This window comes from Mobula birostris, chromosome 13 (genome assembly GCF_030028105.1).
Source record: "Mobula birostris isolate sMobBir1 chromosome 13, sMobBir1.hap1, whole genome shotgun sequence".
Lineage (NCBI taxonomy): Eukaryota > Metazoa > Chordata > Chondrichthyes > Myliobatiformes > Myliobatidae > Mobula > Mobula birostris.
Window position 1 is genome coordinate 4,623,786 of NC_092382.1, and position 60,948 is coordinate 4,684,733.

General features: G+C 49.2%; 2 protein-coding genes across 2 annotated transcripts; one reads left to right on the top strand and one right to left on the bottom strand.

The window, feature by feature from the left end:
• Positions 1-13,512: 13,512 nt before the first annotated feature.
• Positions 13,513-14,463, top strand: LOC140208303 (neuropeptides capa receptor-like). Its single transcript, XM_072276889.1, has one exon. It carries the CDS (start codon positions 13,513-13,515, stop codon positions 14,344-14,346), a length of 834 nt encoding a protein of 277 aa, XP_072132990.1. The 3' UTR covers positions 14,347-14,463.
• A 14,044-nt stretch (positions 14,464-28,507) lies between these two features.
• On the bottom strand, positions 28,508-51,477 carry LOC140208263 (NACHT, LRR and PYD domains-containing protein 3-like). The gene is made up of 10 exons (XM_072276833.1): positions 51,398-51,477; positions 45,912-46,004; positions 44,889-45,055; positions 43,800-43,971; positions 43,649-43,699; positions 30,670-32,407; positions 30,136-30,222; positions 29,810-29,980; positions 29,487-29,654; positions 28,508-29,340 (listed from the first exon to the last, which is right to left on the bottom strand). The coding sequence occupies exons 2-10, from the start codon at positions 45,970-45,972 to the stop codon at positions 29,253-29,255; spliced, it is 2,703 nt and encodes a 900-aa protein (XP_072132934.1). The 5' UTR covers positions 45,973-46,004; positions 51,398-51,477; the 3' UTR covers positions 28,508-29,252.
• Between the last annotated feature and the right edge of the window lie 9,471 nt (positions 51,478-60,948).

Sequence of the window (60,948 nt, forward strand, 5' to 3'; positions counted from 1 at the left end):
CATAGGAAGTCATTCCTGCCTGTGGCCATCAAACTTTACAACTCCTCCCTTGGAGGGTCAGACACCCTGAGCCAATAGGCTGGTCCTGGACTTATTTCCTGGCATAATTTACATATCGCTATTTAACTGTTTATGGTTTTATTACTATTTAATTATTTATGGTGCAACTGTAACGAAAACCAATTTCCCCCGGGATCAATAAAGTATGACTATGACTATGAGTATGACTATGTCTACATGTCCCAAAGTCTAAAACAGAAACATAGACCAACAGGACTTATCCAGTGAAACAGTCTGCGTGGAAAGAAAATCTAGCTGTCACTCACCCTCGGAAATGGGTCAAGATTATTAACGTGACTATTTCCAACTTGAAGATTGCGTGGTGGTGAAAGAAAAAAAAAAGGTTAAACACGGAGCTTTATTCGTTCTCTCCGAAGCGTGAAATCCTAGCCGTTCTTTAGGGTTCCGTCGTATCAGAGCGAGAAACTGACACGGGCATCATCATAGCAACAACGAGAGGTCAGTTTAGACGATGTAAGACAAAGGAACACAGCTTATTTCAGGTGTCCGGTTGGAAGATGGGATGTCCGTCCTCCCTTCCCTGTTTTGCCGAACTATGGCCGTGGAAAAGTCAGAGTAAAATATCCGAATGTCAGTGTATTAAGCAGTAAATTGTGATGGGCAACCGCTCAGGATCAGTCAGGCCGACCGTGTGCCCGAATTCTGCAGAACGAGCACCCAAACTCGGTTGTTTTGTTTTTTTCTCTCTCTGATTTAGTGGAGACGTCAATGTCACCACTGAAAGTGCAGTAGCCTAGGTCGGCAGGTACGCGTCTAAATCGCAGCGTCAATTACTTACATCGACATCAAACGAATAAAGCTGCTGATTCAATTCTATTCAGGAATAATCCAATCTGTTCTCTGTTCATCCATCACTGTCTGGTTTGGATCAGCTACCAAACAAGACAAGAATAGACTCCAAAGAACCGTCAGGGCTGCGGAAAGGATTATTGGTGTGAAGCTGCCCTCGATCCAGGACTTATATGCATCTAGAGTCAGGGAGCGAGCAAGCAGCATCATTGTAGACCCGTCACACCCTGGACATCACCTGTTCCAACTCCTTCCTTCTGATGACCGCTCAGTTTCTTTCCATATGCCATCAGTCTTGTGAACAATTGAATTTTAGTCTATTATAAATCAATTCCACCTGCACATACACAGGTATACCTCATTGTATACAGTTCACGATTATTTGCACTATTGTTTTGTTTGCTTTTTGATTCTGTACAGCGAGAGCTCAGGGTAACCGACATCAAATTCCCTGTATGTGTCCACATACTTGGCGATAATAAAGGATTCTGATTCTGATTCTGATAAAGATAACACCTCACGCTAATTTATGCCACAATGTACACATCAAATAATCCTATGTTCTTCGTATGAGATTTCCATGATATGGAGAAATGGTTATAACTAGTGAACACATGCAGGTTTCTAATAATTATTAAACTATGAATGAAGCATCTGCTCCTCCTCCGCATCAAGGAGAGAATGAAAGATTCACCGCTGATATCTAAAATATTCCACGTTGGGCAACTTTCTGGTGAAATGCTTTTGCATCGTCTCCACCGCAACACACACTTTACTTATGGAGAACAGAAAGGTTACGATACATCAATCAGGCCAATATTAGATATTATTGTATCATGACCTTTCCCGTCAGTGAACGCGGGTATTCGGTATGTACCGAACACCACATTATCAATCCGTAGCGCTGCTTTCGCTGATGTTTGGACTTCCATTTCCTTGTCCGTCTCCACATCATCACACTCGAGAACCCCGTCACTCTTCGTGAATATCCGTGCCCTACTCATCAATGGAAGGAAACCAACACGTACTGTACCGCAATATTGACCCCAATCTGCCCTTTGCTGACCATCTGTCAAACTGATCAATTTCAGCCCATAACCGACGGCCTGTGAGCTGATTACTGCACCGAGTGTACAGACAGTCAAAGGATGTTAAAGCCAATCAGTCCAGACCATTCAATACATAAGCACATCGATGTAACACGGCAAGAAAAAAAAAGCGGAATACGCGATATTGTGTTTTATCTACAGTGGAAGTGCAGTTCAGATGGTGAAATATGTAAATATCGCTGTCTACCCCACCGTCAACAACGCTCCCAATTTTGTTCATCCGCGAAGCAATTGTCTGTGTTGGTATAAATGTAATGAACGCAGATGCTCGGCCCGTTTAAGTACTTGCGCCCATTCGAGGGTCCTGTGCACGGTGATGGAATTACTTTGCTTCATACTGCTACCAGGCCTTGATGGCAGCCGGTTCAGCAATAATAATCAATAACCCGAGAGGCGGCCCTGCAGTGTTTCACAACAACATTCACTGACTTTTCAGATCGTCATTTCTCCGTCTTTGCGATGTTGCAATTTCCCATCAAGCTAGTCACACCTCATCACAATTGGGACTTTACTTGACTGACATCATGTTTATTTTTTACCCCGGCTGTTGGAAGACACGTCAGCCTTGTGTAGTATTGAATATTCAGCGTGCTGGAGCGAGTATAAATGAATGAGCGTGGAGATTCATCAGCTCAGAGTTTCTTCAGCGAGATCGCGGGCAGCTGGGAGTCAGGCTGAATCCCACACAGAATGCTTGAAACATTTTACCGTGTGAGAAAGATATGGTACATGGTCATTGCCGTTATTGGTGTTCCTGGTAAGAACAGAGGCGAACTAATATTTGCAGTTCTGTGTGCGCGGTCTTTGGACTTGTTCCTTTCCCGACATGATCGCGGGTGTATCAGTGAGTGCGCTGCAGACGTTGTGACAAAAACTCTGTGTTCGTTCAGAAGTTCCCTTGAAGTTTCAGCTGTGGCCTCCGCTGAAAATAAACCGGCAGCTGAAACTGATATAGAGTGGGATATCGGGGAAAAGGCTTCATTTTGCTGAATCATGACAAGCAGTTTTGGATTATCATTGCAAAGCTGTTGTTAAAATAACCTCCGATAATCCGGTGCGCTCGGCACCTTCACCGGCTGCTTTGTGTTATCCCGAATCAATAGTGCAACATGCGTTAAATACACATTTAAAGGTATTGCTTTGTGTTTTAAGAAATTACTGCAAGTTTGAAGGGAACTTGAGAAGCGAATCCCCGGTGAGATTCAGGAGAGCACGGTAGCTATCACCTCTGACTTAGACTCCGAACCATCGGGAGTTTCCACGATTCAAATTAGGGTCTGCACGCGATATAGTGAACCAGGAATTTTTCCACGTCCCATTATCAGAGAAATGAAGAGGGAATTAAGAGAGAGCCCTGCTGGTGTCAGTTAGAGTTCAGACGGGATAAGTTTCATGCAATTCTCCGATCTGGAAGAACAAACATCAAAATATTTAGAATAACGCTGCAGTAATTTGGAGCAAACCCTAACAGATGCACATGCTTTGATGTACATATTGTGTTTTCTCCTTTGGAAATTGGATGGATTAAACACTAACTAGTAACATATTTGAAACGTTCAGCGATTCAGGCAAAACCTTTAAAAGCGAAAATTGAACTTTCTCTTCAGATTCCTTGAAAACAACGTGAAGGAACACTCGCAAGAGTGGCTACCGAACTTATAAGTAGCTAGCCAAGGGAGGCCACAGTGGGCGGGTGACAAACAGAAGTCGAGGAGGATAGGAAGATAATACAACGGGAAAATGAACTTTGCTGGGAAATTTGTAAATCGGCAGCGGCGTGGGAGCGGGGTTTTGCGCATGCGGAGAATGCCAGAACTCAGGTGACGGTATCGTGGCAATCAGAATCGCTGAGCAAGTTGCCGAGCGACCAAGCTTTAGAAATCAGTCGAAAACCTATTGGTGGGTGTTGGAAATTGATACCCGCAAAGCACCCTGAGCGATCAGTTGACAGAGCCTCCTTCCCAAATTCTGCTCCTCCTCGAGTACTGCACCCTTTTCACCAGAGTGCACGTGTGTGAGGCTTCTGCCAACCCCGCATTACACCTTAGAAAGTTCCAGAAGCCAGTTGTCTGGAAAGTGTTAATGTTCTCAATTTACAGCTAATCTCTACACTGAGAACCATGGACTGGCGAGATAATAATTCACTCATTCCTTTTGCTATTCCCGCAGTGAATGTTGTGGCGATTGTGATCCTGTTCCGGGGAAAGTGCGGTCTCTCTACCTGCACCACTCACTACCTGGTGGCCATGGCAACGGCGGATCTAATGACCATCGTCTTTGCGGTGATATTGTGGCGGGTCAGTTATTATTACTTCCCTGGGACTTTCCTGGACATCACCCCCGTATGCAGTGTGATCTCTGCCCTGGGACAGACAGCCACTGACTGTTCTGTCTGGTTCACTGTCACTTTTACATTTGATCGGTTTGTCGCCATCTGTTGCCAGAAGCAGAAAGCAAAGTATTGCACCGGGAAAACTGCGGCTGTGATTCTGACAACAATCGGTGTTTTGCTTGGTTTTAAAAATGTGCCCAACGCCTTTGTATATTTTCCTGTGAAAGTGATTGACAATGTACCCTGGGACTGTATTACAAAGTCGGATTACTATACAGGTCCTGGGTGGCTGGGATATAGGTGGCTTTCGACAGTTCTAACGCCATTGCTCCCGTTCGTATTTATACTAATGCTCAACGCTCTGACAGTCAAACACATCCTAGTGACCAGTCGCGTCCGTAAGGGGCTGAGAGGTCAGAGCAAGGCGGAGAACCGCAGTGACCCGGAGATGGAGAGCAGGAGGAGGTCTGTGATCTTACTTCTCACCAGCTCCGGCAGCTTCATCATCCTGTGGTCCGTGAATGTTGCCGAATTCCTTTATAGCGTCATTGCCGGATTGGATCAAACTAAGTACAATGACTCTCAATACATTTTTCAACACACCGGATACATGCTGATGATATTAACTTGCTGCACAAACACTTTTATTTATGGGGTAACTCAGTCCAAATTCAGAGAGCAGTTCGTCAACGCAGCGAAATATCCACTCGTGTCAATTATTCAATTAATTCATATAGGAATTATCTAAGTTCTCAGAGACCAACGCAGTGTTCTCCATCTTGACACTGCAGAAATGACGGTCAACAGAGGACGTGGTTTAGAGCCCGAGAGACACAGCACGGGAACCCGCAGCTCACGAACTCCACCTCCTAGCGATCATTAAACCAATCTGGCAGATTGTTTTATATGTTTATTTCACCATATTCCCGCTCCCGTCATTGCCACATCCATTTCGATAATGATAGGGCGAACCAGGATCTCAGGACATTTGCACAAAAATCAAATGAAAAAGAAATACGACATTGCATACAGTTACAGTTAGCCTTGCACTGGCCCTGCACATTAGGATAAAGCCGTTACGGGAATAAAAATGGTAAGCACTGCAGAACTCATGTATTCTATTCACAATTGTGCAACATTATGTGGCTGACTAAGTCCAGGGAAGTCACATTCCGGCCCGCCGAACCCGCGAGATGGAGACGACTGTCCCAAACCGAACCCAGTCTGTGTGCATGCTGTGTAATTTGCTGCCCTGCTTCAACTCAGTGCCAAGAAATTACAGAGGGGACACTGCAGATTTTAGGGGATTCACTGGCCAAACTGTCTCACAACCGGCCTTAGGGCAGTAAGTACAATGATATTCAGGCAAGACTACAGCAAACATCACTTTGTCTTCCATTGCATTCACGTTACACGAAGTCAGTAACTGCGAGATATTATCGCTATTTATTTTCAGACAAGAGGATGTTTATTTACTCTCCGTGGAGGTGCATTGGGGAAGCACAACTGAATGTGTTGACCTTATCCAGTTGAAAGTGAATCTTGGCGGGTCAGTGCGTTAAGTCCTCGTCCATTACCTTCGAATTCTATAAAACAAAATAGTGCCTGTGATTGATAAATCTGTACGCAAGTGTTGCTGAATGTATACAAGTAATTCAAGATCAAAAATTGAAAAGCTTCAGCTAACGTGCATGTTATGTGTGTGTGTGTGTGTGTGTGTGTGTGTTTATGCGTGTGTGTGTGTGTGGGTGTGCGTGTGTTTTAACGAGTATAATCAGTATTATTACAGATGCAGACGGGGTGTCGCAGCGTGTGAAAGTGCGACCACATAGGTTCAGCGATCCCAGTAGATCTTGGCCTCAGGGCTTTCACTGTGCAGAATTCTCGGCATACGATAATCCGTGCTTCCAATGGGAGATTTATTTTCCTCCAAAGTGCACAAGACGTGCGTGGGATCAGTGAAGATTGGCTCGTTCGCGCCCACAATCAGGTTGTTGGTTGGGGTCCATTCAAAAGCCCCAATTTCCTGGTCAGTTTTGTACCATTGCTAGTTCAAACGTCACAGGGACCTCGTGATTGGCTAACATATGATCTTGTGGATGTATCGAGAGGGCTGTAGATGACGGTGAACAGAAATGCAGAGGAAGGTCTAGAATTTACTTAGACAAAGACTCGAAATAAACAAGATGCCACAAACCCAATCAAAAAAAAAATCACAGGCAGAAGTAATTGAAATTAAACTCTTACGATTGAACACTGAGTGCTCAGCACGAGACTTTTAGGCATAGACTTTCCATGTTTGAATGTGGTGGGCAATAACTGGCAGTCTGAGTCTTAAAGGGACAGCGGCATCTAACCATATTCCGGGGAGCTCGAGTGCCAGAACCTCGATGTTCAGTCTGGACAATGACAGAGGAGTAAACAACAGGAATTCTGCAGATGCTGTAAATTCAAGCAACACACGTCAAAGTTGCTGGTGAACGCAGCAGGCCTTACTCACTCTTCCTCCTGTTAGTCCTAATGAAGGGTCTCGGCCTGAAACGTCGACGACTGCACCTCCTCCTAGTTGCTTACTCACTCTTCCTTCAGTTAGTCCTGACGAAGGGTCTCGGCCTGAAACGTCGACTGCACCTCTTCCAATGACAGAGGAGCTTTTCCCTGCTTGTGAACCGCGGAGTGTTTGACGTTAATCTACATCTTCTCTTGAACCATTCTTTTTCTTTACGTTATTCCGTTGTATGTCCACAGCGCCAAATTAGGGCTGAGAATTTGTATTTTCGTTTGAAATGATTTCCAGTCTCTGTCCTTCATTTTCTCAGGCAATTCACGTTAAGCTTCACTTTCTGTTTGCATGCTATGTCCAACAAACAATATATCACCAATGCAGTTAAAACTGGGAGGATCAGAGAGAGATTGCACTCTGCCGACTCGCCGGCGATTTCGATACTGAACCACCGCCGGCCTTTGCAAATGCCCTTGAAGTGACAATAGAATGGCAAACTGACGTCATTCCCACGTCACAGCGCATCCGTCCGGTAACACTGAGAAAAGAAACATTTCCGTCTCCATAAAGATTTTTCATCGTCCATCTCCTTGTGAAATCCACTTGATCAAAGTGGCAGTATCTGGCACAGCAGCAAATGAACAGAGAGACAGAGAGACAGACAAAGAAAGGAGTAGGCAGCGCATAGACAGACTGACAGGCGAATCGATAGACAGATAGACAGTGGACCTGGACAAAGAAAAAAAATGTTCTTGCCATGAAGTCGCAGGAATGGCGGTTCTTATTCAGAAATTGCTTAATCAGAGCACTCCAGTTGGGCACAATTTTGTTGGTTTTAGTTATTGCTGATCGTCTGATAAAGTTGAGACCATTTTCAGACAAGGAAAAAATCAGAATAATAGGCTTGTAGACTGAACAGACTGTGGCCTGCCGGTCTGAGCCCAGTGTTTGGCTAACCTGGTTGGACTAGGTTAAAGCACTCTGAGTGGGGAAATGACCTGAATCACACGTCTGGGGCAAAGAGCCAGAACGTTTGATTTAGCAAAACTGAAGCTGAGAAGACTGATCTGAAAAAGGGAAAAGATCGGACTAGAGGATTTCAGCGACAGCAGCGACAACTCTCTGCAGAGCAACCAGCGCAGGAGTGGGTGACCCCGAGTCATAAACTGCGGGATTAGAATAGGATGACGAGTAAGACATGGCCAGCACAGTCTCCTTTTCCCGGGTGTTAACGTTCGTATTCTTTGACTGCTTGTGAAGGGTACGGGAAACCTGGTGAGTGTCCACTGTTACGTACCCCGTAACTGGGTTGCCAGACCAGCAGAAATGGACCACTCAGTTGGAGTCTGGATTACTGGAACTAAGAAAGTTTTATTAAAGAAATAAGCAACACAGTTCTCTAATATTAAGGATATAAATGCAAGAGGTTAGCAATGAATAAACACACATGTACACAGATCTAGGATAACAGGATCAATCAAGCTCTATCCTCGTCTAGGGGTAAATGACCAGTTTCAAAGTGACGCAAAGTTCAGTTCAATTGAGTTCAGTTCAGTTCACAGTAATCACTGTCGTGCCATTGGACGCGGGGAGGGGGGGGGGAGGGAGGAGAGAGAGAGAGCGAAGGCGAATGAATATTCAAATCGGCTTCCAAACAGACCTTCGATATTTCTCGCATTTAGCTTTCGGGCGAGCCCTTTGTAATGTCTTCTGAGGTCACCGACCGTGACCCCTCCGTTTCCAGCTACGATCGTTTCTCTGCGGTGAACCTGGCACCCAGGCAAGGGCGGGCACACACCAGGTTCCTGCCGATCGTACCTTTCCACCCTGTGCGTCTATGGCTTGGTCCCGCGACCAGCCTTCCAAAAGACTCCCACCGACTTGCGGGAGGCGCACCGCTTCCAGGGTCTCGTTACCTCGTGGTGTCGTGTGTGTCGCCTTAGCGAACCTGTCCCTTTTTATCCCCCTACTGGGGTATCGCCTGTCCATCACACTTCAAACACTTCAGGGTTCAAACGGAGCCGATCTTGACAAATACCCAGACTGGTGTCTCCTTCCGTTAAACTTTCTCGTCTCTTCATTAACATTTCCAAATGCTGCTCCATTGTCTTCCTTATCTCTCTTTCTCCTGAAGACAGGTGGCAGATCAACTGCTGATCCCACTGGTGCCAGCACAGGACAGTTAACATCTTAGTCTATGTGTACTTTTTGTAACCCTCTTTCGTCACACCACACAGGAACTTTCACGACCGCTTTCAACCAGATGCATTTCATCCGCGAAGAATTCACGTACGTTTTTTTTTAGATGTGATTCACGTGCCACTATACCACGTCTCAAACATGAGGATAGGATTTATCCCTTTCCTCAGATCGGCCTGTTTTGCCGTAGACATTTGGCACTGTTTTATCTGGGGTGAGTAACGTGACAGATATTCTTCCAGGATCTGACACTGAAACTCAGACTAGTAGAAATCATCCAGTGAAACAGACACCGTTGAAAGAGAAACCAGTTAATATTCACCCTCGGAACTGAGTCAAAAGTGTAAGCGTGTCAATTTGCAACGTGGAGATTACGGGGCGATGAAAGATAAATTAGAGCGTGGAGATTTATTCAGTCATTGTGGAGCGTGAAAGACTGGGTTTTATGTACTGGGGCAGAAAAGGAATATGGACATCACCATGGAAACGACGAGTGGGCGGTTCAGCCGGTGAAAGAAAGAAACATTCTGCTTCACACACGATCATTCGGAAGCGTCCAGTCGGAAGACGGGATTCCGCTCTGCTCATTTTTGTTCTGCCTCACGATGGGGCTGGAGAAGGTCGCAAGAAGGTGTCCGAATGCCAGCGGATTAAACATTAAACTGTGATGAAGCAGGAAGCTCAGAATGAACCACAAGGACGGGCAGGGTAGTATGCCGCAGTCAGAGCGCAAGAACTTTCATTTCTAATTCAGTGGATATATCATTCTGAAGTTGAGAGTGCACGAGGCTTAAAGTCAGCAAGTTTACTACTAAATTGCTTCAATTACTTACAGCAGAAGGAATCGAAGAAAGTCATCATGTTACGCTACAGTATGCAAAATCTTACATTTCCACTAAACCTATGCCCTTCTTATTAGATGCATCTGATACGGAGAAATGGTTACCACTACTGAACACATGTATGCCGCTAATATTTTTTTAAAACATCCGTGTGAAGCACCTCTTCCTTCTCTGCAGATATCTGAATTGTTCGATTCTCGGCCACCGGTCTGCAGTGTCTCCACTGTAATGACATTCTTCAATTATAGGGGACAGAAAGATTACGATATTCTAATCAGATCAATATTGTATATTACTGCATCATCACCTTTCCCCTCAGTGAAGTCAGGTATTCGGAACGTATCGATCATCACATTATCAATCCGCTTTCATACATTTAGTGATCTTTGAACTTCCATTCCCTTGCTTTTCGCTACATCAACTCTCGCGAGAAACCCGTCACTCTTTGTGAATATCCAGGTCTACTCACCCATGGGCGGTAATCAGCACGCACCTCAGTATTGATTCCTGACTGCCCTTCGATAACTATCTGACACACTGATCAATTTAAACCCATAACCAACGACCTATTGGCTTATTCCTGTAATGAGTATCTAGACGCAGTGAAATGCTCTTCTTGTGTGCTATTCAGTTCAGACTATTCGCTACATCGAAACACCAGGTCAGGAAAAAATGTCAAAAAACTGAATTGAAAATGATGTGTTATATTTACAATGAAAATGCAGTTCAGGTCGCCAAATTTGTAAATACAGCTACCTACCTCACTGTCAACAACGCTACCAATTTGGTGCATCTGCAAAACAATTGTCACTGCTGGTACAAATGCAATGAATGCAGATGCTCTGTCGATTTAAGCATTTGCACCAACCCGAGGGTCGTGTGTACGATGATTGAATTACTGTGATTCATACCGGCGCGAACTTTGATGGGAGCTGGTTTACCATACGGGCGGCTGCATCCATTTCATGCACACGGAGGAACTCAGCAGATCAGGCAGCACCGCTGGAAATGAACAGGGAGTCGAGATTTCGGGCCGTTCCCCTTCAGCGGGTCTCGAGTGGAAGCGGGAAGATGGCAGAATAAGAAGGTTGGGCCGAGGGCAAGCTGGAATATCTGGAAGGTAATACAATAGGTGAAGGCAGATGGGTGCGGAAGGGGGACGAAATAAGTGGCAGGGACGTGATACGTCGAAAATGCAGAGCTGGAGAAGAAGGAATCTGACAGGAGAGGAGAGTGGATCATCGGAACAAGAGAAGGCGGAGATGCATCTGGTGAGGCGTCAGGCAGTTGACAAGAAGTGTAAGAGTCCAGAGAGGGGAAATGAAGACGGGGGAGAGCGGAGTGGGAAATGAAGAAGAGGGAGAGCGGAGTGGGAAATGCCATGTTGGAGACATCCATGTTGATGTGATAAGACTGGAGGTTAACTTCGAGGCATATAAGGTGTTCTTCCCCCAGCGTGAGAGGTGTTTCATCTCAACATGTCGGATCGGGAGTGGGGAAATGAATTGAAATGGTTGGCCACTTGGGAATTCTACTTTTCGCTGATGGAGTTGAGGATCTCAGCGAAGTGTTAAGTACTCTGAAGAAAGGTCCCAGCCAGAGTTCCTCCAGCATTTTGAGCGTGTGGCACTTTGCATGAGTTCAATATCTTCGTAAGCCTGGAGGTGATAGTTTAAGGCTCTTCATGATATTCCAGTGGCGTACACACAAAATATTCGTTTTTATATTTCTCTTGCAAGATCTATAACCGAGACCGTTCCCAGAGTGAAACAGAGCCAACCCCACAGTCTCTGGATCCGAGGAATGGATAAGGTCAACAGTAACAATCATGAAACCGCGAGGTGAGTCGGAGAGTGTTTCACAACAATAGTCACCGACTCGTCCATTCGCCATTTCTTCGTCTTTGCGATTTTGTAATTTCGTTTCAAGCTATCCATACCTCATCACAAATGGGACTTCAATGACATCATGGTTATTTTTACCACAGCTTTCGGAAGACTGACATCATGTTTATTTGTTGACCCGCCATTGGAGGACACGTCAGCCTTGTGTAGTATTGAATATTCAGTGCGCTGGAGCGAGTATAAATGAATGAGCGTGGAGATTCATCAGCTCAGAGTTTCTTCAGCGAGATCGCGGGCAGCTGGAAGACAGGCTGGATCACACAGCATGCTTGAAACATTTACCGCGTGAAAAAAAAATGTATTTCATGATCGTTGACGCTATTGGTGTTCCTGGTAAGAATATCGGCGAACTAATATATGCAGTTCTGTGTGCGCTTTGGACTCGTTCAGATACCGACAGCGTTGTGATACCGGTGTATCAGTGAGTGCGGTGCAGACATTGTGACAAAACTCCGTGTTCGTTCAGAAGTTCCTTTGCAGTTTAACCCGGGGCCTCGGCTGAAAATAAACCGGCAGTTGAAATAGATGGAGAGTGGAAGATCGGGAAAATCAATTCAATTTGTGGACTCGTGGCAGGCAGCTTACATTTGTCAACGCAAAAACGCTGTCAAAGTTAACTCTGATCATCCAACGCGCTACTTTACTGGCTACTTGGTGTTATTCCTCATCGGCAGCGCAACATGCCTGAAATTTAAAGGTATTATGTCGTGTTCAAGAGTTTTTATTTTCAATTTTGAAAGGAACGCAGGAAGCGAATCTCCAGTGAGATTGAGGGGAGAGCGGTGACGTCACCTGTGAGTTAGACTTCAAAGCATCGGGAGTTTCGAAGATACAGATTGGTGTATGTGTGCGTTTTACTGTCCCAGGCTTTGTTTCCACGTCCTGTTATCCATAAAGTGAAACGGTGGCCGTTAGGGGTCAGACGGGGAAAGGTTAATGCAATCATCCTCTTTCGAACAGTAAGCCGTAATTTGGAGCAACCGCTAAAGAGGCAGATGTTTTGAAATACGGACGTTGTCATTAATGACTCAAGCACTGACGTGCAAAATAATTTAAAAAGTTCAGCGGGTGGGGCAGGATCCTTAAAAGGGAAAACTAGTACTTTCTAATCGGATTCCTTGACATTGTGTGCAGAGACCCCGGACAAGAACTTATTTAAAAGAAGCGAACGAAGCGGAGCCCCTGTGGGCGGCTGACAAACGGGGAGTTTACGTGTAGACGAAGACATGTCAACGATAGAAACACATTCACATTGCAATTTGTAAATGGACACAGCCGGACGGAGCGGGGCTTCGCTGTGTAGGGAGACTGACAGACTGTAGGTGACTGACACGCAGCAATCACCGTCGCTGAGAAACTTGCAGTGTACTGTCTTTACACATCAGTTGAAAACCTGATGTCGGGAGATTTATATTGATTTCTCCAAAGAGCCCCCGGAGATCAGTTAGTTGTCGATGCTTCCTTCCGAAACCCTGCTCCCAGTGCCGAGTACGGCAGCCTTTCTCCCAGCATGCACTCGTTTGACGCACCTGTGACACCCGCTTTACGTCCCTTAAACCTCTAGAAATGAGTTGCCTGCAAAGTTTGATTGCTCCCAGTTTCCAGCTTATCTCTGCACTCTGACCCACGGAATGGCAAGACAGTAATTCCCTATCCTTCTTGTCTGTTCCCCGCAGTGAATTTAGTGGCGATTGCGATCCTGTCTGGCTGTCAGTGCGGCCTCTCCACCCGCACAACACGCTACCTGGTGGCCATGGCAACGGTGGATCTACTAACAATCATCTTTGAGGTCATACTGTGGCGCATAAGTTATTATTACTTCTCCGGGACTTTCCTGGACATCACTCCCATGTGCAGTGCGATCTCTGCTCTGGGACAGGCAGCCACTGACTGTTCTGTCTGGTTCACTGTCACTTTTACGTTTGATCGGTTTGTCCCCATCTGTTGCCAGAAGCGGAAATCTGAGTATTGCACCGAGAAAACTGCGGCTGTGGTGATCACAACAACCGGCGTTCTGTTCTGTTTTAAAAATGTGCCCTATTTATTTGTATTCCATCCTGTAAAAGTTATTGACAATATACCCTGGGACTGTACCCGAAAGCCGAGCACCTATACGGATCCCGGGTGGGTGGGACATAATTGGCTTTCTGCCGTCCTGACTCCATTACTCTCGTTCGTGTTAATACTCTTGTTCAACGCTCTGACAGTCAGACACATTTTGGTGACTAGTCGCGTCCGTAAGGGGCTGAGGGGTCAGAGCAAGGCGGAGAACCGCAGTGACCCGGAGATGGAGAGCAGGAGGAGGTCTGTGATCTTACTTCTCACCATCTCCGGCAGCTTCATCATCCTGTGGTCGGTGAATGTTACCGAATTCCTGTATTACACCATTGCCGGACTGGATCAGAATAATTACAACGATTCGGAATACATTTTTCAACACACCGGAGGCATGCTGATGATATTAAGTTGTTGCACAAACACTTTCGTTTATGGGGTGACTCAGTCGAAGTTCAGAGAGCAGTTCATCAGCACAGCGAAATATCCACTCACGTCAATTATTCAAATAATTAATGATCAAATTATCTAAGTTCTTCTCAGAGGCGATCACAATGTTGTCCATCTTGACAGTACAGAATTGGCGGTCATCGGAGATCGCGGCAGCGGGAAGAGTAAAATTAATTTACAGCCCAGGAGAGACACGGCACGAAGATTGATTCTACAGCACCAGCAGCCAACCACCTCCAACTCCTACCGATTATTAAACATATCCTACCTTTTATTTTATGTTTTCACCATTTTCCCTCTCTGGTCAGCGTCACACACTTTTCGACAACGAATCCCACACTCCAGCGTAAATTCTGATCGACCAATTGACCTACAAAGCCGTTTGCTCTGGGTGGCGGAGGGGAAACGGCACGTCCAGCCGAAATACTGCCGTCACAGGGAGAACGGGTGGAATTCACACTCAGCACCCCGGAGATCTAACTGAGCCTGGAACATGCGAGGATTTAGTAAGACCATAAGACACGGGATCAGAATTAGGCCCTTCAGCCCATCAATTCTGCTCCCCCATTCCATTACCGGCACAGATTCATTACTCTCTGGTTTTTAAAAAAAAAAATCTTCCTTATTTCTGTTCTGAAAGATCACCATTCAGTTTTGAGAGTGTGGACTCTAGTTCTGGGATCCCCTGCTTTTTGTGATTTTTGTAAATGATTAGAATTAGGAAGTGGAAGAGTAGAGTCAGTAAGTTTACAGATGTTATGGTGGTGGGTGGAGTTTTGGATAGTGTAGAAAGTTGTTCTAGGTGACAAGACGACATTGACAGGATGCAGAAGTTCAAAAATTTCAAGTTTAAATATTATTCATCCATACATGAATATAGCCAAACGAAACAGCGTTCCTCCGGGACCAAGGTGCAAAACACATTACCAACAGCACACAGCAAATAGGCCATGCTCTCCTTATCGCTGATGACAGAAGAAATTTGAAGGTAGAATACAGGGCCAATTGCAGAACTGTTATCAATATTTTGGGACAGGAGAATAATAGGGTCCACGTCATAAATCCTTCAATGTTTCCACTCAAGTTGACAGGGTGGTTAAGAAGGCATTAGGTGTACGGGCCTTCATTAGTCAGGGGACTAAGAGGCGAAATAATGTTGTAACCCTAAAATTCCTGGTTAGATCACACTTGGAATATTGTATTCAATTCCGAATGCTTCATTCTAGGAAGAACGTGGAAGGTTTAGGGAGGGTGCAGAGGAGGTTTGCCGGAATGCTGTCCGGATTAGAGAGCGTGTATTATGAGGTTGGGTTGACCGAGCAACGGCTTTTCTCTTTGGAGCAGAGGATGAGACCTGTCTTGACAGAGATGTGCAAGATGATCAGAGGCATACAGCACAGCGAGTGCCTATCGAATTCAATTTGCCCAATGTAAACTGGAAACTTCTCACTGCAAGTTGCTCAGATGGGATGGAATTTGTTAGGCGCACCCAGGAGGGTTTGCTAATTCACAAGGAGGAGCTGTACCGCATCCGGTGTTGGGGAATGCGTCTGGCAGGGTGAGCGTCCTTTCAGTGACTGAGCAGCTAGATGACAGTCAGCGCAACTTCTTATGTTTGAAGGTAGCTATTGATAAGCGTGGGCATGCATCTTGTGGGAGAGATTTAAACTGGAGCAGCACAAATGCCGAGAGCATTGCAGAGGAACTAGGGAGAGATGATTGGGAATGGCCTTTTTTTTGGAAAAGTGCACATCGTATTTAAAGACTAACTGCATCGGGTATAGGACAGGTATGTTCCAGTCAGAAGGACCGATACGATCACAAGCTAAGAGAACCGTGGATGTTGAGGGACGGCGTGAATTTAGTCAAGAAGAAAAAGGTGAAATTTGTAAAGCTCGAATACAAGACCACTGGAGGATTATAAAGAAGCCAGAAAGAAACTCAGGAAGGGAATTACAAAAGGCCGGAGTCCTTGGCAGGTAGGGGTGACGAAAGCCCTGAGACATAGAAACATAGAAATATAGAAAATAGGTGCAGGAGTAGGCCATTCGGCCCTTCGAGCCTGCACCGCCATTTATTATGATCATGGCTGATCATCCAACTCAGATCACCGCCTCAGCCTTCCCTCCATACCCCCTGACCCCCGTAGCCACAAGGGCCATATCTAACTCCCTCTTAAATATAGCCAATGAACTGGCCTCAACTGTTTCCTGTGGCAGAGAATTCCACAGATTCACCACTCTCTGTGTGAAGAAGTTTTTCCTAATTTCGGTCCTAAAAGGCTTCCCCTCTATCCTCAAACTGTGGCCCCTCGTTCTGGACTTCCCCAACATCGGGAACAATCTTCCTGCATCTAGCCTGTCCAATCCCTTTAGGATTTTATACGTTTCAATCAGATCCCCCCTCAATCTTCTAAATTCCAACGAGTACAAGTCCAGTTCATCCAGTATTTCTTCATATGAAAGTCCTGCCATCCCAGGAATGAATCTGGTGAACCTTCTTTGTACTCCCTCTATGGCAAGGATGTCTTTCCTCAGATTAGGGGACCAAAACTGCACACAATACTCCAGGTGTTGTCTCACCAAGGCCTTGTACAACTGCAGTAGTACCTCCCTGCTCCTGTACTCGAATCCTCTCGCTATAAATGCCAGCATACCATTCGCCTTTTTCACCGCCTGCTGTACCTGCATGCCCACTTTCAATGACTGGTGTATAATGACATCCAGGTCTCGTCTATACATACACCAGGACCAAGAGGATAACTAGGGAGAGGGTGAGCCACTCAAGGGTTAAGCAGGAGGGACATTTTCCAGGATAGAACGATATGGATGAGGTCTTTAATGAGTACTTTACATCATTATTTACCAAAGAGAAGAACGTGCAAGATGGGGAGATCAGTACCGAGAGGATCGATAAGTCTGGGCATTTCAAACTAAAGCAGGAGTTAGTGTTGGGTCTCTTAAGTAGCATTAAGGTCGATAATTCCCCAGGGCCTGATGGGGATACACGCCAGTTTATTGAAGAGGCAAATGAAAAGATTGCTGAGTCCTTGTCCAATATCTCCTGTCCACCCTAGTCACAGGCGAGGTCCTGGAGGACCGGTGAGTAGCAAATATAATTTGAGCAGTGATGATCATCTTGGCAGCTCGGTAGTTCGAATGTAAAGAGACATGGTGGCTGTCTGTCGGGCTGCGAGGAAGACTAATCATTGTGCAGCCGAGGCACACATGCGGTTGCAGTTTGGACATGGAACGGGTGCACACACCGCTCTGTGGCGTCGGTTTCGCGCTGCTCAAGGCGCTGATTTCCTCATTCTCAAGGTCAGAAGCAGCTTTTCTGGCCAGGGGGCGCCACGCAGCCCTGTCGGCTGTGGGCTCCTCAAGTTGCCGAGGCTGTACACTGTCCAGAGACACGACACTGTTAAGTGCAAGATGCTGAACAGTGTCGATGATCAGAGGGATCTTAGAATCCATGTTTATCCCTCCCTGAAAGAGACTGCACAGGTTGATCGGGTGGTTAGATTAGATTCAACTTTATTGTCATTGTGCCGAGTACAGATTCAAAGCCAATGAAATGCATTTAGCATCTGACCAGAAATGCAAAGAATATTTACGAAATTACTGCTAATAAAAGAGTGCTACAGCACACAAATATAAAAGCACTGAGACAGTACAATACGGATGCAATACTGCTTTGCGATGTGATGTGAGGTTCAGCAGTATCAAAGCCTCAGCGAAGAAGCTCCTCCTGTGCCTGCTGGTGTGGGAGCGGAGGCTCTTGTAGCGCCTACCGGATGGGATGGGAGTAAAAACTCCTTGGTTAGGGTGAGATGCATCCCTGATAATGCTTTTCGCCCTGCCCAGGCAGCGTTTATGGTAGATGTTCGCAATGGTGGACAATTGGCTGCCGATAATCCGCTGGGCAGTTTTCACCACACGCTGGACTGCTTTGCGGTCCGATACGGGACAATTGCCATACCACACTGAGATGCAGTTGGTGAGTATGCTCTCAATGGTACAGCGGTAAATGTCCGTCAGTACCCTGGGACAGGGGTGACCTTTATTGATGCTCCGCAGGCAATAAAGGCACTGTTGCGCCGTCTTGATCAGGATGGAGGAGTTCAGGGACCGGGTGAGCTCCTGGGAAATGTGGACACCGAGGAATTTGAAGCTTGATGCACGCTCCACTACAGATCCGTTGACCTTCAGCTTCATCAGCTTCAGCTCCCTGAAGATGTCCTGGGTACTTTGTAGGCTGGTGCCCAAGATGGAGCCGACTAGATTTACAACCTTCTGCAGCTTCTTTCGGTCCTGTGCAGTAGCCCCTCCATACCAGACAGTGATGCAGCCTGTCAGAATGCTCTCCACGGTGCAACTGTAGAAGTTTTTGAGTGTATTTGTTGACATGCCAAATCACTTCAAACTCCTAATGAAGTATAGTTGCTGTCTTGCCTTCTTTATAACGACATCGAAATGTTGGGACCAGGTTAAATCTTCAGAGATCTTGATACCCAGGAACTTGAAGCTGCTCATTCTCTCTACTTCTGGTCCCTCTATGAGGTTTAGTGCGTGTTCCTTCGTCTTACCCTTCCTGAAGTCCACAATCAGCTCTTTTGTCTTACTGACGCTGAGTGCCAGGTTGTTGCTGCGGCACAACTCCACTAGGTGGCATATCTCACTCCTGTACACCCTCTCGTCACCATCTGAGATTCTACCAACGATGGTTGTGTCGTCAGCAAATTTATAGATGGTATTTGCGCTATGCCTGGTCACACAGTCATGTGTATACAGAGAGTAGAGCAGAGCGTTAAGCACACACCCCTGAGGTGCGCCAGCGAGGAGGAGATGTGATCACCGATTCGCACAGACTGTGGTCTTCGGGTTAGGAGGTCGAGGATCCAATTGCAGATGGAGGTACAGAGGCCCAGGTTCTGCAACTTCTCAATCAGGATTGTGGGAACGACGGTGCTGAACGCTGAGCGATGAACCCGCCCCGTTGCTGTTCGAGTGGGTTAAAAATAGCCCCTCGTTCCTCTCCCAGTGGAGGGGGAAAAGTCGGAGGTGAGGGATCCCCCAAAAGCTTAACTCGCAGGGGTTGAGTCGGTGGCGATGAAGGCAAAGGCGGTGTGAATGTTCATTTCCAGAGCACTAGAGCTTAAAGCAAGGGTGAGATCACGGACACGTGAAAACCTGCTGAAGTTGTAAGTCCAAAGAAACACGCACACACAGAAAATGCTGGAGGACCTCAGCAAGCCAGGCAGCATCCGTGGAAGAGAGCGAATAGTCGATGTCTCGGGGGGTGGGGCGAGACCCTTCATCAGGTTTGAGCGGGGAGGGGAGCATTCAGAGTTAGAAGGTGGGGGGAGGGGAGTTGAGGAAGGAAGACAAGGTGGCAGGTGATTGGTGAACCCGGGAGAGGGTGAAGTCAAGAGCATGGTTCATTGGTGAAAGAGGTAAAGGACTGGAGAAGGGGGAATCTGATTGGTGAAAGAGATGAAGGAGATGGTTAAGGGGGAATCTGATTGGTGAAAGAGATACAGGGCTGGAGAGGGGGGGATCTGATTGGTGAACGAGGTGAAGGACGAGAGAAGGGGGGATCTGATTGGTGAAAGAGATACAGGGCTGGAGAGGGGGGGGAGGGATCTGAATGGGGAGGACAGAAGAGCACGGAAAAAGGGAAAGCGGGCGGAGCACCAGGGAGAGGTAATGTGCAGGCAAGGAGAAGAGGTGTGAGGTGGGGAGGGGAACAGGAAAGGGGTCTGGTGAAGGCGAGGAAGTAGGCAATTATGCGGCAGGGGAATCGATACTGATGCCATCCGGTTGGTTGCTACCCAAATGGAATATAAGGTGTTGCTCTTGCAAACTGAGTGAGGCCCCCATCGAGGCAGGAGAGGAGGCCATGCACTGACGCACCAGAGTGGGAATGCTGAGGATGGACGCCATTGCTTTGACCGCACTTGCAGTATTCTAAACATTTGACAAAGGATGTGCGCTGGCAATTGGAGAGGGCCCAGAGGAGGTTCACGAGAATAATGCAGGGACATAAAGGGTTAACGTACGGGGAGCGATTGGTGGCTCCGGGCCTGAACTCGCTGGTTAGAAGAATGGGTTGGTGGTGGCGTGGGGGGTGGGGGGAGGAATTTCATTGAAACCTATCGAATATTGAAAGTTCGAGACAGAGTGGATGTGGAGAGGATGTTTCCTATAGTGGGGGAGCCTCGGACCAGAGGACACAGATAGAGTGGATGTGGAGAGTATGTTTTCTGTAGTGGGGGAGTCTAGGACCAGACGACACAGATACAGTGGATGTGGAGAGGATGTTTCCTATGGTGGGGGTGTCTAGGACCAGAGGACACAGATAGAGTGGATGTGGAGAGGATGTTTCCTGTAGTGGGGGGAGTCTCAGACCAGAGGACACAGATAGAGTGGATGTGGAGAGGATGTTTCCTATGGTGTGGGAGTCTAGGATCAGAGGACACAGATAGAGTGGATGTGGAGAGGATGTTTCCTGTAGTCGGAAAGTTTAAGACCAAACGACACAGCCTCAGAATAGATGGGCGTCCATTTAAAGCAGAGATAAGGAGGAATTTATGTTGCTGGTGAATCTGTGGGATTCGCTGCTGGGGAGATATTAGCGTGTATTCAGGGAGGGTCGAGTGGGGCAAAATGCGAGAGATATTGGAGGAGACAAAGTTTTTTCTTCTTAAAGTCCGCTGTTAATGGCAAGGTCGTTAGCAGTGTCGCTGAGCAGAGAGATCTTGCGACCCAGGTTCATCACTGCTTGAAAGCGACCGCACAGGTCGACAAGGCGGTTCAGGAGGCTGCCTTACGGGATGCTTCTGTTTGATATACTGAGTTCAAAAGTCAGCGGCTTCTGCTGCAACTTTATCAAACTCTGGTCAGGCCACACCTGGAGTATTGCGGACAGTTCTGGTCACCCCTCTACAGGAAGGACGTCGAGGCTTCGAGAGTGCGGGGGGGCAGAAGATGTTCACCAGGATGCTGCCCGGTTTGAATGGCAGAGCCCTCACCAGAGGCTGGACAAACCTGGGCTGTTTTCTTTGGTGTGAGGGGAGATCTGAGAGCGGTTTACAGGATTATGAGAGGCGTAGATAGAGTGGACAGGGGAGTATCTGTTTCCCCAGGGTTGACATGTCTCATACCAGGGGGGCAGGCGTTGACGGTGAGAGGGGGTAGGTTCAAGGGGGATGTGAGGGGTAAGTCTTTCACTCAGAGACCAGTGGATGCCCGGTCTGGCGGTCGAGGCAAATACATTCGAGGCTTTTTAAGAGCCGTTCGGAGGGGCACATGGATATGAGGAAGATGGGGGGGGCGGAATTGGTGTTTGGTTGCTTTTGATTTGAGTTTCAGCTTGTACAGCACGACATTGTGGGGCCGAACGGCCGGTTCCCGTGCTGTGCTCTTCTGCGCTGGACGGTCTGCGACACGGGGAGGGGAATGTAAGATGGACTGAGGACGGGTTTGATGGACAGTACCCCGGTCAAAGACCCTGTTCCCCCCCACCCCCAGTCTCTCTCCATGACCCCGATCCCGGTCAAAGACCCTGTTCCCCCACCCCCCCCAGCCTCTCTCCATGACCCCGATCCCGGTCAAAGACCCTGTCCCCCCCGCCCCCCCAGCCTCTCTCCATGACCCCGATCCCGGTCAAAGACCCTGTTCCCCCCCCCCCCCCAGCCTCTCTCCATGACCCCGATCCCGGCGAAGGCGGACACGCCGTTCCTGGTGACCGAGCCGCTGTGCCAGATCCCAGGGTTTCCGCCGGCCTCCGCCAGCGCGCAGCTCCCGCCGGGGACCTACCTGATCCCCGGCCTCGAGGGAGAGGCGGCCGAGGCAGAGATGGAGGCGACCAGGAGGAAGTTGAGAAACCTGGCGGTGGGTGGCCCAGGGATCCGCCGCGGGGTCGGGCCGTTATTGCGGGGGGGGGCGGGGGAGGGAAGGGGCACCCCACAGTTCACGGTGCGTGTCCGACCCTCGTACCTCGAGTCCCCCTGTCCCTCGACACTCCCCACCGTTCAAGGTGCGTGTCCCACCCTCGTACGGCGAGTCCCCCTGTCCTTCGACACTCCCCACAGCTCCCGGTGCGTGTCCCACCCTCGTATGCCGAGGTCCCCCTGTCCTCGACACTCCCCACCGTTCACGGTGTGTGTCCCACCCTCGTACCTCGAGTCCCCCTGTCCTCGACACTCCCCGCCGTTCACGGTGCGTGTCCTACCCTCGTACGCCGAGGTCCCCCTGTCCTCGACACTCCCCACAGCTCCCGGTGCGTGCCCCACCCTCGTACCCCGAGGTCCCCCTGTCCTCGACACTCCCCACCGTTCACGGTGCGTGTCCTACCCTCGTACGCCGAGGTCCCCCTGTCCTCGACACTCCCCACCGTTCACGGTGCGTGTCCTACCCTCGTACGCCGAGTCCCCCTGTCCCTCGACACTCCCCACCGTTCACGGTGCGTGCCCCACCCTCGTACCCCGAGGTCCTCTTGTCCTCGACACTCCCCGCCGTTCACGGTGCGTCTCCCACCCTCGTACCCCGAGTCCCCCTGTCCTGAATGGATGAAAAATTGATGACTGTGGCCATCTTGTGGACACAAGGGGTGAGTTGTGTTATCCATTTGAAAACTAGTTTATTCGGCACTGCTTTGTACCCGAATGACCTGCACTCTTTTTACTCTCTCACCCCCTCTAACCCTCTGTCTCTCTCTGTCCCCGCTCCCCACCCTTTCCCTCTCACCCACACCCCTCTTACCCCCTTCTCGTCACTCCTTTCCTCCCCTCCCTCACCTCTGCCCGCTCTCCCGTTGCGCTCCTCTGAACACCCCCCCACCCACCCTCTCCACTCCCCTCTCCCTCCGCTCTGTCTCTCTCTGCCCCTTAGTTCGGACAGATGGCCTCGGGGGTCTCCAGCGCTCTGCTCGGCCTCCTCATCCTGTTCACCGCCCCCTGGCGGCTGGGCTACGCCATGCTGGTGGGCGCCCCCTGGTGGACCGGAGTCATCGTGAGTGGGGGCTCCCCCCACCCCCTTGGGCAGAGGCGGGTCTGCGAGGAGGAGGGGGGCGGAGGGGGGAGGTGGAGAGGCTGAGGGACAGGGTAGGGAGAGGCGGCGAGGAGGGCAGGAGTCACCACGCGCCGGAGGAACTCAGCAGGTCGGGGATCGATGGACGTTTCGGGCCGGAACCCAGGAGGGGCAGGAGGGAGGGCTGAGGGAAAGGGTAGGGAGAGCGGCGAGGAGGGCAGGAGGGCAGGTAGGGAGGGAGTCGGAGTTGTGAGTCTGACCCCTGTTTATTCAGTCCACAGTGGCCGGGATGCTGATCATGGCCGTTCACCGGTCGCCGAACAAATCCACGCTGGGTTTACGGTTCCCGGTGTCCGGGTACCCCGACACACCGGGAGCTTTACCGCACACGGTTCCCTTTCGTGTTCGTTCTCTCTCTCCCTCCCTCTCCCTCTTTCCTCCCCCCTCTCTTTATCCCCCATCACCGTGTCTCTCACCCGCCATCTCTCACATTTCTGTTCCTCCTCTTCCCCCCTCTCTCTCCGACTGTTCCCTCTCTCTCTTCCCCCTCCCCTTTTCCCTGATCTCCATCTCTCCCCCTTTTCTTCATCCCTCCTCTACACCCTCTCCCTCTGCCTCTGTCCGCTCTTCTCTTTTCTCTCTTGGCCCTCTCACGCTCCCTCTCTCTCTCTCCCCCTCTGGGTCTCCCCGTCTCGCCTCCATTTTCACTTCCCCTGTCTCTCCCCTATCTCTTTCCCACTTCTCTTTCCATCCCTGGGACGACCAACCCGCATCTCCCTTTCCACTCTCTCTCTCTCCCCCCCCTTCTCACTCGCTGCTATCCTTTTCAACTTTTGCCCCTTCGTCCTCGTCCCCGTCACTCGCCCCTCTCCCTTTCCAGTTCTCTCTCCACCCGTCTCTCCTCCGCCCTTTCCGCCTCCCTCTCCTTTCCTTTGTTTCCCCCTCCCTCTCTCCCTTTTCACTTTCTTCCCCCCCGATCGCACTCGCCCCTCTGCCTTTCCACTCTCCCTCTCTCTGTGAATCTCCTCGCTCTTTCTCTCTCTCTCTCTCTGTCTCCAGCCCCCCTCCCTCTCTATTTTCTTTCTTCCCCTCCCTGGCTCTCCCTTCTCCCATTCCACCTCTCTCGCTCCCCCCTCTCTCTCTATCTCTCCCCCTTCCTTTCCAACTCCTCTCCCTCTCTCTGTTCCTCTCTCTCTCGCTCCTCTCTCTGCTTCCACGTTCTCTCTCTCACTCGCCCCTCTACATTCTCACTGTCCCTCTGCCGTCCTCTCAGTCTCTGTCTCCTTGCTCTGTCTCCCTCTACTTCTCCCTTTCCACGTTCTCCCTCTCTCGCTCTGTCTCCCCTTCTCCTTTTCCGCCCCTCCCTCTCTCTCCTGCATCCTCTCTCCCCTCCCCCTCTTTCCCTACCCCTCTCTCCCTCCCCTTCATCCCATCCCCCGTCTCCCTCCTCCCTCTCTCCCTCTCAACCCATCCCCTCTCTCCCTCCTCTTCTCTCCCTCCCCCCTCATCCCACCCCGTCTCTTCCTCCCCCTCCATCCCCCTATCATCCCATCCCCCTCTCTCCCTCCCCCTCATCCCATCCCCCTCTCGCCCTCCTCCCCTCCCCCTCTCATCCCATCCCACTCTCTCCCTCCCCCCCTTTCCCTCCCTCCCATCCCATCCCCCTCCCCCTCTCTCCCCCCCTCCCCCTCTCATTCCATCCCTCTCTGTCCCTCCTCCCTTCATTCACACTGTCACTCCTCTCCATTTTCACCTTTCTCCCCCTCTCCCTTCCAATTTCTCTCTCTCCCCCCCGTTCCTATCCGCTCTTCCTTTCGACTTCTTGCCTTCCTCTCGCCGCTCTCCTCCTTTCCAGTCTCTCTCTCTCTCCATCCATCCCCCCCCGTCCGTTATCACTCTCTGTCCCATCACTGTCCCTCCCCACCCCTCTTCTCTCTGTCGTTCTCAGTCTCTCTCTCTCTCTGTTCCCCCTTTCACACTCTCTCTCTCTCTCTCTCTCTGCGACACTCACTTCCCTCCCTGTTTATTCAATCTCAACTCCTCATCCCTCCTCTCCTCCCCCCCCGCCCCCAGCTCTCCCAACTCTCCATTTAACCTTCTGCAGACAGACACTCAGTGACCGGGTGTGACCCTCCCTCCCACTTCCTCACCCTCACCATCCTGTCACCCTCCTTCCCATCCCATCCCTCCCCCTCCCTCCACACTCAGTGAGTCACTCCCTCACCCTCACCATCCTGTCACCCTCCTTCCCATCCCATCACTCCCCCTCCCCTCCCTCCACACTGAGTCACTCCCTCACCCTCACCATCCTGTCACCCTCCTTCCCATCCCATCACTCACAAACCCCTCCCCTCCCTCCACACTCAGTGAGTCACTCCCTCACCCTCTGCACCCTGTCACCCTCCTTCCCATCCCATCACTCTCCTCCCTCCACACTCAGTGAGTCACTCCCTCACCCTCACCATCCTGTCACCCTCCTTCCCATCCCATCACTCCACCTCCCTCCCACTTCCTCCACCACTCAGTGAGTCACTCCCTCACCCTCACCATCCTGTCACCCTCCTTCCCATCCCATCACTCCCCCTCCCTCCCACTTCCTCCACCACTCAGTGAGTCACTCCCTCACCCTCACCATCCTGTCACCCTCCTTCCCATCCCATCACTCCCCCTCCCTCCCTCCACACTCACTGAGTCACTCCCTCACCCTCTGCACCCTGTCACCCTCCTTCCCATCCCATCACTCACAAACCCCTCCCCTCGCTTTCCTCTCCCCGCCACCTCGATGTTGTTCAACTTACGCTGGATGGCTGCCATTTTGTGATGCCAATTTTCGCCTCTCCTCATCGCCCTCTCTTTCTGTTACCCAGTGAGTCTCTCCACTACTCACCCCATCACTCTTGACACCCTCCCCTCTCCGTCCCCTTGTCCTTTCTCCTGCCATCCAACACATCCTGGGTGGCGAACGTTGTCCGATGGGAAATTTCGCTCCCTCACCCGATCCCTTCCCTCTCTCGTTGAGTGAGTCTCTCCCCTCTCCCTCCGTTCAGACACTCAACTCTCCGTCCCATCAGCCCAGATCGCGCCTCGACCTCTCACTCTCCCTTTCCCCTGTCCACGCCCTCCTTCTTGCCGTCCGTCTTATTTGCGAAGGATCGAAACCACCCACCCTTCCCCCACAGTCCCCATCCTGTTCCTGCCCACCCTGTCCTTTCAGACCCCACTTTCCTGGTCCTGCAACTTCCCCTCCCTTCCCATCCCATCAGATCCCCTCCCACCTCGTCCCATTACTTTCCCTCCTTCCTGGTCAGATCACTCCCGCTCCCTTCCTATCGTTTCACTCCTCCTCACCCCGACTCTATCTTATCCACGTCACCACCAGTTTGTGACAGGAACGTTCGCCCCTTTTCGTCCCCTATTGAGTCAGTGACTTCGCCACGGTCACCGTCTCATCAGTCCGCTCCTCATCCCATCACTCCTCTTCCTCCCAAACCCCTCACCCCTCCTCCCCAAAACCCACATGTATATGTGTAAATATCTGAGATATATACATTAGTTTATTCAATGACAAAATTATTAGAATTAAAACATACATGCAATACCCAAGACGATATAAAACAAATTAAAATACTGTTATTACAATCAATAACACACTCAATCCCAGGATTGTTTCCACGGGCACCGCATGTTCCTTCGCCATAGATTCTCTGTGCAACAGTGGCCATTGTAAGTCAGTGTCTCACTCCATCCCTGGCGGCCACATTAACCAAGGAACACACACAAAAATGCTGGTGAACACAGCAGGCCAGGCAGCATCTCTAGGAAGAGGTACAGTCGACGTTTCGGGTCGAGACCCTTCGTCAGGACTAATTTAAAGAGGAGATAGTCAGAGATTGGAAAGTGGGAGGGGGATGGGGAGGGATGGGGCCAAGAGCTGGACAGGTGATTGGCAAAAGGGATACAGAGATGGAGGAGGGGGAGGGTCATGGGACAGGAGGCCTAGGGAAAAAGAAAGGGGAGGTGAACCCACTATAGTGAGAGTGACAGAGGGAGAAAAAAGGGAGAGAAAAAAAGGGGAAAAATAATAATGATAATAAATAATAAATAAGGGATGGGATACAAAGCAGAGGTGGGGCATTAACTGAAGTTGGAGAAGTCAATGTTCATGCCATCAGGTTGGAGGCTACCCAGACGGAATATAAGGTGTTGTTCCTCCAACCTGAGTGTGGCTTCATCTTTACAGTAGAGGAGGCCGTGGATAGACATGTCAGAATGGGAATGGGATGTGGAATTAAAATGTGTGGCCACAGGGAGATCCTGCTTTCTCTGGCGGACAGCGCATAGGTGTTCAGCAAAGCGGTCTCCCAGTCTGCGTCGTGTCTCGCCAATATATAGAAGGCCGCATCGGGAGCACTGGACGCAGTATATCACCCCAGTTGACTCACAGGTGAAGTGTCGCCTCACCTGGAAGGACTGTCTGGGGCCCTGAATGGTGGTAAGGGAGGAAGTGTAAGGGCATGTGCAGCACTTGTTCCACTTACAAGGATTAGTGCTGGGTGGGAGATAGGTGGGAAGGGATGTGGGGGGGACGAATGGACAAGGGAGTCACTGGGATTGTGTGATGGAACGGCGTGGAGGGAGATTCACTCTGTGTCTGACCCCGGGAGTGTGTGATGGAACGGTGTAGAGGGAGCTTCACACTGTGTCTGACCCCGGGAGTGTGTGATGGGATGGTGTGGAGGGAGATTCACTCTGTGTCTGACCCCGGGAGTGTGTGATGGGACGGTGTGGTGAGAGATTCACTCTGTGTTTGACCCCGGAAGTGTGTGATGGGACGGTGTGGAGGGAGATTCACTCTGTGTCTGACCCCGGGAGTGTGTGATGGGACAGTCAGGGCCCCAGACATATTTATTTATTATTTCCCTTTTTTCTCCCTCTGTCCCTCTGACTATACCCCTTGCCCATCCTCTGGGTTTCCCCCTCCCCCCCCGTCTTTCTCCCTGGACCTCCTGTCCCATGATCCTCTCATATCCCCTTTGCCAATCACCTGTCCAGCTCTTGGCTCCATCCCTCCCCCTCCTGTCTTCTCCTATCATTTTGGATCTCCCCCTCCCCCTCCAACTTTCAAATCTCTTACTAACTCTTCCTTCAGTTCGTCCTCACGAAGGGTCTCGGTCTGAAACGTCGACTGTACCTCTTCCTACAGGTGCTGCCTGGCCTGCTGTGTTCACCAGCAACTTTGATGCGTGTTGTTTATTATCAAAGTTCTTATTTGTCACCATATACTACCCCGAGATTCATTTTATTGCAGTCATTTACAGGACAATAAATCAATATAGCAGAATTTATGAAAAACTATACAAAAACAAAGACTAACCAACAAGCAACGTGCAAAGGAAGGGAAATTTGTGCAAATAAAATATTAAATAATCATGACATGAGTTGTAAATTATTTCAAAGTGAGTCCGTAGGTTGTGGAATCAGTTCAGAGTTGATGTGAGTGAAGCTATCCACGCCGGTCACGAGTCACCCGTGTCTCAGAAAAAAACCCCGCCATCATCGGGCCCTTCCTGTCTGTGTAATTCCCCGGCATGAAACGTAAAAGTTGCCCGTGAACGCAGCAGACCAGCCAGCATTACCTACTCCCGGGATAATCCCACCCCGGGACACCGGTGTCCCAGACTGAGCCCCGGCCCCCGGGCTCTTCCTGTCTGTGTCATTCCCCGGGGTCTCGAACCCGCACATCCGGCGGAAGCAGCGCCGCTGGACAGGAGGCGGAAATACGTCACCACGGGAGAACAGCGAACGACACACAGCGCGAGCCTAAAGCTAGTTCCGTTAAAAACAGTTGGGAATTAAACCTGGCGCGTGGCCATTAAAGGTAAGGGGAAGTGGGGAGTGGGGGGTTAAAGGGGAGGGCGGGGAATCGGCCAAACTGTCGGCATCCCGCGGGCGGGGATGTTCACACGGTCACTGTCAGTCGGGGTCTGGGTTCCTGCAGAGATCTCAGTTCCTTCTCCCCGGTCTCACTGAACCGATTCCCCCCCAGCCTGAAACAGATGGGAGAATAAAGATGAAATAAACAGATCACACAACAGTGTCAGTAACAGGGGACAACACTCACAGACAAATATCACCAGAAAACCCGCGGATCCGCTGATATTTTATCACATTGAACATTAACACAAACACTCACCGGATCTGCTCCAGACTCGGGAGGGTCAGTATGAGGCGGCGGAGAGCGGGGACAGATCGGTCTGTCAGCGAGTTTAATCCCAGGTCCAGCTCCGTCAGAGATGAGTTTGTACTGAGAGCGGAGACGAGATCCTCGGCACCAGAATCTGTGAGATCGACATTGTCCAGCCTGGAGATGAGAGAGAGTGAGGGTGAAGGACACAGAGAGACAGGAGACGGTACAAATCCCCAGTGTTTATCAGTAACACAATTACTGATCACATTAATGTTCAGTGTCAGACACCCAGTGACTGTAAACACAATCTCCCACAGTCTGGTACTTACTCCAGTTTCTGTATTTTACACTCCGGGTTCCTCAGAGCCGAAAACACCAGTTTCACTCCTGAATCTCCCAGTTTATTATCACTCAGGTTCAGCTCCGTCAGTGATGGGTTTGTACTGAGAGCAGAGACGAGATCCTCGGCACCAGAATCTGTGAGACCGACCTCACTCAGCCTGGAGATGAGGGAGAGTGACGGTGAAGGATACAGAGAGACAGGAGACGGTACAAATCCCCAGTGTTTATCAGTAACACAATTACTGATCACATTAATGCTCAGTGTCAGACACCCAGTGACTGTAAACACAATCTCCCACAGTCTGGTACTTACCCCAGTGTCTGTATTTTACACTCCGGGTTCCTCAGAGCCGCAGACACCAGTTTCACTCCTGAATCTCCCAGTTTATTAAAACTCAGTCTAAACACAAACAGACAAATTGATAAACAAAGCAATTCAAACTGTGGGTCTGAGGGAATTTCTCTCACTCGGATATTTCAGGAAACATTAAACCCTTCAGTAAATCACTGATCGGAGTTCCCATCACTGTCAATGTCCCTCACTGCCCAGCTCCAGGGTATTCACCGAATGTCAGTAATTTAGTCTGTCGGTGTGACCCTGTAAACTCCACATATCCTGTTTCATTCCCCGATGGTTAGAAACGTGTTCCTGACCTGAGAGGGTCGGGAGGGGCAGGGATGAAGGAGGAACGGGGATGGGGAAGAGAGATCCCACAGGAGGAAGGGGGATGGCATTTGTCACAATTCTTCACAATCGTATTTATCACACTTTTACCCAAATCCTTTTACATTGAAACAACACAATGGAAGAGTTTCACAGTTCAGAGTGAGAGATAAATCAAGTTACCTCAACTCCCGGCACTTGTGCAGCCCGGGTCCCAGCCGCTGGATTCCTTCACACTGAATGTGGCAGTTCTCCAGGTCGAGGTGTTTTATTGTATCACAGTGTCCAATGACATGAGACAGGACCGCGCAGTCAATCGGGGTCAGTGTCATTCCACTGAATGAAAGTGTTTTCACAGATCCCAGTGCGGCCCGAGCCAGTCCACGATTCTGAGACTCAAACAGGTAGTGCAATGTGTTCAGGAGACTCCTTTTACCAGCTTCACTCCTCGTGTTTCCACTCTGGCGTTTAACCTTCTCCTTCACCCAGTCAATCACCCAGCAGGTTGTTTCATGAGGAAATGGACCCAGAAACTCCTCCAGGCCCCGAGCTGTCATTGGGTTGGAGAGACCAGCAACAAAACGGAGAAATACCTCAAATCGACCGTCTGTCGTGCTGTGGGCTTCAGTGAGGAGTCTCAGACTATCCCCGGGATGTGGATTCAGGAATTGTGTGACTGCAGCTACAAACTCTTGGATGGTGAGGTGTGGGAATGTGTACACCACACTCCGGGCAGAATCCTCTCTCTCCAAAAGCTCCATCAGGAACCCGGACAGGAACTGGGAAGGCTGCAGATTGTAGTTGATTAAATCTCCATCTGTAAACACAATCTTCTTATCGTACACTCCTCTGAAGGCCATCTGACCAACCCTGAGAAACACATCACGGGGGTTCTTAATCTCACGGCCGTGGTTTTTCAGGATGTTGTAAATATAGTAGGAATACAGTTGGGTGATGGTCTTGGGAACTCGCTGCGGGTCCCTGACTCTTTGTGTGAAGAAGGGGCCCAGTGCCAGAGCGAGGATCCAGCAGTAGGAGGGGTTGTAGCTCATGGTGTACAGGATCTCGTTCTCCTTCACGTGTTTGAAAACAGCTGCTGCCACTGTCTGATCTTCAAAATGCCTGACGAAATATTCCTTCCGTTCCTCACCAACAAATCCCAGGATTTCAGCCCAGACACTGATCTTCGCCTTTTCCAGTAAATGTAACGCAGTGGGGCGGGTGGTCACCAGCACTGAACACCCTGGGAGCAGCTTGCCCTGGATTAAACCGTACACAATGTCAGACACTTCACACCACCACTCGGGATCTGGGCACTGGTGCTTGGGTTCTGTATTTCTCCGACTGTCAGCAAAATCGATTCTGTGTTTGAATTCATCCAAACCATCAAATATAAACAGCAATCCCTCTGGGTTCTTCCAGACCTCCCTCAGGATATTTCCAAAGTAAGGATACTGATCCAGAATCAGTTCCCTCAGGTTTATTCGACAGTTAATACTGTTTAAATCTCGGAATTTGAAACTGAAGACAAACTGGAATTGTTGGTATATTTTCCCTGTGGCCCAGTCATAAACAATCTTTTGTACCATTGTTGTTTTCCCGACCCCTGGGACTCCGGCCACTGCTGCCGAACTCCCAGATTTGGATTTACTCCGGGAAAAGCTGCTCTGGAACAGCTGATCAGTGCGGATTTTCTCCAGCTTTCTGCGGAGATGTTCCTCTCTCCACTCCTCGTGGTCTCTGCCTCTTGCCAGCAGCTCATGTTCCACCAGTGTCCGATCTCGAACAGTAGAAATGACCGTGAGCTCAGCGTATCGATCAACCAGCTGGAAAACCTTCACCTTCTCCCTCATCAGGATCGTGTTCACTCTCAGTGTTTCAGTTTGTGCCCGCAGAGTCTCCTTGTGTTTCTGTTGAACATCTTCCATGGGAACAGACAGTGAACAAACTGTTACATGCCTCAACTCAGAACTCAGTATTTAAGCACACAAGAGTTAGCTCAAAGCTCTTGCATTAATTGGATTCATCAATGGATGCTCGAACAGTAAATTTGATAAACAAACCCCTGACTGGACAGAGAGGCCTGGTCCAGATAAACACCAGATCATCACATTTCACAATTAACTGTGCTGTGAAAGTGAGTATTTCCCTGGTAGTTCACTGACCCCCGACTGTCCCGTACTGGACAAACTCCCACTACTATCACAGCTGTCATTTTTTCCTGTGGAAGAAACTTTTAGTCCCCAGTGTTGATGTGGCATCTGGAGATGGAGGAAAGGATAGTGGGCATTCTGTGAAAGGAACAGGTCAGGGAATCACAGCTCCCCCTCCCCTCTCATCGTCACCCTGTCAGGGAGGTGTGGGCGCTCACAGTGTGTCAGGACCCTGTCAGGGGTGTGTGGGATTTCACATGGTGTCAGGAACCTGTCAGGGGTGTGTGGGGTCTCACAGTGCGCCGGGGTGTGTGGGAGCTCACAGTTTGTCAGGACCATATCTGGGGTTTGTTTAGTCTCAAAGTGCGTCAGGAATCTGTCAGGGGTGTGTGGAGTCTCAGTGTGTCAGGACCTGCAGGTGTGTGTGGGGTCTCACAGTGTGTCAGGACCCTCTCAGGGGCGTGTAGGTTTTCACAGTGTGTCAGGATCCTGCAAGTGTGTGTGGAGTCTCACAATGTGTCACAACACTGTCAGGAGTGTGTGGGGATCTCACAGTGTGTCCGGACCCTGTCAGTTGAGTGTCGGAATCTCACAGTGTGTCAAGACCCTGCCAGGTGTGGGGGGGGGGGGGGGTCTCACAGTCTCAGCATTTTGCCAGGGGTGTATGGCGTTTGGCAATGTGCCAGGACCCTATCCGGTGTGTGTGGGGGTCTTAGAGTGTGTCCTCTCCCTCTCATGTGTATGTGGGGTCTCACAGTGTGTCAGGACTCTGCCAGGGGTGTGTAGGGTCTCAGAGTGCATTAAAGGTGTGTGGGTTCACACAGATTGTCAGGACCCTGTCAGGGGTGTGTGGGGTCTCAGTGTGTCACGACACTGTCAGGAGTGTGTGGGGTCTCACAGTGTGTCAGGACCCTGTCAGGGGTGTGTGGGTTTTCACAATGTGTCAGGACTCTTTCAGGTGTGTGTTGGGTCTCAAATTGTGTCAGTACCTTGTCAGGGGTGTGTGGGGGTCTTACAGTGTGTCAGGACCCTGCCAGGGGCGTGTGGGGATCTCACAGTGTGTCAAGACCCTGCCAGTGGTGTGGGGGGGTCTCACACTGTCTCAGGATTTTGTCACGGGTGTGTGGCGTCTGGCAATGTGTCAGGACCCTATCCGGTGCGTGTGGGGGTCTTAAATACTGTGTTCTCTCCCTCTCGTGTGTGTGGGGCCTCACAGTGTGTCAGGAACCTAAGAGTGGTGTGTGGGGTGTTACAGTGTGTCAGGACCCTGTCAGGTGTGTGCGTGGTCTCACAGTGTGTCAGGACCCTGTCAGGTGTCTGTGGGGTCTCACAGTGTGTCAGGACCCTGTTAGGGGTGTGTTGGGTCTCAAAGTGTGTGAGGACCCTGTCAGCGGTGTGTGGCGTCTCACAGTGTGTCAGGACCCTGTCAGGGGTGTGTGGGATGTCACATTGTGTCAGGATCCTGTCAGGGGTGAGTGGGCTCTCACAGTGTGTCAGGATCCTGTCAGGGGTGAGTGGGGTCTCACAGTGTGTCAGTACCCTGTCCGGGATTAGTGGGGATCTCACAAGTGTGTCTGGATTCTGAAAGGGGTGAATTGGGTCTCAAAGTGTATCAAGACCCCGTCAATAGTGTGTGGCATCTCACGGTTTGTCAGGCCCTGTCAGGGGTGTATGGGCTTTCACAGTGTGTCAGGACCTTGTCAGGCGTGTTTGGGGTCTCACGTTGTGTCAGGACCCTATCAGTGATGAGTAGGGTTCTCATAGTGTGTCAGGACTCTGTCAGGGGTGTGTTGGGTCTCAAAGTGTGTCAGGACCCTGTTAGGGGTGTGTGGGATCTCACACTGTGTCAGGACCCTGTCAGAGGTTTGTGGGGTCTCACAGTATGCCAGGACGCTAACTATGTTCTGTGGGGTCTGACAGTGAGTCAGTATCCTGTCAGGTGTTTGTGGGGTCTCACAGTGTGTCAGGACCCTGTCCGGGATTAGTGGGGATCTCACAAGTGTGTCTGGATTCTGAAAGGGGTGAGTTGGGTCTCAAAGTGTATCAAGACCCCGTCAGTAGTGTGTGGCATCTCACGGTTTGTCAGGACCCTGTCAGGGGTGTATGGGTTTTCACAGTGTGTCAGGCGTGTTTGGGGTCTCATGTTGTGTCAGGACCCTATCAGTGATGAGTAGGGTTCTCATAGTGTGTCAGGACTCTGTCAGGGGTGTGTTGGGTCTCAAAGTGTGTCAGGACCCTGTCAGTGGTGTGTGTGGTCTCACAGTGCGTCTGGGTGTGTGGGAGCTCACAGTTTGTTAGGACCATGTCAGAGGTGTGTTTATTCTCAAAGTGCGTCAGGAATCTGCCAGGGGTGTGTGGGGTCTCACAGTGTGTCAGGAACCTGCCAGGGGTGTGTGGGGTCTCACAGTGTGTCAGGACCCTGTCAGTAGTGTGTGGGGTCTCACAGTGTGTCAGGACCCTGTCAGGGGTGTGTGGGGTCTCACAGTGTGTCAGGAATCTGTCAGGGGTGTGTAAGGTCTCACAGTTTGTCAGGACCCTGTCAGGGATTAGTGGGGATCTCACAGTATGTCAGGATTCTGAAAGGGGTATGTTGGGTCTCAAACTGTGTCAAGACCCTGTCAGGGTTGTGTGGGGCCTCGCAGTGCATCAAGACCCTGTCAGGGGTGTCTGGCGTCTCGCAGTGCGTCAGGACCCTGTCAGGGGTGTGTGGCGTCTCACAGTTTGTCAGGACCCTGTCAGCGGTGTATGTGGTTTCACAGTGTGTCAGGATTCTGAAAGGGGTTTGTTAGGTCTCAAAGTGTGTCACGACCCTGTCAGGGGTGTGTGGGGTCTGACTGTATGTCAGGACCCTGTCAGGGATGTGTGGGGATCTCACAGTCTGTCAGGACCCTGTCAGGTGTTTGTTGTCTCACAGTGTGTCAGAACCCTACCAGGTGGGTGTGGGGTGTCACGTTGTGTCAGGAACCTGTCAGTTGTGTGTGGGGTCTCATTGTGTGTCTGGACCCTGTCAGGGGTGTGTAAGGTCTCACGGTTTGTCAGGACCCTGTCAGCAGTGTGTGTGGTCTCACAGTGTGTCAGGAGCCTGTCAGAGCTGTGTGGGATCTCATAGTTTGTCTGGATCCTGTTAGTAGTGTGTGGAGTCACACAGTGTGTCAAGACCGTGTCAGTAGTTTGTGGGGTCTCACAGTGTGTCAGCACTCTGTCAGGGGTGTGTGGCATCTCACAGTGTGTCAGGACCCTGTTGTGGCGGGGGTGGGAGCGTGTCTCACACTGTGTCAGGAACCTGCCAGAGGTGTGTGGGGTCTTACACAGTGTCAGGACCCTGTCAGTTGTGTGCGGGGTCTGACAGGGAGTCAGGACCCTGTCAGGTGTGTGTGGGGTCTCATACTGTCTCAGGATTTTGTCAGGGGTGTGTGGCATCTCGCAATGTGTCAGGACCCTATCCGGTGCGTGTGGGGGTTTTAGAGTGTGTCCTCTTCATCTCGTGTGTGCGGTGTCTTACGATTTGTAAGGAGCCTGTCAGGGGTGTGTGTGGTCTCACAGTGTGTCAGAATCCTGTCAGGGGTGTGTGGGTCTCACAGTGTGTCAGGACTGTGTCAGTGGCTTGTGGGGTCTCACAGTATGTCAGGACGCTAAATAGGTTCTGTGGGGTCTGACAGTGAGTCAGGACCCTGCCAGGGGTGTGTGGGTCACAGAGTGTGTCAAGACCCGTCAGGGGTGTGTGGGGTCTCATAGTGTGTTAGGAACCTGTCAGGGGTGTTTGGGGATCTCAGTGTGTCAGGACCCTGTCAGGGGTGTGTGGGGATCTCACAGTGTGTCAAGATCCTGCCAGGGGTGTGGGGGGTCTCACACTGTCTCAGCATTTTGCCAGGGGTGTATAGCGTCTGGCAATGTGCAATGTGTCAGGACCCTATCAGGTGCCTGTGGGGATCTTAGAGTGTGTCCTCTCCGTCTCATGGGTGTGTGGGATCTCCTAGTGGGTCAGGAAACTGTCAGGGGTGTCTGGGGTCTCACACTGTGTCAGGATCTTGACAGGTGTGTGTGGGGTCTCACAGTGTGTCAGGACCCTGTCAGATGTTTGTGGGGTATCTCAGTATTTCAGGATCCCTCCATGGGTGTGTGGAGTGTCTCACACTGTGTCAGGACTCTGTCCGGGGTGTGTGGGGTTTCACAGTGTGTCAGGAACCTGTCAGGGGTGTGTGGGGTCTCGCAGTGCATCAGGACCCTGCCAGGGGTGTGTGGGGTCTCACAGTGTGTCAGGATCCTGCAGGTGTGTGTGGGGTCTCACAGTGTGTCAAGACCCTGCAAGGGGTGTGGGGGGGGGGCGGGTCTCACACAGTCTCTGCATTTTGTCAGGGGTGTATGGCATCTGGCAATATGTCAGGACCCTATCCGGTGCGTGTGGGGGTCTTAGAGTGTGTTCTCTCCCTCTCATGTGAGTGTGGGGCCTCACAGTGTGTCAGGAAACTGTGAGGGGTGTGTGGGGTGTCACAGTGTCTCAGGACCCTGTCAGGTGTCTGTGGGGTCCCACAGCGTGTCAGGACACTGTCAGGGATGTGTCGGGTCTCACAATTTGTCAGGACCACAACTGGGCTGTGTGGGGTCTCACAGTTTGTCAGGACCCTGTCAGGGATGTCTTTGGTCTCACATTGTGTCAGGACACTGTCAGCGATGTGTGGGGTCTCACAGTTTGTCAGTATGCCGTCAGAGGTTTGTGGGGTCTCACAGTGGATCAGGACCCTGTCATGGGTGTCTGGGGTTTCACAGTGTGTCAGGACACTGTCACGGGTTTGTGGGGTCTCACAGTGTGTCAGGACCCTGCCAGGGGTGTGGGTTCTCACACTGTGTCAGGACCCTGTCAGGGGTGTGTGGGGTCTCACTGAGTGTCAGGACTCTTTCAGTCGTGTGTAGGGTCCTGCAGTGCTTCGTGATGTGCGGGAGCTCACAGTTTGTCAGGGCCAAGTCAGGGGTGTGTTTAGTCTCAAAGTGCGTCAGGAACCTGCCAGGGGTGTGTGTGGTCTCGCAGTGTGTCAGGACCCTGTCAGGGGTGTGTGGGGTCTCACTGTGTGGCAGGGCCCTGTATGGGGTGGGTAGGGACTCACAGTCTGTCAGGACCTGTCAGGGATGTGTGGGTCTTCACGGCGTGTCAGGAGCCTGTCAGGGGCCTGTGTGGTCTCACAGTTTGTCAGGCCCCTGTTAGGTATGTGTTGGGTTGCAAGTGTGTCAGGACCCTGTCAGCGGTGTGCGTGGTTTCTCAGTGTGTCAGGACTCTGTCAGGGGTGTTTGGGGTCTCACAGTGTTTCAAGACCCTGTCAGAGCTGTGTGGGGTCTCACAGTTTGTCTGGATCCTGTTAGTAGTGTGTGGAGTCACACAGTGTGTCAAGACCGTGTCAGTAGTTTGTGGGGTCTCAGAGTGGGTCATGGTCTCACAGTATGCCAGGACACTAACTATGTTTTGTGGGGTCTGACAGTGAGTCTGGACCCTGTCAGGGGTGTGTGGGGTGTCACAGTGTGTCAGGACCCTATCAGGTGTTTGTGGGTCTCTCAGTGTGTCAGAACCCTTCCAGGGGTGTGTGGTGTCTCACACTGTGTCAGGATCTTGTCAGGGGTGTGTGGGGTCTCACAGTGTGTCAGGACCCTATCCGGTGAGTGTGGGGGTCTTAGAGTATGTCCCTTTCATGTGTATGTGGAGTCTCACAGTGTGTCAGGACCCTGTCAGGTGTTTGTTGTCTCACAGTGTGTCAGAACCCTACCAGGGGGGTGTAGGGTGTCTCATTGTGTCAGGAACCTGTCAGTTGTGTGTGGGGTTTCACTGTGTGTCCGGACCCTGTCAGGGGTGTGTGGAGATCTCACAGTGTGTCAAGACCCTGCCAGGGGTGTGGGGGGTCTCACACTGTCTCAGCATTTTGCCAGGGGTGTATGGCGTCTGGCAATGTGTCAGGACCCTATCCGGTGCGTGTGGGGGTGTTACAGTGTGTTCTCTCCCTCTCATGTGTGTGTGGCGTCTCACAGTGTGTCAGGACCCTGCCAGGGGTGTGTGGGGTCTCACAGTGTGTCAAGACCCTGTCAGCAGTTATTGGGGTCTCACAGTGTGTCAGGATCTTGTCAGGGGTGTTTTGGCTCTCAGAGTGTGTCAGGACTCTGCCAGGGGTGTGTAGGGTCTCAGAGTGCATCAGGGGTGTGTGGGTTCACACAGATTATCAGCATCCTGCCAGGTGTGTGTGGATCACACAGTGTGTCAGGACCCTGTCAGGTGTGTGTCGGGTCTCACAATGTGTCAGGACCCCAACTGGGTTGTGTGGGGTCTCACACTGTGTCAGGACCCCGTCAGAGGTTTGTGGGATCTCACACTGTGTCAGGACCCTGTCAGCGATGTGTGGGATCTCACACTGTGTCAGGACCCTGTCAGCGATGTGTGGGGTCTCACAGTGTGTCAGGACCCCGTCAGAGGTTTGTGGGATCTCACACTGTGTCAGGACCCTGTCAGCGATGTGTGGGGTCTCACAGTGTGTCAGGACCCCGTCAGAGGTTTGTGGCGTCTCACAGTGTGTCAGGACCCTGCCAGGGGTGTGGGGGTCTCACACTGAGTCAGGACCCGTCAGGGGTGTGGGGGTCTCACACTGAGTCAGGACCCATCAGGGGTGTGTGGGGACTCACTGTGTGTCAGGACCCTGCTGGGGGTGTGGGGGTCTCACACTGAGTCAGGACCCGTCAGGGGTGTGTGGGGACTCACTGTGTGTCAGGACCCTGCCAGGGGTGTGTAGGCTCTCAGAGTGCATCAGGGGTGTGTGGGTTCACACAGATTGTCAGCACCCTGCCAGGGGTGTGTGGGTCACACAGTGTCAGGAACCTGTCAGGGGTGTGTGGGGTCTCAGTGTGTCAGGATCCTGCAAAAGTCTGTGGGGTCTCACAGTGTGTCACGACACTGTCAGGAATGTGTGGGGTCTCACAGTGTGTCAGGACTCTGTCAGTTGTGTGTTGGGTCTCAAAGTGTGACAAGACCCAGTCAGGGGCGTGTGGGTTTTCACAGTGTGTCAGGACTCTGTCAGTTGTGTGTTGGGTCTCAAAGTGTGTCAGTACCTTGTCAGGGGTGTGTGGGGATCTCACAGTGTGTCAAGACCCTGCCAGGGGTGTGGGGGTTCTCAGACTGTCTCAGGATTTTGCCAGGGGTGTATGGCGTCTGCCAATGTGTCAGGTCCCTATCCGGTGGGTGTGCGGGTCTTAGAGTGTGTCACCTCTCTCTATCGTGTGTGTGGGGCCTCACAGTGTGTCAGGAACCTATGAGCGGTGTGTGGGGTGTCACAGTGTGTCAGGACCCTGTATTGGGTGTTTGTGGTCTCACAGTGTGTCAGGACCCTGTCAGGTGTCTGTGGGGTCTCACAGTGTGTCAGGACACTGTCAGGGATGTGTTGGGTTTCACAATGTGTCAGGACCCCAACTGGGTTGTGTGGGGTCTCACCGTTTGTCAGGACCAAGTCAGGGGTGTGTTTAGTCTCAAAGTGCGTCAGGAATCTGCCAGGGGTCTGTGGGGTCTCACAATGTGTCAGGAACCTGTTAGAGGTGTGTGGGGTCTCACATTGTGTCAGGATTCTGTCAGGGGTATGTGGTGTCTCACAGTTTGTCAGGACCCTGTCAGCGGTGTGTGGGGTCTCACAGTTTGTCAGGACCCTGTCAGGGATGTCTCAAGGTGCATCAGGAATCTGCCAGGGGTGTGTGGGGTCTCACAGTGTGTCAGGACGCTGTCACGGGTGTGTGGGGTCTCACTGTGTGTCAGGACCCTGTATGGGGTGGGTAGGGACTCACAGTCTGTCAGGACCTGTCAGGGATGTGTGGGGCTTCACGGTGTGTCAAGACTTTGTCAGGGGTGTGTGGGGATCTCACAGTGTGTCAGGACCCTGTCAGGTGTGCGTGGGTATCTCACAGTGCATCAGGGCCCTGTCAGGGATGTGTAGGGTCGCACAGTGTATCAGGGGTGTGTGGGATCACACAGATTTTCAGGACTCTGCCAGGGGTGTGTGGGGTCTCACAGTGTGTCAGGACCCTGTCAGGAGTGTGTGGGGTCTCACTGTGTGTCAGGACCCTGTAAGGGGTGTGTAGGGTCTCACAGTTTGTCAGGGCCCTGTTAGGTATGTGTGGGGTTGTACAGTGTGCAGGGCTCTGTCAGGGCTGTGTAAGGTCTCACGGTTTGTCAGGACCCTGTCAGGGGTGTGTGGGGTTTCACAGTGTGTCAGGAGCCTGTCAGGTGAGTTTGGGGTCTCACAGTGTGTCAGGGCCCTGTCAGGGGTGTGTGGGGATCTCACAGTGTGTCAGGACCCTGTCTGGTGTGTGTGGGGATCTCACAGTGTGTCAGGATCCTTTCAGTGGTGTGTAGGGTCTCACACTGTGTCAGGGTGTGTGGGAGCTCACAGTTTGTCAGTGCCACGTCAGGGTTGTGTTTAGTCTCAAGGTGCATCAGGAATCTGCCAGGGGTGTGTGGGGTTTCACAGTGTGTCAGGACCCTGTCAGGTGTGCGTGGGTATCTCACAGTGCATCAGGGCCCTGTCAGGGATGTGCAGGGTCGCACAGTGCATCAGGGGTGTGTGGGATCACACAGATTTTCAGGACTCTGTCAGGGGTTTGTGGGGTCTCACATTGTGTCAGGACCCTGCCAGTGGTGTGTTTGGACTCACAGTGTGTAAGGAAACTGCCAGATAATGTTTGGGGTCTCACAGTATGTCAGGATCCTGTCAGGGGTTTTTTGAGTCTCACAGGGTGTCAGGACCCTGCCAGGGGTGTGTGGGGTCTCACAGTGTGTCAGGACCCTGTCAGGAGTGCGTGGGGTCTCACTGTGTGTCAGGACCCTGTAAGGGGTGTGTAGGGTCTCACAGTTTGTCAGGGCCCTGTTAGGTATGTGTGGGGTTGTACAGTGTGCAGGACTCTGTCAGGGGTGTGTGGGGTTTCACAGTGTGTCAGGAGCCTGTCAGGCGTGTTTGGGGTCTCACAGTGTGTCAGGGCCCTGTCAGGGGTGTGTGGGGTTCTCAGTGTGTCAGGATCCTTTCAGTGGTGTGTAGGGTCTCACAGTGTGTCGGGGTGTGTGGGAGCTCACAGTTTGTCAGTACAACATCAGGGGTGTTTTTAGTCTCAAAGTGCGTTAGGAATCTGCCAGGTGTGTGTGGGGTCTCACAGTGTGTCAGGACCCTGTCAGGGGTTTGTGGGGATCTCACAGTGTGTCAGGATCCTTTCAGTGGTGTGTAGGGTCTCACAGTGTGTCGGGGTGTGTGGGAGCTCACAGTTTGTCAGTACAACATCAGGGGTGTTTTTAGTCCCAAAGTGCGTTAGGAATCTGCCAGGTGTGTGTTGGGTCTCACAGTGTGTCAGGACCCTGTCAGGGGTTTGTGGGGTCTCACAGTGTTAGGACCCTGCCAGTGGTGTGTTTGGGCTCACAGTGTGCAAGGAAACTGCCAGGATTGTTTGGGGTCTCACAGTGTGTCAGGATCCTGTCAGGTGTGTGTGGGGTCTTGCAGTGTGTCAGGACCCTGTCTGGGGTGTGTGGTCTCTCCATTCAACGTATTCAGTGAAAGTAGGAAGAGTAGGAAAACATTGATTGTTGAAAAATATACTTTAGATAATGTTGCAGTGGTAGAAATAATGTTCTTCAATAATCAGGGAGAAAATCTGTTTCATGTTCAGAAATAAATGTGGGAATTTCATTGCCGTGGACTGTTCCCTCTGCAAACAGTGTGAAGAACAGTGCAGAACAAGTTTGCAGCGGAATTGTAGAGAGTTACTGAAGCCTTCGTGCAGGGAAAGGTGGGGTTTTGATTGTCTGAATGTGGACTGGAAAAGCATTAACACAGGTGACAGCAACGTGATTAGTTTGAAACCTTTCTCTGGTACCATTTAAAGATTAACATCTTTGGAACTTGTTCTTGGAAATGAGACAGGCTGCATGAGGGTTGTGGCCGAGATTCTTTATGTTTCTGTTCAAGGGCTTTGAGTAATCAGTTAAAACATGGGCTACTGTAAGATTAATAATTTTCACGATATCTGTCTTTCCTTCGCTCTCTCCGCTGTTAAATGTGGCATTGTGTGATCCAACTCAGTCTGTGATGATGAAGCCTGACAATCTCTTGAGCCCATGCACTGCCCCGGGCTCCATATTTACAGACACGATGTGATTACGGATGTAGTGAGTTTCTTATCCAGATGGTCACAATTTAATTAATTGCAATATTATTTATAGATATTTTCAGTCTTTTCCACCTTTCTTGCCGCGATCGCACAACCCTCGGTTTCTCTGTCCTAATTCCCATCTCTCACCCTTCCACAGTGTCCATCACACAACACAGACACACATGAATTTCAGCTTCTGTGGACTGAGCTGAGGATTTTGTCCCGAATCTCAGCCTCACTGACACTGTCTCCTGATGGAATTCCCAGGATTATTGAGTGGGAAATTAAACTGGATAACTGCAGCAGTGTTTGCACTAAGGGAGTGCAGATGTGAACAGAGTGGGGTTCATTTGCTGCTTTGGGGTTGAACAGGGCAGTTTGGGTGTTACCTGATTTTCTCATTAAATTGTCATTGTAACTCTCTGTTGAGAATTTCAATGGACTCCCAGTTCTAAAAATGATGACCTGTAGGATCTGAGGGAGTTTAGAAAAGTGATTTAGGATGAGGACTGTACCGGGGGTTGGGTGGTTGTAGGGAAGTAATTTCACCTTTCGGAGTCAGAAATTTCCCATGGTTTCGCTCCTCAGATTGTCCTCTTCTCCATTCTGACCCCAGTGGAGGGATCTGTAGTTGTAGGACCCAGAAAGGTGTGATCCCTTTCAGCAAACTCACCAACTCTCTAGTTGTTACTCATACTGTCCTGTGAAAACTCTCCCTCCAGAAAACATTTTTTCATGTGTCTCTCTGTGCGCTGTGTCACGGTGGAACGTTTACCTGATCAAATCCCCATGGCTCAACAACGACATGACCCTACACAACATCAGCCAGTGATGGTAACAGCGGTCTCTTCACTTACCTTTCAGCCCTCTGGGAATCTCCGGGACGGGTCGCTGGACCGGAACACAACCTGTTCGCATTTAAAAATAATTTGACACATTTCAGTTCCTCAAATTATAAATATGTAATGTTTGAATCCAAAACTAAATTTATCTCTGATATTATCTCACCATGTGCCTGCATTTCTTTCAGTATTTTGTCCAACTTTGGAACACCAATCCGCATTTTGACAAAGGTTTCCCACATCACCCTCCGGGCGCGGGAGCCTTTCTCCATCACCAGGCTCAGGAGGAGTTTAGAACTGTCCGCCCGCTCTCCCTTATCAGCGAGATCAGAGATTTTCTGTGAAGAGTAACAGTGAACATATTGGGGTCTGACAGATTCACACAGAGAATGAGAAGTAAATGATGTGCTCTGTAACGGGATCACACTGAGCAGTCACCCGGACGGGTGCTGATCCTGTCTGGACATGGACTGTACATTCTGAGTGCAGAGCACACAGAGGAACATTCACCGTGAACCTGGTCCACCAGTCAATGAGATCCTGGCTGGTCTGTGACCGCTTAATTGACGTGGCTCCAAATCCGTAAATAATTCCTCACCAGATTTGACGATGGAAACAGAAATCAGAAAATAAGTATTGCAGATGAAAAAAGAAAAGAGGAGAGTTTTTATAACAGTGAGCAGTTGCAGAGAAGTTGCAGAAAAGGTGATCTAATTCATCTCCTCAGTCCGCCAGTGTCCAACATGACAGAGGATTTCTGGCTGACACCTGACGCCTTTCCTTTGCCTTTTCCAGTGGAGGTTTATTCAGTGATTACACATTAAAACATGACAGTATTCCCCGATCCACACTGTTTGCAGTTACAGATTGTAGCACAATCATCTCCACCCAGAACAGAACACAGTCCAGCTCCTGTGGCAAGCACTGAGGCTGTCCCGGTTCTCACTGACATCCTGTCATCACGCTGCACGGTCTTCCCAAACCGAAACCTCCCATCATATTTCCATTTAATACTGGAAGCCCACACAACTGTTACCTGCTCAACTCGCTCTGAACATTGAGCATCTACCCACCAGTCTGCGGAGTACTTTCATCCCTTTCTATCACTGGTTCAGATTCACATCTTTGAGATTGTATGTACAGTATTTATATCCCAGTTTTAATGTTATCTATTTAATATCCGATGAGTCAGAGTTCAGACACCCATCAGTCCTGTGATGTGTGAAAATTCAAACACATTCTCCCTCCCACTCACCCGATGTTCCTCTCCACTGAACTGATTCTCGGCCGTTAACGCCAGGCTCACTCCGTGCACCCCTCCTTCCATCGCCTGCTCCAGCCTATCCCGGTAGAAATCCGTCAACTGCAGCAGCTGGAAATCGTTCCAGCCTGCCAGGAGCTCGGTGATCACTGAGCTCGGCCCTATGAATGAAAATGGGGAAAATTAAAAAATTACTGACCCCATATTGAGCAGCAACTTTCTCTCTGGAACCTAAAGGTCACCAAATACAGTCCGAAATATATATATGGGGGGGTGGGGAGAGGAATGGGCACAGGCCAGGGGGTGGGAGGGGGGTATAGGAGGGGTTATAGTTCCATCTATTGAAGGCTGCTCTTTCGTCTCCCCAGGAATATACCTCTCTGTTTGGAAAGGACTCTGCTTATTCCTGAGAGTATCATAACCCATCACCATCATTCTCCTGGTACTGCCCATCACCACCGCTTTGCTCTGGCTTACTGTCTGCCTGCCTGGTCAACCCCTTCCTCGGCAAGTCTCTGGGATATCTTACAAAATGCTGGAGGTACTCAAAAGGTCAAGCAGCCTCTATGGAGGAGAATGAACAATCAACGTTTCGGCCAAGGCCCTTCATCGGACTGGAAATGAGGGGACAGAAATTCTAGATATTGCCACATTACTTTCTATTCTTTGTGGTCCTGATCCAAAACATCAAATGCTTATCCCCCTCCATGGATGCTGCCTGACCTGCTGAGTTCTGCCAATATTTTGCGTTTCTTTGTGTTGCCCAAAACTTTCAGCATCTGCAGAATGTCTTCTGGAGTAACTCGCTACTTTAATCACAATCTGCGAGAGCAGCAGGAACAGACAGTAAACATACCCCTTGCACGTGTGACTGTGCTTACCCCTGAGATGTTAATTCTCTCTCTGTCATCCCTCCGCTCAGTCCTTTCACAAATATTTGTGAATTGCTGATATTGAATTAAACACAGACACAAAGTCTAAGCAATATTTATAAATTAAAATACTTCACCAACGTACCTGTGTTCTTTCTCGATGTTGACGTCACTGGAACTCCTCCCCTGCTCGCACCTTGAGCCATTTTGAGGACAGATGTGATCAGTTTTTGCTGCTCTATAACAAAACAAAATTAACAGGAGGGTCAAACATTAATTCAAGTGTAAAGGGGAACACTGTTTTGATTTTAAACTGAGGCAAACACTGCCAAACATCTTGGACCTGTCCACTGAAGCCTTGACACAGCCTGATCCACCTGCTCCCATCTATTTCCATGGATTGTACACTGTGCCGGGACTTTCCGGTGTATCTACACGCTATATTGCAGACAATTCCCTTTTAGGAACCAGTCTTGTGCCCTGGACTGGGAGTGATGTGTCAATGGGAAGGCAAGGCAGGCTGAGCAGACAGCGCCCACTGCTTTGGTCCTCCTACCACTGGTGGCGCTGTGGTGAGTAATGGACAGATATTACAGCAGTGTGGGTTGAAACCTTTCTGCTGACCAATGGGACATCTATTCCTCTCGTCACTGAATTATACAGATATCTCAATCACACCTGATTCTCACTGTCTCATTTCAGTTTAACATCACCTGGTAATGACACCAATGGCAATATATGGTCTGAGTCTACATAGAAAAACTCTGACATCCTGAACAATGCAATCTCACCCATAACATCGTGACATGCAAACACGGGGCAATGTGCAGATGCTGGAAATTCAAGCAACACACATCAAAGTTGCTGGTGAACGCAGCAGGCCAGGCAGCATCTCTAGGAAGAGGTACAGTCGACGTTTCAGGCCGAGACCCTTCGTCAGGACTAACTGAAAGAAGAGTGAGTAAGAGATTTGAAAGTGGGAGGGGGAGGGGGAGATCTGAAATGATAGGAGAGGACAGGAGGAGGAGGGATGGAGCGAATGGCTGGACAGTTGATTGGCAAAAGGGATATGAGAGGATCATGGGACAGGAGGCCTGGGGGAAAGAAAAGGTGGGGGGTGACCCACAGGATAGGCAAGGTGTACAGTGAGAAGGGGTACCTCCCCGTTGTACCCCATCCGTTATTTATTCATTTATATACACATGCATTCTTTTTCTCTCTCTCCTTTTTCTCCATCTATCCCTCTCACTATACCCCTTGCCCATCCTCTGGTTCCCCCCCCTCCCACTTTTCTTTCTCCCTAGGCCTCCTGTCCCATGATCATCTCATGTCCCTTTTACCAATCAACTGTCCAGCTCTTGGCTCCATCCCTCCCCCTCCTGTCTTCTCCTATCATTTCCGATATCCCCCTCCCCCTCCCACTTTCAAATTTCTTACTAGCTCTTCTTTCAGTTAGTCCTGATGAAGGGCCTTGGCCCGAAACGTCGACTATACCTCTTCCTAGAGATGCTGTCTGGCCTGCTGCGTTAACATCGTGATATCTTGTTCAGAATCATGACAGTTTCTCCAGCAGGATTTTAAGATCCATATTATCACCTAAACCCTGGTCAAGATTTCTTTGAGCATTTACCTTGCTATTACCAGACTGTTACATTGCACCTTGTTAAAGACAATGTAGACGCGCTATACATACAAAACAGCAAGTTGCCAAAATATCTTTAACATAATTAAAACAAAACCGCTAGAATTGTTCGACAAGACAGAGAGTATGTTAATATTTCAGATGGAAGACCCTGTATCGGAGCTGAGCCTGTCTGTCGGAGCCATGTATCTGTTCTCTATCTGCATTAGAGTCTGTGTTGCGTATTAATGATGTTTGTTTTTGTTTCTCAATCTGTTCCACAACACTCCATGCCCCTCCATTCACTATACCGGTCCCACCCTGGTCTGACTGTCCAAAAGCACCAACTCTCACTTGTTCAAGTTGAAAACCATTCGCCATTTCTCAGCCCGTCTTCTGAACTGACCAAGATGTCTTTGAAATTTATTGTAACCTGTTGCAATATCAACCAGATGCCCGAATTTAGTATCAAACTTGCAAACTGTGCCATGTACACTCACATACAAATCAATGGCATGAATAAAATTAACGAGGTCTCGACACTGACAGGCACATCCCACTCGTCACAGGCCTCCATTGGTTAAATCCATCTTCAATCATCACCCTCTGCTTCTTGTTCTCGATCCCGGTGTGAATCCATCTGCAAACTCCCCATGAATCCCATGTGACCTATCCTTCCATATCAGCTGCCATGCAGGACCTCCTTCCAGACTTTTCCAAAGTTCAGATGAACAACATCACTGCCCTATTTCATCAATCCTCAGAGTTAGCTGTTCAAAAATCTCCAGAATACTTGTCAGATTTGATGTCCCACTGGGTGGTGCAGACGACAATTTCCCCATAACCAATGTCTAACCGCCCAAGACTTCACCTTCACTGCAATCTGAGGAAATTCCAACCTGTCGAATTACCAACCTGAACTGAAGCCCGTATACTGCCAGAGTCACCAGCCCAATATTATAACCAGTACAAAGCCGCTTTGGTGCCAGCGATTTGCCGTGATGTTCCTCCCATTTCCGATTCAAAAACTGAGATGGAACTGGAACCTAATGACCCTCTGCCGGGGCCGGTGGTCAGGCTGGTTCACCGGTCTGTACATTGTCAGAGGATGCAGATACACTTCAGCTTGTTTCCAGCAACTAAACTGAGCACGTTGGTCACAATGTCATTGCTGTGTGGGATATTGCCATGTTTCCCCTCAGTGTAGCAGGAACAAAATGTAAAATTATAAAGTAGAAAATTATGGGAACTCAGTACATCAGGTTACATCTGTGAAAGGAGAAATGGTGGAAGACCCGATATCTAAACTGGGACTGTTCAAGAAGCTGTCGATCTGCTGGGCATTTCCAGTATTTTCGTCTTCTTACTTCAAATTTCATGCAACTCTAGTTTTATTCCACCTCCTCATTTTAATGCACAGATGGTAACTGATTGCAAAATATCAGCAATGCGCTAAAATGTAAATACCACCCAACTCCAATCAGTTCGTTATTTCAGAGTTCATTCTGACCCTGGTGTAATACATCCCATACAGTCAATGCTCACAGCATCCTTTCCTCCCACTGTCACTCTGTTACATTTGCTCCTGAGGCCACTGTCTCTACGCTGAGAGGCGGTGACCACAGAGCGATAAAAAGTACAACACTTGCTGCAGCTCTGACGGGCTGTTACCCTGGAAACAGAGGAAGTGGCTCACCGAGAATAACTGAAAAAGGAAACAACAAACTCAACATCAGATGCTGTGAGCTCCATTATTACAAAGATTAACACTGCAGCCATTTTGTAACGGGGAAACTAAAATTGAAATGGCTGCTTTTACCCTGCCACCTGCTGTGTTCAATTCAACCTCTGGTAGCTCCAGCTATCAAAAACCCAATCCTGGAAAAGATGTAAAACAAATCTTCACAATAAAGACAAAATTTAGGAGAGAGTTTGCTGAAATATATCATTGCAGCAATGGGACGCAGGCTGGACTGAGATTGAACAAGATGGTTGATATATATCATTGGGATACAGACTGGACAGAGGTTCAACCAGATGGGCAGGGAATGAGCAGATGGAACCAGGTGGGAGAAGGAATCAAGTGCACTCTCCGGTGGTCGTCCAGTAATACACAGATACTGAAATAATAGTACACACTACTAGATAACAGATTCCAATATAACAAAGCCAGAACAAACAATAGCCCTGGAGGAACGTTGTTTCGTTTTTACTGTGTACTGTCCCAGCAGCTTATGGTCGAAATGACAATAAACTTGACTTGACTAAGAAGTTCAGTATATGTATCAAGGCTCCGCAGAAAGTATCCCATCCCCATACCTCACATCTTAATACGGCGACTATCTACTGCTATTTCTTTAACTGAATGAAATAGCAGAGAACTGTGGACACAGCTGAGCACATCATAGAAACCAACCTCCCCTCCATGGACTCAGTCTACACTTCCCGCTGCCTCAGTAAAACAGCCAACATAATGAAAGATCCCCACAACCCTGAACATTCTCACTTCTCACCCTCCCATCGGGTCGAAGATTAAATGGAACAGAAACATACGACCAGTTTCAAGGACAGTTTCCATTCTGCTGTTATAAGCGAACTGAATGTTCTCCAGCATATTGACCTGACCTCACAGTCTAAATCGATGTGACTTTGCACCACATATCTACCCACACTGCACTTTCTCTTTTAAAAAATCTGTTTATTACTATTAGCCAAAATTAATACGAGTACATCAAAGAACGCTTACAATGTCTCAAGAAAAAGAACATTAAAGATTGTAAAAATTTTGGTAATGAAAAAACCTACTAAGCGAGAGAAGTGGGAAAGAAACCCCATTAGGTGTTCAATCCCGGCGCCATGCGTCACACAAAAAGCTTCTGAAGATGAACATCAAACCGCCAGCAAAAAAAAGTACCAAAATTTACAATTAGATCGTGGAGGAAATCTATCAATTAACTCAAATGATAATAACGAGCAAATGAACCCCATCTTTTCTCAAAAACATTGATAGCTAGAAGGGCCATTTTGTTGAAGTGGAAGGAAACATCAGCTCCCACTTTGTCACAATGGTTCTCTCAAGTGACGCTGTGTCTTAGTTTGGAGACAATTAGAAGTGGAACCTTTGCACTGCAGTTTATCTGTAACCATCATGATTTGTTACACCCTGGTATCGTTTTAACTCAGTGTACTACTGTAACGTATTGATCGATGTGCATAATACCGAAGACACGGTTTTCACTGTACCTCTGTACATGTAAAGCAATATAAAGATTCCCTAACTTAATCGCGTGGAACTGTTAGTCAGCCTGAGTTGCTCCTTTGGAACTTCTGGAGGGAGTGTACACATTTCCGAGAAACCCAGATAAATGAAAAAAAGACTTAATTCTCGCATTAATAGGGCCAGATATCTGGAAACATTGTCAGCATTTCGGCAAGTCGTTGCAATGGAAAGAAGATGGAAATAAACTTCCCAGTCCACCGAGAGGCCGTGAGAGATCCGAATCTCACTGTCCTGTCTGAACGGGGAAAGATGAAACTACTCATACACGTGGATCAGTGTCCCGAGGGTGCGATTCCTCTGTTTAACCCTCGTGTCTGCAAGAACACACCAGGCCGAACGGCCCCTTCCAGTATAAAACAATTATCGACCCCTGGCATCGATTCAGGTGAAGTTAGGATCCGAATCCGAGCCTGGTGATGCAGATAAAGTTCCCCAAGTACAACTCACCGGATGGGTTTAATCCCGGCATCAGCACCTCATCCGCTCCTGGGACCAGAACCCCAGGGTCTGAGCGGCGGCTCATCTCAGGCTGTGCAGTGTGAACGTCCCACATCACGGACGAACCCAGGCAGGTTATGTCCAGGAAGCGGGACGAGGCCGACAGTTCGAGGAAGTTAACAGGACTCTGCCCAACATCAGATCACCCCTCCACCACCCGGAATCGGCTTCAGTACTCACCGATGGGAAATTGTCGGTCTCGTTCACCCTAGTGACCGGTCTCAATACTCACCGATGGCAACTTGCTCTATTTGCCCCGCAGACAGCGAACCGTCCCCCAGCTCCCAGCCGACGATCCGCTTCAACAGAGAACGGAAAGAAAACCAGTGCCCATCCGGGGACTGTGAGGGCGGGGGCGGGGCCTCGGAAGCGGGGCGGGACTTCTGAAGCGAAAACCCCGCAGATGCCGCAGATCTGCGTTTGAAATAGGAGCGAGACACGGGATCACGTGACGGGTGGAGGGACTCTCGCCCATCACACGCTGCCCGACCTACCTGCCGCATTTTACACCAGCTACAGTTTTAATTTTTCCCTCAGAACCTTCGCTGTCCCCATCGCTCCACGCCCCCGGTTTTCAGAGTACGGGTTCGATTCCCATAGAAACATAGAAAACCTACAGAACAACACAGGCCCTTCGGCCCACAAAGCTATGCCGAACATATCCCTAGCTTAGAACTACCTAGGCTTACCTATAGCCCTCTATTTTTCTGAGCTCCATGTAGCCATCCAGGAGTCTCTTAAAAGTCCATATCGTTTCCGCCTCCACCACCGCCGCCGGCAGCCCATTCCACGCACTCACCACCTTCCGTGTAAAAAAAACTTACCCCTGACATCTCCTCTGAACCTGCTTCCAAGCACCTTAAAACTGTGCCCTCTCCTGCTAGCCATTTCAGCCCTGGGACAAAGCCTCTGTCTATCCAGACGATCAATGCCTCTCATCATCTTGTACACCTCTATCAAGTCACATCTCATCCTCTCACCCGGGTGCCAAGGTCAAGGATGTCTCTGATCGATTGCATGACTTTCTGAAATGGGAGGGTGATCAGCCAGATGTCGTGGTGTACATCGGTACGAATGACATAGCAACGATGAGAGAGGAGGTCCTGGAGAGTGAGTACAGAGAGCTTGGTAGGAAGTTGAAAAGCAGGACCTCGAGGGTGGTAATCTCAGGATTGTTACCTGTGCTAGGTGCCAGTGAGGGTAGGAATAGGATGATCTGGAGGATGAACAAGTGGCTGAGAAACTGGTGTAGGGGGCAGGGTTTCAGATTTTAGGATCATTGGGACCTCTTCTGAGGACCTGTACAAGAGAGACGGGTTACACTTGAACTACAGGGGAACCAATATCCTTTCAGGGAGTAGTGCTATTGGGGAGGCTTTAAACTAGATTTGCAGGGGGATGGGAACCAGAGTGCCAGAGCTGACAGTGAGGCTGGGGTGAAAATAAATGATGTTAAAAGTTTAAGCAAATCCGCTAATAGAAAAGTTGTGAGTGGTGGTAAAAATCTTCTGAGGTGTATATATTTCAATGCTAGGAGTATTGCGGGGAAGGCAGACGAGTTGCGGGCGTGGATTGACACGTGGAATTATGACATTATAGCAATTAGTGAAACTTGGCTACAGGAGGGGCAGGACTGGCAGCTTAATATTCCAGTGTTCCCATGTTTCAGATGTGATAGAGGCAGAAGAATGAAAGGTGGGGCGGGGGTAGCATTGCCTGTCAGAGAAAATGTTACAGCAGTGCTCAGGCAGGACAGATTAGAGGGCTTGTCTCCTGAGTCCTTATGGGTGGAGCTGAGAAACAGGAAAGGTATGGCCACATTAGTGGGCTTGTATTATAGACCACCCAATAGTCAGCGAGAATTGGATGAACAAATCTGCAGAGAGATAGCAGGCAACTGCAGGAAACATAAAGTTGTGGTGGTAGGGGATTTTAATTTTCCATACATTGATTGGGACTCCCATACTGTTAGGGGTTTAGATGGTTTAGCGTTTGTAAAATGCGTTCAGGAAAGTTTTCGAAACCAATATATAGAGGGACCAACTAGAGGGGTTGCAATATTGGATCTCCTGTTAGGAAACGAGTTGGGACAAGTGATGGAAGTCTGTGTAGGGTAGCATTTTGGTACCAGTCATCACAACACCATTAGTTTCAACTTGATCATGGACAAGGATAGATCTGGTCCTAGGGTTGAGGTTCTAAACTGGAAGAAGGCCAAATTTGAAGAAATGAGAAAGATCGTAAAACGTGGATTGGGACAGGTTGTTCTCTGGCAAGATTGTGATCGATAAGTGGGAAGCATTCAAAGGAGAAACTTTGAGAGTGCAGAGCTTGTATGTTCCTGTCAGGATTAAAGGCAAAGTGAATAGGAATAAGGACCCTTCGTTCTCAAGGGATATTTCAACTCTGATAAAGAAGAAGAAAGAGTTGTATGACATGTATAGGAAACTGGGAGTAAATAAGGTGCTTGAGGAGTATAGAAAGTGCAAGAAAATACGTAAGAGGGAAATCAGGAGGGCTTAAAGAAGACATGAGGTTGCCTTGGCAGTCAAAGTGAAGGATAATTCAAAGAACTTTTACAGGTATGTTAAGAGTAAAACGATTGTAAGGGATAAAATTGGTCCTCTTGAAGATCAGAGTGGTTGGCTATGTGCGGAACCAAAAGAAATGGGGGAGATCTTAAACGTTTTTTTTTGCGTCTGTATTTACTAAGGGAACTGGCATGAAGTCTGTGGAATTAAGGGAAACAAGTAGTGAGATCATGGAAACTGTACAGATCGAAAAGGAGGAGGTGCTTGCTGTCTTGAGGGAAATTAAAGTGGATAAATCCCCAGGACCTGACAGGGTATTCCCTCGGACCTTGAAGGAGACTAGTGTTGAAATTGCAGGGACCCTGGCAGATATATTTAAAATGTCAGTGTCTACGGGTGAGGTACCGGAGGATTGGAGAGTGGCTCATGTTGTTCCGTTGTTTTAAAAAGGATCGAAAATTAATCCTGGAAATTATAGGCCGGTATGTTTGACGTCGGTAGTGGGTAAGTTATTGGAGGGAGTACTAAGAGACAGAATCTACAAGCATTTGGATAGACAGGGGCTTATTAGGGAGAGTCAACACGGCTTTGTGCGTGGTAGGTCATGTTTGACCAATCTGTTGGAGTTTTTCGAGGAGGTTACCAGGAAAGTTGATGAAGGGAAGGCAGTAGATATTGTCTACATGGACGTCAGTAAGGCCTTTGACAAGGTCCCACATGGGAGGCTAGTTGGGATAATTCAGTTGCTAGGTATACATGGAGAGGTGGTAAATTTGGATTAGACGTTGGCTCAATGGAAAAAGCCAAAGAGTGGTGGTAGAGAATTGCTTCTCTGAGTGGAGGCCTTTGACCAGTTGTGTGCCACAGGGATCAGTGCTGGGTCCATTGTTATTTGTCATCTATATCAATGATCTGGATGATAAGGTGATAAATTGGATCAGCAAATTTGCTGATGATACAAAGATTGGAGGTGTAGTAGACAGTGAGGAAGGTTTTCAGAGCCTGCAGAGGGACTTGGACCAGCTGGAAAAATGGGCTGAAAAATGGCAGATGGAAATTAATACAGACAAGTGTGAGGTATTGCACTTTGAAAGGACAAACAAAGGTAGAATATACAGGGTAAATGGTAAGGCACTGAGGAGTGCAGAGGGATATGGGAATACAGATACAAATTTCCCTAAAAGTGGTGTCACAGGTCATAGAGTTGTAAAGAGAGCTTTTGGTACATTGGCCTTTATTAATCAAAGTATTGAGTATAAGAGCTTGAATGTTATGATGAGGTTGTATAAGGCATTGGTGATGCCGAATCTGGAGTATTGTGTTCAGTTTTGGTTACCAAATTAAAGGAATAATATTAATACGTTTGAAAGAGTACAGAAAAGGTTTACAAGGATGTTGCCGGGACTTGAGAAACTCAGTTACAAAGTAAGGTGAATAGGTTAGGACTTTATTCCCTGGAGAGTAGAAGAATGAGGGGAGATTTGATAGAGGTATATAAAATTATGATGGGTATAGACAGAGTGAATGCAAGCAGGCTTTTTCCACTGAGGCAAGGGGGAGAAAAAAAACAGAGGACATAGGTTAAGGGTGAGGGGGGAAAAGTTTAAAGGGAATATTGGGGGGGGGGCTTCTTCACACTGAGAGTGGTGGGAGTATGGAATGAGCTGCCAGACGAAGTGGTAAATGTGGGTTCTTTTTTAACATTTAAGAATAAATTGGACAGATACATGGATGGGAGGTGTATGGAGGGATATGGTCCGTGTGCAGGTCAGTGGGACTAGGCAGAAAGTGGTTCGGCACAGCCAAGAAGGGGCAAAAGGCCTGTTTCTGTGCTGTAGTTTTTCTATGGTTTCTATAGTTTCTCTGTCGCTGCAAGGAGAAAAGGTCGAGTTCACTCAGCCTATTTTGATAAGGCATGCTCCCCAATCCAGGCAACATACTTGTAGATCTTCTCTGCACCCTTTCTATGGCTTCCACATCCGTCCTGTAGTGAGGCGACCAGAACCCCTAAGTGGGGTTTGACCAGGGTTCTATATAACCGCAACATTACCTCTCGGGTTCTAAGTTCAATTCCACAATTGATGAAGACCAACACACAGTATGCTTTCTTAACCAAAATGTCAACCTGAGCAACCTTTTTGAGTGTCCTGTGGACTCGACCCCAAGATCCCTCTGATCCTCCACACTGCCAAGAGTCTTACCATTAATGCTATACTCTGCTATCATATTTGACCTACCAAAATGAACCACCTCACACTTATCTGGGTTGAATTCCATTTGCCACTTCTCAGCCCAGTTTTGCATCCTATCAATGTCCCGCTGTAACTTCTGACAGCCCTCCACACTATCCACAACACCTCCAACCTTTGTGTCATCAGCAAACTTACTAACCCATCCCACCATTTCCTCATCCAGGTCATTTATAAAAATCACAAAGAGTAAGGGTCCCAGAACAGATCCCTGAGGCACACCACGGGCCACCGACCTCCATGCAGAATATGACCCATCTACAACCACTCTTTGCCTTCTGTGGGCAAGCCAGCTCTGGATCCACAAAGCAATGTCCCCTTGGATCCCATGCCTCCTTACTTTCTCAATAAGCCTTGCGTGAGGTATCTTATCCAGTATGACACACAATTCAGGCCCGAACATGAATTGTGCAGGTTTTATTCAAATCACTTCTATGTTTATAAACACTAATTTCTATCCACATTCCTCAGGCCTCACAGGACAGGAAAACTGAAACATCAAGTATGAAATAGCAGGAGGTGGCCATTCAGCCCCTCGAACCATCAAACAAGATGGCGACTGCTCTCCCATCTCAGCCACATTTTTCTGCTTGATCCTCATTTCCTCGATCCCTTCGGTCTCCACACATCGGCTGCCCTGTGTTTTATGTGAGGGCGGTCACTTATCCTTCATCGTCTTCCAAGAATCAGTCTGGTGAATCTCTAAAACAAACACCCTCTGACTGTGAAGAAAATGCTCCATGGAATTAAATTCCATCTTCTGCAGCCCCGTGTTGCCCCAACCACTCACCTCCCACCCCGTCACTATTTCCACCTTCCCACCTCCCCCTCACCTGGATCCACCTCTCACTCCCCAGCTCTTGCCCCATCCCCACCCCTCACCTCTTTTCTCGGACTATTTCCCGTCCACTCTCAGTCCAGAGGGAGGGTCTCGGCCCGAAATGTTGACGGTCCATTTCCCTCCACAGATGCTGCCCGACCCACTGAGTTCCTCCGGCAGTTTGTTCTTTGGTCTGTATGACCCGTGTTAGTGTGGGGAGCGGGATTTTACACCATATTCCAGGTACAATCTCAACAAAACACAAATAATTGTTACGGTAATTACCATACTTAAACACGATGGAAGCTTGTAAATGCTGAAAATCCAAAGCAACACACACAAAATGCTGGAGGAACTCAGCACAACAGGCAGACCACGAGTCTTTTTGGACAACGAGCATTTTTCATTACTGGGGTTGGGGGGGTGTAAGATATCTGAATGAAAAGGTCGGGGAGGAGAAAGAGGCCAGCTGGAGGGTGACAGGTGACGTCAGGTGATGGGCAGGTCAAGGGCTGGAGATAAAATAATAGGAGTGTTATCAATAGGAGAAAGGGAAGGAGGGGACCCAGCAGGAAGTCATCGGCTCGTGAGCAGAAATGAAAGTTCAGAGTGGGGAATAGAGAAGTGTGTTGCGGGGGTGGGGGTGGGGGAGTTTGTTTACTGGAAGGAGAATTCAATCAGGTTGGAGGATACACAGACTGAATATAAGGTGTTGCTCCTCCGCCCTGAGGACGGTCTCATCTTGGCACAAGAGCAGGCCATTGATCGAGATGTCGGAATGGGAATCAGAATTAAAATGTTTGATCGCTGCAAAGTCCCCCTTGTGGGACATGATACAGAGATGCTCGACAAAACGGTCTCCCAATTTATGGCGGGTCTCACCAATGCAAATGAGACCGCATCGGGAGCACGGGACACAATAGATGATCCCAGCAGATTCGCAGGTGAAGTGTTGCCTCACCTGGAAGGACTGTTTTGTGTCTGAATGGAGGTGAGGGAGGAGGTGTACCGGTAAGTGTAGCACTCAGGCCATTTGTAGGGATAAGTGGCTGGAGGCAGATTAGTGAGGAGGGATGAATAGACAAGAGAAATGTGGAGGGAGTGATCCCTGTTGAAGGAAGAGGTCGGGGTTGCAGCGAGGAAGGTTAAAATAAGTTTAATTGTAAGATCTCTGGAGATGGTGGAGGATGCAAAGGCTTAAAGAGCGGTAGGTAAGGACAAGGGGAATTCTATCACTAGGACAGCTGTAGGAAGATGGGATGAGAACTGATGTACGGGAAATGGAGTTGATGCAGCAGAAGAAAGCATCAATAGCGGAGGGAGGACAGCCACACCCTGGAACAGATGCAGCGGAAGCATTGAAACTGAGGAACGGGAAGAGCATTTTGCAGGTGCTAAATTGGGAAGAGGTACGGTCGAGATTATCATGGGAATCAGGAGGTTTATAGAAGATGTTGGTTGACAATCTGTCTCCAGAGATGGAGACAGGGAGATCAGGAAAAGGGATGAAGTGTCAGAGATGGGCCAACGTATACCCAATAACTTTTGCAATATATTCAATGTATCTTTGACCTCCTTTCCTACCTACTGCACCTCAGTCCCTCACCATTTAAACCACATTCAGTGTTACTGTTTCTCCTACTGAAGTGGGTGATCTCACATTCCCCACACTGGGCTCCGGCTGACCTGCTGTTCCCACTCACTCCTTTACCCCGAAACCTCTCGGCAACAGACACAGAACATAGAGCAGCACAGCTCAGGAACAGGCCCTTCAGCCCAAGTGTTGTGCCAAACCAATTAAATTAGTAATCAAATATCCAACTGAAATAATTCTTTCTGCCTGCACAATGCCTACAATCCTTCCATTTCCCTGACACTCACGAGCCAATCTAAACACCTCTTACAAGTCCCCAATATATTTGCCTCTACCACCCCCCAGGCTGCATATTCCAGCCACTCCACTCTCTATGGGGAAAAAAAACTTGCCCCTCACATCTCCTTTGAAAATACCCCAACTAATTTAAATGCATGCCGTCCGGCATTAGACATTTCAACCCTGGGGGAAAGATATTGTCTATCTACTTTAGCTATGCTTTTCATAATCTTATAAACCTCTATCCAGTCTCACCCCAGCCTGCACCACTCTGCGGAAACAATCCAGGTTTTACAGTGGAATGATTTAAGTTTCCTGGGACATGGACTTGTGTAGAACACTTAATTTAAGTTAATTCTACTACAGCACAGAGTATGTTCAAACACTCGTTACAGCTCATGCCTTACAACCAATCTCCACCCACCTGACTGGAAACTCTGCTTCATTGCAGGAGGAACATCCAGCCTCATCTGCAGAAACACAAACCTGGGCCAAAGACAAAGCCCAAACACTGCCAGTTCCGCATTTCTGAAGTCCCATCACAGGATTATAGCCCAAGCACCAACATTCCCGGGACTCTTTCCTGTCGGTAATATGCTGCAGCATCTTGGCTATTCTCAGTTCTAAAATTAACACTCCCCTCCATCCCATAACAGCACTGGAACCTGGTGATGCGTTAACTGGGCGGGGATCCTGGGCTGTGCTCACCAGCAGGTGGGAATATATTTTAATTTGTCTCCAGCAGGTAAATTTGGCACATTTGTTCATTATGTTATTGCCGAGTGGGATCTGGAGCAGCGCATTTCGTGTGACATTTCCATAGTGAAACAATAACAAAATGCTTTTAATGTAAAATTGAAAATAAGTCACCAGAAACTCAGTACAGTTTTTTTTTTTTGGTTTTTGATGGACAAATATTGACTGAATTCAAGATGTTTGGAGCATCCTGAAGAGTCTTGCATAAATGCAATCTCCGCATTCAGTATTTAACTCTTCATTCCAACACAGGCATCATATACAATATTCCATACAGTAAATGCCCAACACATCCCCGCCTCAACACCACCTCCAGAAAACACTGTCTCTCTGCTGAGGGGCAGTGACCAGAGAGTGACAGAAACGTTTAACACTCTTTGCAGCTCTGGCGGGCTGTTACCCTGGTGATGGAGGAAGTGTCTCAGCAGAACTAACTGAATTTAGGAAATCAGGAACAACCTCACATGCTCTGAGTTTCATTATGACGAAGATGAATACTGAGTTCTCAGCCCATCTGTAATGGGAAAACTTAAATTCCAGTGGTTGTTTTAAACCTGTCTTGAGGTGCATCCAGTAAATTTGTTTGTAGTACGCAATCACAGAAGAGTATTGACAATGATCGGTGTCATCTGTCTTGTAAAGATATTGTCTGGGAGAAGGCAATGGTAAAGCACTCCTGTTGCAAAAATTGCCGAACACTCATTATCATAGAAAGACCATGATCACCTATATCATAGCAATAAAAGGAATATAAGCTGGCAACTTGTTAGTGCAAGTGGTTTAGATGGGACATTCGGGTGGGTTTCTGAAATTAATATGTATATTGTCCAACAAGAGCAGAAGCTGTACTCTATCTGGCGTTGGGCAATGAACCTGGCCGGCTGACCTATCTTTCAGACAACACAGTTGCCACAACTGCTGAAGTTTTACGATAGCTACAGATAAGGACAAGCATGGAGCTTGTGAAAGACTATTAAAGCGGAGCAGGTTACATTACCAGAGCATCGTGCAGGAATTAGAGACAGTTAAGTAGAATCAGTTGTTTTTGGGCAAGTCAATACCGGACATGTGGAGTGTGTTTGAAGTCTAACTACACAGAGTACAGGACAGGTATGTTCCAGTCAGGAGGAAGGACAAGGATAGCAAGGTAAGAGAACCGTGGATGTCGAGGGAGATCATGAATGTAGTGCAGAATAAACAGGAAAAGTAGATAAAACTGAGGAAGCTAGCATCAAACGGGGACTTGCAGGATTATAAAGAAGCCAGAAAAGAACTTAGGAGGGGAGTTAAGAAAGCCAGGAGAGGCCACGAAAAGTCTTTGGTTAGTAGGATTAAAGAGAATCCCAAGGAATTGTGTACATACATCAGGAGAAGAGGATAACAAGGAGGAAGTGGGACCACACAAGGCTAAAGTGGCTGGTGGGGAGGCGTGGGGGGAACACTTGCTTGGGTGTGAAGCATGTGGCTGAGGTCCATAATGAGTTCGTTTAATCAATATTTAACAAAGAGAAGGACGTGGAGGATATGGAGATCATTGGCAAGAGTATTAAAATG

Excerpts from the sequence above, each read along its gene's own strand:
- LOC140208303 (XM_072276889.1), top strand. The coding sequence starts at position 13,513 with ATGGCAACGGTGGATCTACTAACAATCATCTTTGAGGTCATACTGTGG.
- LOC140208263 (XM_072276833.1), bottom strand. The coding sequence starts at position 45,972 with ATGGCTCAAGGTGCGAGCAGGGGAGGAGTTCCAGTGACGTCAACATCG. Across the intron at positions 43,700-43,799 it reads GAAAGAAATGCAGGCACATG|GTTGTGTTCCGGTCCAGCGA; the intron begins GTGAGATAATAT and ends AAATGCGAACAG. Across the intron at positions 29,981-30,135 it reads TGTAAAATACAGACACTGGG|GCTGAGTGAGGTCGGTCTCA; the intron begins GTAAGTACCAGA and ends CCTCATCTCCAG.